At 39.0% G+C, this 70391-nt stretch overlaps 5 protein-coding genes and 1 long non-coding RNA gene across 16 annotated transcripts; 4 read left to right on the plus strand and 2 right to left on the minus strand.

Annotated features, from left to right (window-relative positions):
• Nucleotides 1-701: 701 nt before the first annotated feature.
• slc66a1 (solute carrier family 66 member 1) lies at nt 702-12086 on the plus strand. Of its 9 annotated transcripts, none has more exons than XM_044132679.1 (8): nt 702-838; nt 7190-7383; nt 7465-7594; nt 7913-8000; nt 8548-8702; nt 8804-8896; nt 9661-9846; nt 11267-12086. In XM_044132679.1, exons 2-8 carry the CDS (start codon nt 7193-7195, stop codon nt 11354-11356), a joined length of 933 nt encoding a protein of 310 aa, XP_043988614.1. In that variant the 5' UTR covers nt 702-838; nt 7190-7192; the 3' UTR covers nt 11357-12086. The 9 variants fall into 9 exon arrangements, with proteins under 9 accessions (XP_043988614.1, XP_043988622.1, XP_043988560.1 ...); XM_044132687.1 differs by having other exon boundaries at nt 715-838; nt 7187-7383; XM_044132625.1 differs by lacking the exon at nt 702-838 and adding an exon at nt 5754-6146 and having other exon boundaries at nt 7187-7383.
• LOC122840320 (myosin-10-like) lies at nt 2619-7090 on the plus strand. Its single transcript, XM_044132612.1, has 2 exons — nt 2619-4628; nt 7007-7090. Exon 1 carries the CDS (start codon nt 3099-3101, stop codon nt 4560-4562), a length of 1464 nt encoding a protein of 487 aa, XP_043988547.1. The 5' UTR covers nt 2619-3098; the 3' UTR covers nt 4563-4628; nt 7007-7090.
• Nucleotides 12087-15350: 3264 nt separating the features above from the next.
• Nucleotides 15351-25722, plus strand: nr1h5 (nuclear receptor subfamily 1, group H, member 5). 2 transcript variants are annotated; one of them, XM_044110800.1, is made up of 10 exons: nt 15351-16106; nt 20945-21343; nt 21425-21565; nt 22379-22503; nt 22588-22686; nt 22754-22853; nt 23894-24010; nt 24128-24217; nt 24299-24412; nt 25213-25722. In XM_044110800.1, the coding sequence occupies exons 1-10, from the start codon at nt 16010-16012 to the stop codon at nt 25416-25418; spliced, it is 1488 nt and encodes a 495-aa protein (XP_043966735.1). In that variant the 5' UTR covers nt 15351-16009; the 3' UTR covers nt 25419-25722. The 2 variants fall into 2 exon arrangements, with proteins under 2 accessions (XP_043966735.1, XP_043966744.1); XM_044110809.1 differs by having other exon boundaries at nt 22757-22853; nt 25213-25662.
• A 1717-nt stretch (nt 25723-27439) lies between these two features.
• Nucleotides 27440-42041, minus strand: brpf3b (bromodomain and PHD finger containing, 3b). Of its 2 annotated transcripts, XM_044110783.1 has the most exons (13): nt 41665-42041; nt 38132-39687; nt 37883-38039; nt 37643-37774; nt 37123-37251; nt 35572-35884; nt 35187-35480; nt 32609-33205; nt 30349-30430; nt 30176-30264; nt 30009-30103; nt 29770-29924; nt 27440-28544 (listed from the first exon to the last, which is right to left on the minus strand). In XM_044110783.1, the coding sequence occupies exons 2-13, from the start codon at nt 39661-39663 to the stop codon at nt 28361-28363; spliced, it is 3759 nt and encodes a 1252-aa protein (XP_043966718.1). In that variant the 5' UTR covers nt 39664-39687; nt 41665-42041; the 3' UTR covers nt 27440-28360. The 2 variants fall into 2 exon arrangements, 1 of the variants encoding a protein (XP_043966718.1); XR_006370124.1 differs by lacking the exons at nt 27440-28544; nt 29770-29924 and having other exon boundaries at nt 30086-30103; nt 30338-30430.
• Nucleotides 41147-50680, plus strand: LOC122827807. Its single transcript, XR_006370126.1, has 2 exons — nt 41147-41180; nt 49911-50680. It is a non-coding gene; the product is annotated as an uncharacterized LOC122827807 (long non-coding RNA).
• Nucleotides 43605-56839, minus strand: mapk13 (mitogen-activated protein kinase 13). Its single transcript, XM_044110819.1, has 12 exons — nt 56635-56839; nt 54112-54241; nt 53911-53969; nt 51128-51233; nt 50948-50977; nt 48865-48912; nt 47570-47684; nt 46775-46846; nt 46298-46377; nt 45708-45786; nt 44425-44598; nt 43605-43978 (listed from the first exon to the last, which is right to left on the minus strand). The coding sequence occupies exons 1-12, from the start codon at nt 56745-56747 to the stop codon at nt 43893-43895; spliced, it is 1092 nt and encodes a 363-aa protein (XP_043966754.1). The 5' UTR covers nt 56748-56839; the 3' UTR covers nt 43605-43892.
• Nucleotides 56840-70391: the final 13552 nt, after the last annotated feature.

Raw genomic sequence — 70391 nt, forward strand, 5'->3', positions numbered from 1 at the left:
CTTTACGTCATAACACAAAGTTACAAAGTTGTAGAGCACAGTCAGCATTTTGCACATCAGATTATTGATTAATGTTCCATGATTAGGTCTCAAAAGTAACTCTTAAGAGTTTTTAGTCTAGATTTAAAGGAACTCTGTGTTTCAGCTGGTTTGCAGTTTTCTGGAAATTTGTCAAACTTATGCAGACCGTCAAATTTTTTACCTCATCTGACTAGATCACCTCGCCTTCCACATTTTCTGTCTCTCTATTTGGGTTGTGGTAAACTTCAAATAGGATTTCTTTCAACAATGGCTTTTTTTCTTGTCATTGTTGGGATTTGGTTAAACTTGTGGAGGATACGACTAATCCGAATAAAATACATTTTGTAGTTGTAATATGTTAAAAAAAAAAAAAAAAAAAAAAAGGTAAAAGATTGTTTTCAGAAATATTTACAGTTGTGTTTTTGTTGCCACTTATTTTCTTCACTGCAAGAGATGATTTAAGTCCTTTAGCAGAACATTCTCCTGACTTTCTCACATTCGTCTTTTACGGAACGGTCGTGTTTGTGCCGTTTCAGTATTTGATAAGAAGATCGTTTTTGCATCTGTTAGATTTATGGGGGACGATGTTCGGCTTTTGTTCTTTGAGGGTTGACGGGTTAAGGTCGGAACCAAGCACGTGATTTCAGAAAACCTTTTAAAAAAAAAGGTGCTGACTTAAGTGAACTTGGTGCTGAGTCGTCAGTCTGACGGCGGGTCAGCTGATACCTGAGCAGCACTAAATAAACCTACAAAATAACAAGTAGAAGAAGACCGGTTTGTATTTTAGATTCAGCTTCGGACTTTAATAGCCTTCCAGGTAGGTAGTCTCTTTCCTCTGTTCACATGGGATTTTTATAAATAGTTATACCTTAAAATGTTTACATTTCTGATTCAACGCAACTTGGTTCTCTTTTCCAGTTTTGAGGGCTACACTGCTTAATAGATTATAATACACACAACTGTCGATGTAATTTACGTGACGGGTCATGATAGAGGGGACATTTTGTCGAAACATATGGAAAATACGAACGTGGCTCTAACCTTTGGCGAGGTTTGTCATTTAATAAGGAATGTTCGAGGGAAAATGGTTCATGTCGGCTTAGAACTAGTTGCAGAATTAATGTGGGTTAATGAGGATGGTTATATGTGCTGACAAATGTATACTATGTGGCGTTTTTTTCCTTTCCTTACTGTAGTTTGGAGCTTTGCTCAGAGTTGCCCAACCAAATCCGCGTTCTATGTATGGCAAGCCTTTTTAACATACATTCAGTTTTGCCGCCCTTACATTCCAGATATCTCAAATTCTTTCATGATTAGTTTTAGTTATTTAAGATATCTCTAATTACATTCTGACTAGTCGAAATAAATCTGAAAGATTTACCATTGAGTTGTAGGGAGACTTCAATTCAAGATATCTACAACGAATTACTGACTCTCTGAAATGTGCATTTCAGATACCTACAGCTAAAATTATGACTGGTCATAAAGCAAATTCAAGATATCTCGATTTTAGTTTTGACTCAAATCGATATCTTTAATTCTAATATCTTTAATTAGAATTAATAATTCTAATTAAAGATATCTTGAATGACAACATAATTCAAGATATATTGAATGTAGTTTTGAATAGCGAAATTTAAATGATAGATATCTTAAATTTAATTTTGCATAGGAGATATGTAGTTCTGACTAGTGAAAACTTAATTATAGATATATTGAAAGCAAATAATGCCTAGACAAAACTAAATTAGAAATATCTTGAATTACACAGGTTTTCTGTTTAAGATATCTTAAATTAACATTCTGATTAGTCAGAATGACATTACTGATATCTTTAATATGTATTCTGTTCAGTCTACTCTTAATATGGAAAATTACAGGCTTAGGAGAAGGTTTTTGAAGTGTATTTTAAAAATTTGTGTGTAGAAATTTAACGTTTGTAGAAATTGTAATTGTGTGGGTCTACTTTTATTTTGCATTCGTAATTTCTTCATATTTGTGACCACGTTTACAATTCCCCGGAGTTACGCACAAATTTTCTTTTATCGGTTTGAAAATCAGGTTTCACAGATAAAACTATCCAAAGTTGCACACAAAGATGCCTACATGAGCTACAAACCCAGTATTTCACATGCACAGGTATTTTGAGACTATTTTCACTCCATACATATCCAACGTTGAGCTCTTCCTACTCTGTGGCATTTACAGATAATTTTGTGCAGGAAACATAAATTCTGCAGGCAACTGTTTGGACAGCACAAAGGGGCTTCCCCTTAATTCTTAATTCAGATACCAAATTATAATTTTGACTTGATAAAACTGTAAAAACAAAAATACAACACTTACTAAAGCTTATTATGAAATCCCTTTATTCAAGTCAATCTAAAACACATTAAAAACATAAACCAGCACTCTAACGTCAAACTTGGTCTAGTAGATCTGGTGCAGCCCTGCCAAATAAAAGCAATATAGGAAACAAAAACATAAAATTCAATCTGATTAAAAGAGACAAATGTATAAGCCAACCTGCGGCGTCAAACAACCACATGCCCAGGTAACGCTGCCATGGGAACGTTAATAATAATGCGGCCCTGTATGGAAACATCAGGACAAACTTATTAAGAGGATCAATTTAAAACAGTTTTCCTCCAAACCTGCCACAGCCAGCAAACAGCGTGGGTCCAACACACACCTGGTCACACACACAGGAAATTGACCCTTGGCCCCCACCCTCCCAGCTTTTATGGAGGCTCAGGTTTAGAGGGAGCGCCACCTAATGGTGCCACCTGTTACACACAGTAAGCCTCCCAGGAATATGGTGGAAAGTGAGCTGGCTTTGCTGTTGCCTGGCAACACAGCACACATGACATTATTCCATTAATGTCATGTGATGATGTCAAAGTGTTTTGATGTCATGAGTGACGAGGCTTCTGTCCATGATGATGTCATAAGAGACAGACGCCTTGAATATCCAGCATCTGAATCAAACGGTCAGAAGTCAAGTAGCAGCTTGGACACGTTGGAGTTAGCATTACAGTTTTTGGTCGCTTTTCTAATACATCGCTAGGACAGTCAAAATGTCAGGAGTTACAACCTTCACTCTAAACGAAGAAGAAGCTCTTCGGTTGAGTAAAGATGAATTGGTCGTGGTGGTTCTGGATTGGTTGCAACGCATGAAAGATATCGGTGCGATGCTGAGACGGGAGGATGCTTTGGAAAAACAGCTGAATGAAGCTCAGGAGGAAATTGGGCATCTAAAGAAGAATATGGATTCACTCACCGTAAAGCTAACCAAGTCTCGCAGACACATCAAAAACCTGGAAAATCAGACAATACCGATGTTGAAACGAGAGATCGAGAACCAAAGATCCCACAGAAATAAGTTGAGGTTGGAAAATCAAAAATATCACAAGAGAGTCATGGAGCAGGAAACCTCTTTAGAAAACCTGGAGAGGAAATCAAGACTGGAGCTTCGGAAGATTTTGGTGGAGAAGGATGCAGTGGAGTATCGGAGCGAAGCCGACTTAAAGATAATCGATCAGCGAGAAGATGAGATCAGGAGACTGGAGTTTGAGCTGTCCAGAAAGTTAGATGACATCGGTATTTTGAAAAAGGAGGTTTCACACCATAAAGATCGGTGCACACGGCTGGAGGGGAAAACAGATGAGCTGGAAAGAAAGCTGGAAAGGGAAGAAAAGGAAAAGAAAGACATTTTGAAGAATCTTCCCAAACCTAAAAAAGAGGACATCATTTTTACAACTAAGAAAGAGTTTCAAGTGGGGCTGCAGATCTGTGAACCAATCCTAATAGAAGAAAAGATGAAACGGAAGAGATTGATCAACCATCTGAAGAAAATGGAAGGTGAGAAGACTAATCTCTTGAAGAAGCAGGCTGAGAGCAACGCTGAGCTCTCAGCCTTGCAACGGCAGGTAGCAGCCCTGAACATGACTGAAAAGAAATGTTTTGCCCACCCAGAATCTGACTGGAGGAAGCTGAAGGAAGAAATTAAAGCCCTAAATGGTCAGGTGGAGACACTGATGGAAAACAAACAGAGGGACAGAGAATACACTGACAAACTCGTTGAAAAAATGCACAAACTGAAAGACAATTATTACATGGCGAAAATGAAAGAGGAGGATTTACAGATTAAATACGATGATTTGAAGAAGGCTTACGAACATTTGAAGAAGGAATATGACGATTTGACTCAATCTAAAATCAAAGAAGATAAAACTGATGTTGCTGTCGAAAGTCCTGCAAGTCAAATCAAAGCAGAGAGGCAAACCGATAACAAAGTCATCTTTCTTCCACCGATTGACAAAAGGTCAATCCGTTATCAAACTCTGCCTCTAGGTGAGGGCAAGTTGGTACCAAATTTTAAAGAGGACAAGCTCATGACTGAAGAAAAGATGAATCAGCTCAAGCCAACGCCTCCTGGTACAAAAAAACCTGAAGTGTCGTCAACATCAGCAGGAAGGAAACGATCTCTGAAAACTGAGCAGAGAAAAGATGGTGGGAAACCAGGCAGAGCGCCGCAATGAGATGAACTCAAGAACTTGAACCAACCTCAACAAAACTAAAGCCATAGGTTTTCTCCGGGAGCTCCGGTTTGTCCTACCTTCGGGAAAAAAAGTGATTCGGTTAATTGGTCTTTTTTAATTTTACCTTTGTCTCTCGTTCACCAACTGTTGGAGACGTTCTTTAAATGGACACACTCTTTAAAATCAATCTTTAAACTAAATGTGTAGGTTTTCTCCGGGTGCTCCGGTTTGTCCTACCTTCAGGAAAAAAAGTAATTCGGCTAATTGGTGTCTTTGATTTGACCTCTGTGTCTCACTCACTGTTAAAAGGGAGTTGCTCCTCTCTACTTTACTGCTCAGGATGAGGGACGGTAACAATTATCAATTGGATGAATGGATTGATGATTGGATTGGAATCAAAGTTTTTCTCCTGGTGCCCCGATTTTTTTTTTGACACTTCAGCAAAAGAAGTTTCTAGGCTAAGGGAGTAACTTTGTGTTGCAAGTTGGTGGGGATGCAGAGGAGAGGTTAGAGTGCTGATGACCCCACAGTCACTGGAGGCCTTTTGTTTTCTAGTGCTAAGAATAAAGACAAAACTTACATGAGACAGTCTTATTCAATAAATTAAAATATGATGTGTCTTTAATATAACAAATAATTTAGACACAAAACCTTTATTGGGTCTGGTTGGGGCAGTTAACTCTTTAACCCTGAAATAAATATATAAATAACATTTATATTTATATATAAACGTATATATATATATACGTATAATTATACGTATAATTATATACGTATATATATATATATATATATATATATATATATATGTATATAATGACATCAAATGATGTCATTAGATCTGTCATTTATATATATATATATATATATATATGTATATATATATATATATATATATATATATATATATACGTATAATTATACGTATTAATACGTATATATATATATATATATATATATATATATATATATATATATATATATATATATATATATATATATATATATATATATATATATAAATATATATATATATATATATATATATATATATATATGTATATAATTATACGTACAATTATGTTCAAAATATCTTAAATGACAGATCTAATGACGTCATTTGAGATATCTTGAAAGTAATTTTGACTCGGAAAAATGTAATTGAAGATATCTTGAATAATTATTCTTACTAGTCTGAATGTAAATGCAAATATCTTAAATTACCATTCCAGATAGTCAACGTGCAGTTTTGTCTAGTCAAGATGCATTTTCAGGAAGGTAATTACGGATAGTCAGACGGAACCGAATTTATGTTAAAACGGCCTGCCATATATAGTCACATACACTCACAACTACGTTTGCGGATATGTTTTTAAAATCAGCCAATCAGTGGGGAGATAGAACACCGTCGCTGTTGTTTATTGTGTTCTTCTACGGTATGTTCCCAACCTCCGGATCGACGATTTGGTGCGTCGAAACGAGTCCACTAGCATGTCAGCGGCCTCACAGGCAAGACAAACACCAGATATTATTCATGTTCACATTGTTGGCGGAAAGTTGAACCAATACGGTCACATATGGGAGGTAGAGCAGATAGCTTTTGTTGCTAATCTCTGCAATAGCTACCAGACAGCGTGATATTGATATCGATCTTTATAGATTTGTAACCTTTACTGGTAACTTTTCCACGTTCTGTTTTCTACATTTATTTTCCTCGTCCCAATGCGTTACCAATGTTTTTCTGTTGATGTGATTTTGTTGCTCGTGTTTTTTTATCAGAATAAGTTGAGGCCCTGAGAATTTCACATTTGAGCCATAATGCCGACACAAACAATTTGTTTACTTTGGTTTCCTTTAAAGGACAGCGTCAGTCTTGCTTATATTGTTGCGACACATTGAGGTCTGGTGGTTTATTTCTGAATTTTACTTGAATATTTCTTTAGAAATGTTTTTTTATGAAGACTTAATTTACAACATTGACAGAAATGCATCAAGGAAACAAACTTTTTCTGGCCTATTCAAATTCTTGATTTTTTTTTTAGTTTTGTTTTGCTTTTTATCTCTTGCCTTTCTGGTTTTTCTTCTTGTTTTTTAAAACACTTTAACATTTTAAAAAAGAAAACATGCAATTTATGTTCTTTGATAGGGGCAGTAGCTTTGAATTTAGCCTAAAATGAAGAAATTACTTTATTGTTAATTGCATAAACAGCGATCAGAACCAATCCTGCACAATGTAATTACCACCTAAAATTAATAAGTGGTTGTGCCACACCTGGTGACACAATGTCAGTGCAATGTTCAAGACAAAAGGCTATGAGTCGTTGTCATCATGGTGGAGCAATGTTGTTCCTTTCTTTTTTGAAGAACTGTTTTGAGTAGTTTTTAAGCATGACTGGCCTGCTAAAGGTGATTGTCTTATTATTATTACTATGTTATTGTTTTAGAAGCATTTCATGAATAAAGGAGGCGGGAAAATTCAAAGGTTTTTCCATATTTGATCTGCGACTCACCCATCAGAACTAACTAAGGTTTAGGCTGTTCCTCTATCTGGTTATTTAATTGGTGCATTTCTACAATTGAAACTTATATTCTAGTTTTCACTAACAGACGTGCCTCTTGACCAGCAGATTATGTGGAAAGGCACCGTCTTCACCCAGAGCTCGTCCGGATGGACAGATTCAGGAAACTTCACCTCGTTGTGTCCGAATGGCTCCCGGTGGGTTTGGGAAGGCCTGGGGGAATGCGCCCAGGATGGGAGGGACATGGCCAGCGTCTGCCTGGGCCTCCTGTCCATCGTCTGCTTCATGGTGTCCTCTCTTCCGTAAGGGTTTGCTCTTTTAGTCAGTTTTGTAGTTTGTTTAATTGTCATGTGAGGTTCATTCTGCTCTCTGTCTGGTTACAGTCAGTACTATAGTTCCTGTAAAAAGGGGAATATGGACAGTGCCCTGTCAGTTTGGTTTCTGCTGCTGTGGTTGGGAGGCGATTCCTGCAATCTGATTGGCTCCTTTCTGGCTGACCAGCTTCCACTTCAGGTAATTAATATTATTTTATTTATCTTTTTTACATAAACAACTTAAATATCTTATTTCAAGTTAATACTGAATCAAATGTTCAGTATTTATGATTAAAACAAAAATCTTTTATGATTTTTGCCTTTAAAATAATAAAAACAAGTCTACCAGAATGCTAATAAAGGACCATATATTGCACTCTTATACCTGAAATCACATTGTTATAGAATATTCTTGTATTAATTAGTTGTTTTAGTCAGCTTGAAGCATCTGAGCTCATAGGAATCTTAGTTTTTTGTTCACCTGAGACGTGTGTCTCTGTTCATCCTCGTCACATAGACCTACACAGCGATTTATTATGTGTTGGCTGACCTGCTGATGCTCGCCATGTACATGTACTACAAAATGAGACACAAAGTGGTTCACAGTGAGTATTTTTATTTTTTGTCAATTAAAGTTTTATTTTTACCTTATTGTCTATTCTTAAATACGGTCTAGTTCGTTTGGACCGTATTTAACACCAAAGTACGAGTTTTGACATGGAAACCCTGAGGCTGCTCACAAAACCTGCAGCCATAGATAAAATATACTAAATAGCAATAATACACTGTTTATGCACAATAATAATTAGCAAAATATTGGTTCTAACATTGGTGTTGGACAGTTGTAGTCATTTATCAATATACTGATAATAACGGTCCGATAAATAAAACTGGGTCAATATTAAGAACTAGTATTTATAGGGATGGAAATAAACTACATCAATATTAATACTATTATATATTATGATAGTATTATATAATATTATATTATATAATATTAATACATTGATGTTGTCCCAGTGAGCCATTTTGTAGAGCTATAATAATTAAATTGTAAATACTTATGTGCCAACGTTACTCTAATATAATGTTTTTGGTACCTGCTTCAGTTTTCTGTTCTTGTGTCGACCTCTGCTTTCACATCTTCACCAGGGAGAACAGTTCTGAACGTCGTGGGCATTTCCTGCGTTCTGGGCCTCACTGCTGGTCTGGCCCACTGCCCTGGGGTCGACCCCGAACCTGAAATGATCCTCTCTGGGTTCAGGAGCCGCTCTTTGCTCTCCACCGCTGACGCTAGCTCTATTCAGGTCAGACCTGTGACAGTCTACTCATCTAAATGAAGTCAGCTCGTTTTGTCTGGCTGTTTTTTGGTTATTGGTAACGTTAAATCTACCCCTCTTTTCCCCAGGCTTTTACCACTAAAGAGATAGTTGGTTTCTCCATTGGGTCGGTGTCATCAGTCCTCTACCTCTGCTCTAGACTCCCACAAATGCACACAAATGTGAGTATGACCAGCAGGTTTGCAGAAATGTTTAAGGAGTGTTAATGGCGTTTACCATTTTCACCCCTTTGCCGCAAATATTACCTGACCGTTTGATAAAAAGACGTCCTAAAATTTTTGTTACCTCCCGCAGAAAATCTGTTGTTTTAAAATAGTAATATTTTTATCCCTGTTTTTAGATTTTAGTACGAAGAAAAACATAAAACGTGTTCAGAAGCTTAATATGTGACGTTGATGTTTGCACGTAGTTTCCAGCCTCAGAAATGGAAATATAGATGTAAATAAAAAGGACAGGTAATGTTAATGCCATTCTGCTGTGGAAAGTAAACGTAATTATTCTATGGAGAAGAAAACAGAAAATAGCTAAAACCTGCTTTTATTATTATATCTATTTTTAAAAAGTAAGTTGTTCTCTATCATTTTTGGTCGGTGCTATTAGGAACCGTTGTGGAAGGTCAAAGGAGCAGCTTGCAGAGCGCTGAGCGCTGCCATTGGCCATAGTTCAAGTACATTTGCTTAGAAAAGTTAATTTTTTTAGTAAACTAGAAGGATCAAAGCGGGAAGGCATAGAGACCAATTGGGGTCTGAACTGTTTTCTTTACATTGAAGTACTGATAAGCACGTCTTCCAAAGAACATGGTGCATCTTCTGTGTACAACACATTACTGAGGAACTCTGTGTAAGTGAGGTAGAAAATGAAAACGTTCCACATCCCTCGTCCAGATGATTCACTTCCCTTGCGGTCGTCTCGTTTCTCGTCGCAGTTTAAGAGGAAGTCGACGGAGGGAGTGTCTTACTTCTTGTTTGCTCTCGTCATCTTGGGGAACACCACCTACGGCCTGAGTGTCTTACTGAAGAACCCTGAGCCGGGCCAGGGCGAGAAAAGCTACCTGGTCCACCACCTCCCCTGGCTCATCGGCAGCCTCGGAACGCTCACCCTGGACCTCGTCGTATCCTTCCACAGAGAAAACAGAGAGACACTGCTGCACAATGCAGAGATGTAGAGATGATGGCTGTCAGTTTCTGTTCTACATCCTCTGGTTGTTTGAAACAATGTATTCAGTAGTGAATACACTGGATCCCCAGATCTATGGGAAAAGGGAGTAAGGGCTTACCTCAGCGCCCCCTGGTGGCTGCATTGCTGCAAACCTTCACTATTAGTGTTTATCAGATGAGGCTGCAGACTTTGCCCAAAATTAGCAACATTTTAATGAGTGGAAAAAGATTTTTCAGCATGCAACTACTAATGCGCCCACATGAAGCACATAGATTAGTTCTGAGTGGATCCACCAATTGAGTTAAACACTGATCTGTGCAACAAGTTGGTTTGATAAGCTTTTTAGATCTTTATATCCATTCTAATATCAGTAATATTAAACTGTACTTAAGCCTGTCACAATAGCAAATTTTGCTGGGCGATTAATTGTCTCAAAAACTATTGCGATAGACGATAGTATTGTTTGAAGACCTTTTTACACTGATTTAATGGAAATGACATAATAATTCATGTGATTTCCTGCCAAAGATAGATGCATATTATTTTAAAAAGAACATTTAACACTGGAACTTATAAACAAAATAAATAAAACAACCAAAAATAAAAATAAAATGGATTCTCAGTCTCCATTAACAAAAATGTACATGAATAAAAACACCAAAGTGTAAATAAATACTGCATTCAACCAAAAGAGTTCAGATTATAAAGTCTGTTTACCATATTGCCCTTCAGTAATCATTAGATTTAAATAGAGAAGATGGAACATCGACTACCTGATGCAATAGTTCACACCTACATTTTCCCCTTATGACAATCTTAGAACTTTGATTGTTCTAAGATTGTCTCTTGTGATTTCGTAACCGATCATCCTGTAGTGTGTGGTGTGTTATGGTAGCCAATCAGAAAGCCGGATTCTGCTCCGCACTTTCTGAGGGGAAATTACCGAGGGGAATCCCAAACAGCTGACACGGCGCAACCTGAAGTCCAGCGGACATTGGAGATGATATGTGGAAACAACATTAATGTTTATAAAACATTTTGTGCAAAGAATATAGAAATTACGAGGGGAGGAGTTGGAGCGAAATCGCTACGTTGATGACCCCGGTAACTTTTCAGCTGTTCTTCGTTAACGTGACATAAATCGGTTCTAATGATTTTCATTCAGTCAGGACGTTACGCTGACACTAGAGCCACATGCGTTGCAGGTAGATTGTAGTAAAGCATTGATTAATGCCTGGTTTTAAAATTAGTTAGCTGGACTTGTAGCCATTATGTTGTGTACATTGTTAGACATGACACAGCAGGATCGAACCTGATATCACAATTTCCAGACTAAATTATCTTTCATTTATTTCCTTAACCTTGCTGCTCAGATCTCAGTACAGTTCTTGATCTACCGTAAGGCTCCGGTTCAGAACATGAACCTGGGAACTGATGAGACGGCGCCCCTGATCCCGAGCTGAACCGACGGACGTAGAAGAAGCTCCAGGATCTCCAATCAAACTCTCTGGGTCAACACACGCAAACTGTAATCTGTCAAGTTTTAGTTTTTATTTATTGAATGTTTGTCCTGATTAATGTTTACAGATGGGACTTTTTTTTTATTGCCGCAATGGAAGTACAGATAAAAATTCTAAATTTATCTGCCTTTTAATGTTTGGGTTTCAGACGTCGGACATGGAGCTTTGAGTCGTAACGTCAAGCATCCTGTAAATGTCCATTTGTATTTGGCAGACTAGACCATTTCCACAGATGTTTTCTCTGAAACTACGGTGCTGTAAAGTTTCTGATCCACCACATTCAACCCTGTCTGTGGTGGTTCAATGTGTCAGAATAACTCCACTGTCTGGTATTGTCCTTTTAAGACTTTACTTTGTATTTACATCTGCTCCCCCTTAACCTGCAGCAAAAACAGGTCAGAAATGTTGATGGTAGCTCTTTTATGCAGACCGTTCATATTTTCCTTGTAGTCTCAGGTTTTTACTCGATGTTTTTGTGAAGATGCATGACCAGTTTTGATTGCACTTCTTGAGTTTTAAAACTGTCTCAAAACTATTTTTTTTTGCCTCTTTAATTTGCACATTTTATTGTCTGGTTTTGCACATTTTGATGTGAACGTTGGTTTTATATTGGAAATGATAAACATCTAGTCGGTCTGTGTACTGTAAAGAAATAAACAAAATGAAGACGATGTTTTCTCCATTGTGTATGACTCGTTACTGAAGTTACTGAAGTACTGAACTCGTTTTCCCTCCTCTGATGCATTTAAAGTTTTATTCCTCTTGAACTTTCCACATTTTGTCACTATCACACATTTTAATGCAACTTTATTTGGTTTTCATTAGACAGCGACAATGCGGAACATGTCTATGAAGCGAAAAGGAAATGATTTTTCAGAAAATCTTACACATAAGAATCTGAAAAGTGTGGCATGGGTTTGTGTTCGGCTCCTCTGCGTGACCTTGACCTGCTCCTGACAGCCTGGCAGTTTTTCTTCATTAGGATCACGCTGACCCTTCTGCCGCTCCGTTCTCCCTCCTAACACATGAACACACACACGCGCGCGTTCCCTCCTCCGTGAAATCGCACACCCTGAAAACGGCGACGGCCCACCCAGCGAGGAGGTGATGCTGAAACCTACAGTATCAGCTCCACAGTAATGTGTGTGTTTGTGGTGAAACAGTGGCAGAAAGCTTGTCAGAGGGGGAGTCAACAGCAGGACACATCCATCCATCACCAGCGATGAACAAGAGCCTGTTTATAAACAGTATATGCTGGGAATGTCTTTAATGAGATGCTTCCAGTTCCTGCAAGAACTTTTTTCACTCTTCCTGCCAGTAAGTTCAACCCAATAGGCCCCATACGGTGCAACTTAAAGCTCTTTATTCTGTTATTTACAACACCAGATTTGTTTATCCTATTCCCCCTGTTGCACAAAAGACTGTTCAAGTGACGTGTACATCTAAATGTCGGTTTGCACTAAATGTGCGTATAAGTCGAAGTGGGACAAATCTCAGTGCTGACAACAGGCCAATGCCCAAAAACAAAAAAAAAAAAAGGGTGAAGGCTGGGCAAGACGAAAAGATGGTCAAACACAAACTGCTCATCAGAGAAAAACTCTAAAATCAGCAGACAGAATAACTTTAGGATTCAGTGGACGGTGTTGTTTATTAAAGGCAACAGTGAGACAAAATAATACCAGTAGAAACACTTGTAGTTTAATCTCCTTTTTTTATTTTGCCTCTGCCTGTTTAGTTTGCTAATACAGTGTATCAGAAGTTGTACTGGGAACGCTATAAGGGTTTCAATGGTCCATTTAAATGGCTCGTTCTCCAGGACTTCAGTGATTTTTATAAACAGGAATTGGGTGCAAAAGTTAAAATTCAGGCCTTCATAGGAGTCCTCTGATGACTTGGAGTTGCTAATCAGCCGTTTAGATTGCCTATCCCTCCGGACCGGTGCTGGTCAAAAGCTGGGGAACGTCGTGGGATAAATTACTGGTACTCTTTATACATAAGGGGTACCAGTATCTGGACTTGTCACAGATTTGTGGAATGGAGGAAAATGTCTGAATACAAAAGCTTTAAGCGATGTGGACATTCTTCCTATGACATCCCGAAGCCGTCCCTCTCCTGCCCGGGTTCAGATGTAGGCCGCGGACTTTGCTCTCTAAATCCAGGGGCCACTTTAAAGTGAGAGCTGGCTCCTTTGAGTGTGTCAGCAAACAGAACAGGCCGTTATCGAGCCACAGCTACCGGCCAGCACACCGATAAAGACAGACAGACAGACGGACACTGTGACCAGGGCGGGATTTATGAAGTGCTGGATTTATCTCTTACAGCTTGAGTTATGAGGGACTAATGAGTTTGAAGGTTTGAACACGCAGAACGGTTTGTTTAAAAATTCTGTGGGGTTTGTCTTATCTTTCCATCCTCTGTTTTTCAGAGCACATTTTTTTAGAAGTCTTGATGAAGTTATGTTCCTCATGTCGCCTTCCTCCTCCTCCTCCTCCTCTTCTTCTCTTTGACACTCCTCTCCCATGGGACGGGTCCTCGTACTTAGGCCTGCAATCATCAATGTGTCCAACAGCCTGACACCTCCAGAAGATCCAGGGTGACATCTGCACTGTCAGATGTCGTCTCCATCATTTAAAGCCTCTCGCGGCCCCACTTGTCTGCTCTCTGTCCTCCGCATATCCGTCAGAGGTCGGCGACTATTAGGCGGACGCTTCATCACTGCTGGACTTGTCACAGATTGAATAAAATATGGTTCAACAATAACCCCCCCTCTACTCTGTATTTAGGCCAGATTCGATTAACAGTCCTTTTCATGCTACACTCCACTTTAAGGTGATGAAGAAAGAGTTTGAATATCAACTGAGTCCTACTAAACACTGTCATTTTGACAGTTTTGTTTTTGTGACTGGTCTACAGCTCAATGCTGGACATTTCTGCACCAAATTTTACATTTGGTGAAACCATACAAAGACTTTTTTAACTTCAGCTGTTGCTAATTCAGTAGCTTGCCACAAAAAGGACACTTAGTTCACTCTGTTCGTAATGGGAAGTAGGAATTCTCAATTTCCATGTCAGAAAAATGTTACAGATTTGCCGTTGAAGTTCCCCTGAACTCCCCGACCTTGAGTTTGGCTCCAACACAGTTGATAACATTCAGAACTATTGTTCTTTTCAGCCTACTGAATATCTAACATTACCCTCTTTGATAAACTGCCAGTCGCATCAAGCAGTGGTTCAATTACCCTTTTTTCCAAGACAGAAACACTCTTCATCTCTCCTGAGAACCATGCAACAGAAATCAAACTACTCCTTGGAGGCTTTGGCCTCTGTCGCACCTCAGCTCAGGATCATCAGGGTTGATCCTGAAGTTTTTATTCTGAAAAGTGAAAGTTGAAGGTCCCTGAGTTTCTGTAGCCAACATAACTGCCACCAGTCAGTAATCGTACCACTTCTTTTCAGTAATCTCATGCGCTACTTCAAATCCAGTAATAGGATTAAAGTTACCTTGGTGAAAAACAAATATACTAAGCATGTTAGATTTGAGCATCCTGGAGCATACTTTAAGTCAGACTAATCATACTTCAAGTTCGGTTAGGAATATAAGAGAATTCTCTTCAAATTAAAGACAGCGTACACCAAACAAAAACATTCCTGCTTCCCTTCTCACTGGGACCGACCTCAGCGGTACCAGTGAAGGGTTTCAGCTTCAGAAAGAAGGATTGCCTCTCCCTCTGACCTCTTGCCATCCTCCAGCCGGCTCCCACATTGAGTCAGTGAGAGGGGATGATAACGAGCCGGGAGGACATCATCAATCCACCGTAAACACGCTGCACGTCTTATTCCCCCCCCCCGCGCTCCAGGGCTTACATGCCCTGGGTCGGGGTCGCTCCTCTGTCTTCCTCCGGCAGGACGGGCCTCGACACCCTGTTGCTTTGACTGAACCGTCTTGCTCTGGAAGGCGGAGGTCCCGGAGACCCTTCAGTATTAACTGCAGTCTAATATTAACTACAACGCAAACAAATCAGCGGTAAACAAAAGGCAAGAGTAAACAAACTCCCAGGGCCTGGAAGGGGATGGACCAACTTTTATGATTCTGTTCCTCTGGTTTTTAAACACTAAAGAACAACATTTCGGCTCATAAAAAAAATTGGATATATTTACTCTCTTCTGCTCTGGGAAACAAACAACTTCGCATTCACACATTCTGACGAGCAGCGAGCGTTGAATACCTCGGAGGTCTCATGTGATTTATCAAGTCGCAGGCAGGTCCAGCTGTTTGGACGGTGGTTCCAGCCCCGTCCTTCCCGGGTGTCCCCACTTTCCCTTTTGTCTACCCCTGAGGGACGCTCAGGCCCTCCTCCAGCACTTCATCACCACTGACGAAGAGCCTCAGCTGCACTCTTCCTCTCTGTGCTTTTTTTTTTTTTTTAAGTATATATCAGTCGTAGAGACCTGAACACATCGTGGGGATTAAGGAATGTCTCCTCACCGTCCAGATCCGTCACGTTCTGTGTGAATTCTCAGACTGCTTTTGCGTTTTCTTGGTGCAAGAAAAGAGACTTTAAGGTCAAAGACTGGAGAGAGGATTTCTGAGTCCAGATGAGAGAGTGGACGGAGTCTGAGATGAGCTTTCCAGCAGGGGGGTATCTCTCCACCTCGGAGGGTTACTGCTCCGCTGAGCCGCTGCAGTACTACGGTGAGTCCTCCATTTCCCTCCATGCTCATTCTTGATAGCGTAAACTGGGAGTTTTTGCTGGTTTCTTTTCCATCTTTTGTATTTTTACGTGCATCTATGGAAAGTCTATCAAAGAATCTTACAGGGCCAAAGACTACTTTAAAAAGCACAATTTAGGTATTTATTTCAGTATTTGCACCTCTAGATTACACACAAAATACATTTTACATTATTTTACGATGGACAATTTATTCTGTAAACTGCATGAAGCTGTTGTGCCACGATACAGTGGCGAAGCAACAAATCAATTACAAAATTAATTAAAATTAACTTGATAATTGCCATTCTAATGATTCATATTTTTGAAGGCCAGTTTTGCAATGTTGTATGTTATTTACAGTTTCAGTTGAGCGTGTTTTTTTTTTTTTTTACGTTTTTGTTTTATTTGTTGTTTTTGGTTGTCTTTGTTTTAATTTGGAGTTTTGAAATATATTCCAACGTGAAGTGTTCTTTACAAAATTAAAGTTTACTGCTCTTTGAGAGAGCAAGCTTGTATTATTATGCCCCTGTCAATATCTTACTTGAAGTATTATCAATATTGATAATATTGATGTTTTAAAACAGCAATATTGTGATTTATCGCAATAATTACTGGAACAATTTATTGTCCAATGAAATGTGCTATTGTGAAAGGGTTAATTACAACCTAAATGACTCAACTGCTACACAAAAATGTTAAAACACTTTTTATTGTTGCCTATTAACTTGTCTGACCTAATTTATAAAGGTAGTAAGCTGCACTGCAAACAAAAGTCCCGAGCCGATTTTAGAGTTGTGTTGTTTCACGAACCCACAAAAGTAACGTCAGATTATAGTTCAAGCAGCTAAAAATTTATATTTTCTACTCTGGTGTCCAGAATGTAATAAAAACTCCTGAAAACAAAACTGGAAATTCAAATTTTAAAATCCTGGACTTTAAAAAAAAAAAATCAGTAGGAGGCCTGTTGTATACATTTTACTAAAATGGCTTGTTGAAAATGATTCATACCTTTATAAATAATGAATAGAAAATCATTTATAGGCATTACAGAAATACAACCTATTCATAACTGATGATCGGCTTTTTGCATGTTTCCACTGGTATCTTGAGGTTGGAAGGTCTCCTTGCCATAACCCTAATCTTTAGGTCCTTTGAAAGGCGCTCTATCAAACTCAGATCATGACTGGCCAAAACATCAACTTTACTTCCAGTCAGAACTGCCAAACACTTGAGCCACTTTTAGTCGTGTCGACTGTCTTCTACTCTTTAAGTCAAATAAATTTAGCAAGTTTTACATTTTGAACCTAAATGTGAAAGAAAAACTTACAGTCGTGAGTTGTGTTAACTTTTTATTAATTAACAAAAGTTAATTAATAAAATTAATTATTGGAGGAGAGGGGGTCAAATTTTTATCCCTTGTTCTCGTTCATAAGCTCCAGCTTTAAAGTAAGCTTCTAAACAGGCATTACCAAAATGTCAAAGGTTAACAGTTATTTCACAATGAGTGACTGGCTGCTTTATGCAACACAAGCTCCCATCCTCTCTCTGTGACAGCTGACGAACGAGAGCTGAGCTTTTATTTATCGCCTTCGAGAACCCAGAGACATGAGACAGTGAAAAAAAAAAAAAGAGCAGCGTTGAGGTGGTTCAGCCGGACGACATCATGGGATCTATTAATGCTGATGAGTATCATTAAGAGCCGGAGCGGGGCGAGCCGTGGGGGGCTGTTTAGCTCCCTGGCGTGCGTGGGATGGAAGGGGAGGCCGAGGATTGTTTAGACAGCGCTCAGATGGTTTACAAACAGCACGAAGCACAGCCTCTGTCACACCGAGCAAACACGGACCCCCCACACCTCCTCCTCGCCCCTAACCCGCCGCCAGCGTCGTCTAATGAAGACAGGAAACATCTGGACGCAAAGGGAAGGAAAGGATAACAATGACAGAGCATGACAAGGGTGAATGAGGGCTGATCTGATCGGTCTCTTAAAATATGAGACACACAGCAGACTTTTACAAAGATGGCTATTTGAATCATCAACGTCTCAATATGTCAACGGCTCAAAGACTTTAACACTGTCTATGATTCGGCTGCATTTATACACACCCCTGGTAAAGATACCTAAATTAAGTCTCCTTTTATTGAAGCAGCGTCGTCTGCAGCTGTTGATCTCAGTGTTTTTAGAACAGCACTTTATTAAAGAAAGTCTCTGTTTCACACTAAACTGGTGTGTTTGTTGCCAAAAGCTCAATCTCATCTGATCAACTCAAACGATTCAGAGCCTTGAAGTATGAAGGCGTAATAGGGCCATTATTTTTTACTCCTTTTTTTCTCCATCTACAACGGTCCTGACATGCTGTCGTATGGAATAGTTTAATATTAATAGTTTAATGTTTCTGTTTTCAATAGTAGGATAGTAAATACTTGCCTGGCATTCCTTTTAAGCTAAGCTAATTGTTCAGTCAAATTAACCCCGTCATCACAACCAAGAGCCACACAGAAGGTCCAACACATCAACAGACATTGATGTGTTGGACCACATCAATCTCTGTTGAGATTAACTTGGGAGCTAATTCTTCTGTTTCAAGCTACACGAATTTGTCAGACTTTCTGAAACTAACTCAGAAATTAGAAATTAAATTCTAACTAACTAACTAACTACCTAACTAACTTTAATGTTAGCTAAAGAAATTAAAGGGATGCTACAAAAGACCTGCAGAAAGCTTGAAGAAATTTTGACCAAAACTTAAAAATTAATGTAACTAAAGCTGGCCTCTTGGAAGGGCCTATAAATAAATTACTGCTTCAACTGTATTTTTAAAAAAAGATGGCCTCACATTTTCCTCAAACACCCTCTGATATGGTGGAACGATGCCGAAACGTGACTTAGCAGGTCTGCTGTTCCTGTTGCTGAAAGGCTAAGCCAGAGTTAGCTTAGCCACAGTTAGCTTAGCCAGAGTTAGCTTAGCCTTGAAAGGCAAACAACTTAGTAAAACAATTTAGCTTTACACTAATCTGTCCAAAACGTTATTCAGAAAGTAATTGTGCTCTTTGTGGCCTTTCTGCTTGTACAGACTTCTCTTACTATCTTGTTTTTGTAAACTATCTTCACTGTCTTTCAGTAAATATTTAATGTCCATATTAGAAAAACATCCAGGCTGTCACAGGGTGTCCTACTTGTTATACCTGACACATTCTGGGAGCTGAAATAGCCTCCGATCATATCATGGATCCTGTCGCTTGTTTACGTCTGTGTCTCCATCCTCAGCAGAGCCGATCCTGACAGTGTGGCCGCTGGGTGGGCTCTCTGTTTAATCAGCGTGTAAAGGCTAACTGCTCCCACAGCGACCCCATTTGTCCAGATGTACTTTCATGCGTTGCCAGTGGCCCCACATGTTCTCTCATCAGAGGACATCTCGGAGCCCCTGAACAATCCTACGTGGCACGCAGACATCTCAGCTGCATCCTGTTTAGGCAGTCTGAACGGGTTCACGAGGTCTCACTCTGGGCTTTTTATTGAGTCCCACTAGAGCGATCAATACGGTGAAGTCACTCGGGGTCGCGTAGATCCACAGCGCTATGACGCTCTTGGCTTTCGACCAGGGTCATCTTGAAACGTTCAGTCCGATCTCGGTCATGCTTGTGGCATCTGGTTCACTCGATTGTTATGCTGTTTGCCCCTCTGGAGAGTTTAGATGATATCGTTGTAGGACACAGGAAGCATGAAGCAAGTAAAGCGACAGAATTATCTAAAATCAACACCACTGTGTTATAAGATCGTGTTATAATGGGATTCCCTCAACAAAAACATACCTGGAGTGTTGCTTTGATTCTTTCATGCATGTTTGAGAAATCCTTTAATCTCCACGGCAACCATTCAGCTGTGCAAAGCGCCTGGGTGGATGAAGCCCTGCCTTAGAGGATGAAGCTCCTCCTCCGAGCTTCAGCCTCAAAGAGCAGCCCCAGCTCCTCCAGACTAGCCAGCAGAAATTAGCAGACACCTAGAGTGGAACTGCACATCATCTGATCTAATTATACCAGATACTTGCTGGTAAAAACCTTGCTGAACGGTTAATAGAGGAGCCATGTTGTGATGATTTCCTGAAGGATTTCAAAAAGAGCAGGAGCTTTTTTTTTTGTAAAGAGACAGAAGGCCAATTTTAAGGTGTTAAATTACAAAGTCAAACTTCTTCTAAGTCATATTTGATGTAAGCAGTATTTTTATAACACAGTTACTTGATCGTGCTATAAAAAAAAAGATATTTTGTGCCTAGAAAACACATAACACTGCCCCTTTCATCTCATTTTAAAACACGTTAATGACACATTTAAGCATATTTTTTGCATGTATTCAGTGTGTTAATTTGATTAACAAATAATTTCTAAGCAAAAATACTAATGCCACATTTTTTTACTTTTAATTGTTGTTTTTTCTGTTTTGTATATTTTTGATATTGTGTTTTCTTCACTGCTGTGTAGTAATTATTTTTCTCATGTGATTTTGTCAAATATTTCATTTATTTATTTATTTAGTTAGTTACTTGTAGCCGGACTCTGACATGTTAAACACATTTTCTGGGATTGGACACCTTGATAACTGGTCACACTCTTATTGTAATGAAGTAGATTGTTTTTCTTTGTGAACTGTGATGTGAGAGAGCATCACAGTTCATACTTTGCTGTCCAGACAGAAAAGTGTTTGTCTTTACGTTTTAATCAAACTTGTGGATTTAAAAAAAAATAAAAATCATTATTATTTTCTCTGTTGAGTAAATTGAAATTCTTGCCTCCAGAATTTCCTAATCATCCTCTGTCTTTCCAGACATCCTGGCCGACCCTGTGGGTTATCCTCTGCAGGACCCGGACCTCCAGCTGCTCCCTTACAACCAACAGCAGTATTTCCCTGCCAACCTGCCTTTCTCCTTCTACAGCTCCCCTCCTTCTTCCACCTCCTCACCTTCATCTCTGGCTTCATCCTCTCAGCTCTGCCATCCTCCCTACCAGTACGGCTCTCACAGCCTGGAGGGCCCCTGCGATCAGGGCCCGGAGCCCCTGTCTTCGGGGCTGAATCAGGGGCTGGCACCCACAGGGCTGCCTCTCGTGCGCAGGCCTCGGATGGGGTCGGGAGGAAAGGGCAAAGGCCAGGATGAGTTGTGCGTGGTGTGTGGGGATAAAGCATCGGGGTACCACTACAACGCTCTCACCTGCGAAGGGTGCAAAGGTAACTCCCTCTGAGCGCTGGCTTTAAATCTGTTCACGCTTTCAAAGCTAACGCTGGTCTGGGTTTTGACTTTCACTGCAGGTTTCTTCAGGCGCAGCGTGACTAAAAAGGCCGTGTATCACTGCAAGAGCGGCGGCGGCTGCGAGATGGACATGTACATGAGGAGGAAGTGCCAAGACTGTCGGCTGAGGAAGTGTCGTGCTGTGGGAATGCTGGCGGAGTGTAAGGAAACTAATTCAACAGCTCGACGTGACGGAGAGACATAAATCACTGATACTGATCCTATAGTCAAGTTTATTTGTATGGCACATTTCCACAACAAGACAGTTTAAAGGGTTAAACTGTCTTGTTGTTTAAACTGCCATAAAAATTCATCAAAGTTCCAGTTATTATGAATCCAAGGCAACTCTAAACAGCTGGGTTATTAGCCTTGATGTGGAGGAGGAACTTAGTGTTTCAGCAGTTTTGCAATTTTCTGGAAGTTTCTTCCAGGTTTCTGGTGCAAATAAGCTGAATGCTGTTTCTCCATGTTTTGGTTCTGGTTCTGAGGACAAAGAGCAGAACCAGTACCAGAACCAGAGGACTTGAGAGGTCTGGAAGGTTGATACAACAGCAGCAGATCTTTATTTTTGTGCTAACCATTCAGTAATCAATAAACCAACAACAGTATTTTAAAGTCTGTTCTCCAAGCTGCAGGGAGCCAGTGGAAGGACTTTCTATCTTCCTGGTTTTAGTCAGAACAGGAGCAGCAGCGTTCTGGATCACCTTGAAGCTTCCTTATTTTATTTTTTTTGGCAAAATACTGTTGCAGTAATCAGTGGAACTAGAGATAAACACATGTATGAGTTTCTCTGTATCGTGCTTGGACATTAATCCTGGAAATGTTCTTCAGGTGACAGAAGGTCGACTTTGTGACCGTCTTTATGTGGCTCTGAATGTTCAGTGCATCGATAGCTTTCTTGACAGTTACAGAAATGATCGAAACGTCTCCGTGTTTGTTCTACGTGTTTGTATTGTCGTCGTTTATCTTTCAAGGCCTTCTGACAGAAGTCCAGTGCCAATCCAAGCGACTGAGGAAAGGAGGTAAAAACAGGGGGCAAGAAGCGGAGGAGAGCGCAGACGGTCGGAGAGTCAGCTCCACCTGCCGGTTCCCTGCGCAGGTAACCGCGGCGATATCCTGAGGCCCGTCCCCAGGGGTCAGGCCTGGGTTTCTAAACTCTGTCATCGTTGTCCTCCCCATGCAGACTCAGCCGGCCACGTTGACGCGGGAACAGAAGCACATTGTGGACAGGATGGTGGAGGCTCACCGACAGTTCAGAGATCAGGACAGCAGCAGTTACATGGTGGGGAAATGTGCAGACGTCATGTCCGCCCAGCGAGGCGGTGTGCTCATGTCGCTGTCATGTCCAGCAGGTGTTTGAGTGGCAGTGTGGTCTGGAAGGAGACGGCCTGGTGGATGTCCCCTCCCCACAGCTGCAAAGACTCCTGCAGTTTGCCAGAACGGTGCCGGGTGAGTCGGACTGATGTGTTTACTCGGTTTAGATGGGCAAATTTATGAATGTGCGGTGTTCAAATAAAAAGGAGGGAAGGAAAAATAAAGATTAAAAATTTAAATTAAAAATAAAGATTTGAAGTTTCACAGAGACATTGTAAAGGATAAATCAACATATTTATTTATTTCAGCGCATTTTGAATTTGAAACTATTTAAGTAAATGTAAAAAAATAAAAAATAAAAACAGCAAAAACACAAAATCTTGCCAAGTATTTTTGGTCTAGTTTCCAGTGTAAATATTTTAGTACTGCTGAAATAAGACAAAACTTACTTAGAAGTAACTTTTCAGAAAGATATAGGAGCTTTTCATTAATAATGTGAAACAGTCCGCAAGTGGACCCAGCACTTTTTCATCAATATTAAGGAGTTACTGTCTTAAAACAAGCTCCTGTATCTTGCTGAAAAGTTACCGCTAAGTTAGTTTTGTCTTGTTTCAAGCATACTAAAATATTTGAATTAGAAACTACAAGACCAAAAATCCTTGGTAAGATTTTGTCTTTTTGCCGTGAACAAAACTTCTTCTTTTTTTATAGCACATTGAGAACATTAGAATAAACCAACTAATACACATACATTGAACAGATGCAAAATATATGAGGAGTGTAATGGGGAAAAATGTTAAAAGGACAATAAGACAAAAAAAAAAAATGAACGTAAGGTCAACATCACAGGAAGGGCAAGAGAAAAAAAGTTTTCTTAATTCACTTTGAGCTCTCATTGTTAAACACTTAGTTTACAACAAATACTGGATTTCTTCCAATTCTTAATAAATTATGCCATGCATAAATTAGTTGGAGAGATCATCCTCTCCATGTTGAAACACTATTCATTTACTTTTACTATTTTCACAGGGCTTTCTAAGAAATTTATGTTTTATTGTCGAGACATAATCAGAGATGAAAACCTGGCAACATGGCCGTCCAAAGTGCGGCCATTTGTGGCCCTTGAATCTGTGAGCTTGCTGGTAAAATAAACCCAGTTCTGACCTCCGACCCAGGATTTGACCTCCTGGATTTCTCAGACCAGATGAGCCTCCTGTCTGTGTCCTCGCTGGAGGTCATGTTCCTGCTCTCTGCCCAGCAGTTCTCCAACAACCCAGCGAGCCCCACTCCAGGTAAGGAGAAACACACACACAAGACTGGAAAAGAAGATGACGTGCTCAGAAATATGAAACACACAGACTCAGAATACCTACGCGTTAAAGCTGTAACTCTTGCGGCCGTGTGATCAGTGTCGCAGCTTTTCAGTGCTTCCGCTTACGGCTGGCACAGAAACCTGGACCCGAAGGAAAACCTGGACATCAGGATGCCCGTCAGCTCAGGTGAGCTCACTGCATACTCTTTAATCTCCACACCCTGGACATGACAGGTTCAATAATAGCACCTGCTTTCTGTTTGGACAGGATGCAGCGAGGATCTCCTGGGCTCGGTGCTGAACTTCCTGCACAGCATGGCAGTGCTGCGTGTGACAGAAGCTGAATACGCTCTGCTGACCGCCACAGCTCTGCTCTGCTCAGGTCAGACATGTCCAGTTAGTGAAACTCTGGCTGTAATTGCTCCGGTGAACACAGAGTCTCTGAATGAACCTCTCATTGTGTCAAATGATCTCATTTAGTTTATGCAAACCGACTGCATGTTTAGAGTTGTTTTCCTGCTGGAAGTTTATATTTTAATTCTTTAATGTCTTGTCTGCAGATTCTCGCTCTTGAGCTGCGGATCTCTGCAGCTCCTTTTGGCTGCGTCTCTGATTAGTGCTCTTTTTATTTCCTTATAATGGATTCAACAAAGCTTAAAAGATTGTTTTACAACAACTCATGAATACGACTAAATTAATCACACGTGGATTAGACAACTTCCTGTAGGGAATTTGTAGCTTCTTAGCAAACCATCCCGACACATCGAACAGGCTGCGACTCTCAACGTTTTCCAGGCTTCAAACACACAGGCACTCAGTTGCTTTTTTTTTTCTCCTATTTTTTGAAATTTTATTTGAGTTTTTTTAATATGTTGCTAACTGGTTTTGTTGTCTGTTTTCGAGGTCTTTTTGTGTTTCGTTGCCTTTTTTCATGCAGCCACAAATGCAGACGTTCTCATAAATCGACTGCATAAATGCATTTAAAATTTTTAGCTTTTAACTTGTAAAAAAAAAGAAATGTTTTCTTTTCACAGTTATGATTCACTTTGCATTGGACTGTCACATCCAAAGTCCAGGATCAACCATCCTGAGTTTTGTATTTGTGACAAGACAAACTGTGAAAAAGGTTTTGAAACATATGATTTCTTTAAAAATTTGTTTTCTTTTGTGCGTCGTGTGCAGATCGAGCGTCCCTGCAGGCGGTTAGTGGTGTGGAGAAAATGCAGGAGCTGATCCTAGACCTGCTGTCCAGGGTGTGTGGGGCCCAAACCGGAGCAACAGGTCGCAGAGGGCCGCAGCGTTTCGGCCGCCTGCTGGGCAGATTGACGGAGCTGCGGACCCTCCATCACAACTACCTCCTCCTGACAGGACAACAGCATCCACACTGATGCAGACACTGACCAGGTCTTCATGTGTGAAGACATGAAAAAGACCATCTCTCTGTCTTTTTGAGATCCGAGAGATGGACCAACAAATGACTTTTTTTTTGGGGGGGGGGGGGTTCATCCGACATGCCCTTTGGTCACATAGCTTCAGTGGTTTTAGATTGTTGTAAACAATCTTTTTTAATATGTGTTAAAAACTGTTACCATAAACACTTCCTGGACAGTTTGTTTTGTTGAGCAGTTTTAAAATAACGTGTTGCCTCTACATTTGTAGGTTTATCTATTAAATAAAAATTAAGAAAGAAAATGATGCAAATGACCAGTTTCTGCTGACATACTCTTTCCTATAGGTTGGTGTATTGAAAACTCATGAGAATATTAGCTGATTTATTTTAAAAAAAATATGTTGGCTCTTACTTTAGGAGCCACTTCAAGCATTCAACATACAGAGGTGAATGAATATTCTTCAGTGTAGTAACTGTGTAGCAATATATATATATATATATATATATATATATATATATATATATATATATATATATATATATATATATATATATATATGCTTAATATCAAATATCAAAGGCATTAAAGGAGCAACCCTCAAACTGAAGACTGAAAAAAATTAAAAACCAAATGGCAATAAATTCTGAGTTGAATCAACACAAAATTGTGAGTTGAATCAGCTAATTCAACAAAAAAAATTTTTTAAATTGTAAGTTTGATAAACTTAAAAATGTAAATTCACAGGTTTAATCAATGTAAAATTGTGAGTTATTTTTTAGATTATACTTAGCTTTTCATTTAGAGCTGCAAAACTGCATGGAATAAAGTTGAATCAATGTAAAATTGCGAGATGAATCAATGTTAAATCAGCTTAATAAAAACATAGAATAGTGAGTTCAATCAACTTAATGATATAAAACAGCAAGTTGAATCAGCGTAAAAGCTACCTGGCTATAAATGACAGTTAGGTCAACTTAGTTTTGATTAAGCATTTTGTACTTGACGGTTAAAGTTGATGTAACTTAACTAAGGCAAAGCAACAAGGAAATATGTCAAGAGTCAAGTTGAGTGAGCAAATCTTTTTTTTTTTTTTTACAGTGCAATATTGCTCAGTTGGAGGATGTAGATCAGGGATGGTTAGAAGATCTTCCTTTATTACAATCAAGCCTAGCATGAATTGCTTTGTGCTTTTCACACTGCATACAGCTCTCTCCCATAGTGTCAAGATAAAAAGTTTTACTTGCACAGAATCCATTCATCTGTTGGTGACAGACGTGAACCAGTGGCGAAAGCAAACACAGACACAAAAAAAGCTAGATAGCAAGAGCAACGGTTCATCAGCAACTACTGGTGGTCTTAACGACCTCGAGTCACAAAAAGCATTGAAGACGACTCAAAGTCAATCCTGACAGAAAACAACATATATATATATATATAGACATATATATATATATAGACATATATATATATAGTTCAGCCATCTTAAGACCTGAAACTGGCATGCTTAAGGCCAACTTACTTTCTTTAAAAAAATCAAAGACATTTTAAGGCCTTAAATTTAGATACATTGAGACTTTTAAAGGATGTGTGGACACCCTGAAGTAGAAGAAGAGGGTGTGACAATAACATTTAAATGCCTAAACTTACAGAAATCCACCAGCTGAATCTGAATTCTTTCAGAAGCTTGTGGGGATAAACCCAGCATATACAGGGCTTACTACTTCCAATCATTATGGGGTTTGTGGTTTTGTCAACTACCCAAATTCCTCAGCCAAAGCCACCTCATACTGATGAATTTCCCATTAAAACGATTGTCTGACTGCAGCTGAAAGTTGCAACAAATAAGTGGAACAGTGTGTAATCTCAGACCTTATGGGAATATCTGGGTTTCTTTTGAATATAACATAAAATGTATAGTTTTTCTTAATATATAGTTATACCACAACTGTTAGCCTATGTCACTGAGATATAAAACAGTGTGTCAGATGACTAAAGAAAAAAATCCACAGGACTCCAGATACATAAAAATGTTTTAATAGAATATTTTCCAAAATGTGGAAACTGGTTAAAGAATTTTGCTGAGCTGGTAAAATATAAACAGTAGCAATAAGCTTATCGGGGTGAACGTTTCATTGGATGAAATTGGGCTCTGGGAAATAAATAGAATCACAGAGTGGGTCAACATCAAAAGCTTGTGCTTGGTATCCAGTAAAAAAAAAATTTTTAAAAATCAGCAAAAATCAGTTAAAATGCTGTCTGCTTTTCAATTAAAAAACCTCACTCCATTTTTTTCTTAAATAAGAACTCTCAATTTAATCAATATAACTTTATTTCTATAGTTTGTCTTCCATAAATAAATTATTTCTCTGTATCAAAAGAGATTTCAAATATAAAGAGCATCGGCTCATTTTGTCGAATGTCAAGATTACACAACGATGCAAAACACACAAACTATAGTTCATTTACAGTATAGACACATATATCCATACACTGCAGGAATTATTTCATGTGGAGCCTCGCCCTTTAAAAGGCTGATTGAAGGACGCATTTAAAAAGATTTCATTAGAATGAGCTTGATAACGCAAAGTCGTATGTACAAAAATGTCTTCCAGTAAAATATACACGAGTCTTTTTTAAAAAGTTTAAAACATAGAAAATCTGTTGTATAAAAGAAGGCAGTGATGTGTTTATCTCTTTCCTAATGGCTTGATTGCTCAGCAGCAGGATTAGCAGAACCTCAGGCTCTTTTACATTTGATTCATGATATCCGGCTGGAGTTAAGCACACACCTCAGAACATCCCTGAATGGGGAGAATTAACACTTACTGCAGCAACGTGAGGCTTAATGTAACTTCATTTACACTTCGTCTCCCTAATGACACAAAGCAGGTTCTGTCAGAAACCGGTGGTTCAGTCTGGGACCCGGCAGCTGCTCAGCACTACAGGTAGTTGGAGGTGACGAAGCAGTGGCTGTGGCTGACTCGGCTCTGGTGGATCATGGCCCGGTCGTACGCCACCTGGACGGACTTGCGGATGCTGGACTTGCGACCCTCCATTATGCGCAGCTTGTCCGCCGTGTCGTCTACGCCCAGGTGCGTTAATTTGTCGCGGGGGAGCCACTGCCTGAAACACCGGAGACGGAGTTTGGTCCGTGAAGACGTTTTGAAAAGGAGCAATCATCAAAACAAAGGTGACTTCACCTTTATTTGGTCAAAACACATGTAGCTTTTATGTATATTTTATTAAAGAACGACATCTTTCCTACAGACTTTAGAAAAATATCAATTTATACAGAAATAGTCTGCTAGTATAATTCAACCCAATCAATGTAGACTGATTCAAGGTCAATTACATGTATGTCAATTTGATTCTAGTGCTTAAATTTGTTCCAGTTGAATTTTATGTGATAACCAACATGAACAAAACACTCATATGTGAGTCAAAGCAGGGAGCGAATACTTTTGTCAATATAGTGTGGCTTTCTTATTCTCTGACAAAATAATAATTCAGTAACGTGTTTGTCTGTGAATGATTTTTGATGATAAATACAGGAACATCAATAACAATAATGACAGTAATATTAATGATAAAATAATATGCAGTGTGAGTAGCCTGTATCTCCTTTGATGGGGGGCAGTAAGGGACCTGGATATGGGATAGGGGGTCAAAAGGTTGAGAAACACTGTCCTAGAGACTGAATGGAGAGCATCTGTTAACATCAATCGTTCAAGTCTCAGACTCCAAATAGGGTTTAGGTTTGGACTAGCCCATTCTAATTTGACATAATGTACTCCTCTGCAGCTGGACGTGTATGGGGGCGTTGTGAGCATCCCTTCTTAGTGTCCTGAAGTGTCTAGCAATTTTTTTCCATCTGGGCTTTGCTCCACATTTAGTTACATCCATCTTCCAAAAAGCTTCCTTGTCACTTCTAAAGAAAGTGAAAGCCCATCAGTGAAAGGTTTTCCAAACGACGTCTGGCGAGTAGACCTCAGGTCTTATCTGGTGGCTGTAGCTTTGCTGTTCTGCCATACCCTCAAGTTGGGACGACTGACTGACACACACACTCCATGAAGTGCTGTAAGCCTGGAAACCCTGCATTAAACTTCCCCACAGCTTTATTTCTGACCCGTGTTCTATGTTTGTGATGCCGTTTGAATACAAATGGTTTTCAGATCTAAAAATGTTTCGATTCCCTTTCTTTCCGCCTCATAATTTTTCCTTGGAGGCGAGTTAAGCTTTGGGTCTCAACAGAACAATTAAGACAAGTTGTCCCTTTTCAGCCAGACACTAAAATGTCTCTACTCTTTAGCCGAAATAGCTGGTTTAGTTTAATATCTGTGAAACTCACCACGTCCGCTTATTGTCAAAGAAAAGCACCAGGTAGAGTCTGTCGTTGGTCTCCTCTTGTCTCTGCTCTCCCAGCCTGAGGACATCCTTGGGTGGGACGGGGATAGGAATCCCGTTAAGCAGCAGGCCTTCCTCTGGCATCTCTGGGTCGATGATCTGAACCAAACAGAGCAATGGGGAACGTTGAGCCAAAAAGTCTTGACAGCTCAAAGGAGATGATGGTGAATATAAACAGCTCACCAGAGCGGGATAGGAGGGATATCCTCTGCACTTCGCCCACACCAGCTCTAACGGCTCCAGCTCTGTCTCGTCCTCTGACGACTGACTCCAGTTGCCTGTGAAGCAACAAACTCTGTGTTTAACGCAGGTCAAGAAAAGAACATGCGTTATTATAGCATGTCAAGTACCCGTGTAATCCGAATCTCCGTTGACTATGTCAAGAAGAGGAACGTTGGAGAGAGAAGGCTTTCCGAGGCTTCGTTTGGGTGGGGAGTTTCTGTAGGGTCAAACATGCTGGACCGTCATCGACTGATCAGACAACATCAAAACCAGACAAAGGAGATAATCACCTTCATCTTACATTTCTTTGTGAAGGACGGGACAGGATCGTGACTCTGGGTCGGAGTTGCTGTCTTTGTGCCTTTCAAACCTATTGGTCAGTCCTGAAAACGAACAACGCATCGGTCAGTCTCATCTTATTGCTACTATAAAAGCTTCACATTTGAGCTAAAACAATTTAAATCAAATTTACATTCTGTGATTCATTAGAAAATACAGATTCATTAGACAGATTCAAAATAGATTAAACCAATTTAAAATTGAGATGATAAATAGAATCAAATGTATTAGAATGAATAATAAACAAGTATTTTGATTATTCAGATTATTAATGGATAAAAAACAAACACATTCTGATCTTGAAACAGAGCGTATTAGGAAGAGTAGGGCGATAGGTCTTAGAGTTTTATGTAGTACTATTACTATCATGACAAAAATGAGATAAAAACTATTTATTTTTATAGGTAACTGCATGGCAGCATTCACAGCATCACAAACAAATGCTGGTCTTGCAAAACATTCTTTCTTGATATAATATTGCTAAACTGGAAATAGAGACAGCATTTCATTTGCTCATATTTTCAAATTTACCTGTTTCCTGCGAGAATAGCCGGAGAAAGTAGTAAAATTAAATTTGTCTGTTTTTCTGCATTAACTGACATTTGCAGCAATGATGAATCAAAATTCTTACAAGAAATTTTACACGATAAATAAAAAATGATAAACAATATGTGTCCACCTTTAGTACCAGTATGAGTATTTCTTATACTTTATGGAGATAAAAGGCACAAACCTCACATATATTGTAATTTAACTCTATATGGATTTCTGAAAATGTTATTTTACACCATATTTTCACACATTTGCAATCTGATTCTTGTTTAGGTCTACTGACTCTTATGATACACTGTAGGGTTGGACAATATGACTGAAAAATGTGCCACAATATGAGCGTTTCATATCAGTTGATATTTATTGATATAGAAAATTATTCCTCTGTTTTTTCCCCCTGACATTTCTCTTTTACCCACTTTTCACTCCACGCTGTTATTTTTTATTTTATGAGACACGGTGGCAAAACCTGAAACTGCTTCTGCGCAAGTTCCTCAACAGCTTGTTGCTAGGTAACCAAAGAGAGAGTGAGTTAGTTGATGTCACAAATCTTGCTTAGCTCCTTGAGAAAGGTTGAGCCACTAATGTCTTTGCTCTGCCTACATCTCCCAGAATGCTGTGCGGTTCTGGGTAGGAGTTCTGTGAATATTCTACATATTGAATATTCTATGAGATGTATTAGCAATAGAGGGATCATCAGTCGACAGCCACTCTTACTGCACATGTAGCCTTCAGAACGCAGGCAAAAACACATTATTCTGACTGTTTAAGCTATTTAAATTTAGGCTAATAAAATAATTTACAACTGGCAGCCAGCGCAGATCACCTCTCTTCACCCAACATCTCCCGCTGCTATCAAGAGGTTTTATTTTTAGATCAGCGTCTCTGTACCTCAATCTGAATCATGCTCACCCCACTGCATTTTAATTTCTGTAGGCTACGTTTATCCCCTGTCTTGATAGATGAAGCTACATCTTCATTTTCCCTCTAACTGGGACGAAACTAGGAAGAAATTATGTTATTTGTCCTTTGTCTGAACTGAACTGGAAGTAATCTCTGCCACCGAACAGCCATCTTGCTTAACAAGCGCAGCACAAAGCATAAAAAGCCATGGCTTCGAGACCAAAAAAGACATAGTACTCAAAAATTGTGATAGTTGTAATGTGTAGTGTTTATAAATTACAAGGAATGCAGAAAGAGCTGGAGCGTGGAGCTTGTTCACTGTTGTCATAGGTACCATCGTGTCAGTTACAGACACCTACCAAGATGGCTGTAGGCTACAAAGTTTCTGGACGTGTGACGTCAAATGAGAACAATACATAAATAATTTATCACGTGGTGATAATATAGGTCATTGAGGAAAGACCTACTTGAAAGAGTTTCATCAGTCAGCGTTTCAACCAACAGCTTTACTTTCTGGGCTGCAGTTACCACGGTAACCCTTTCAAAACATGTAAATTGAAAGCTGCTTGACCTTTTGCCATTTGTGTACAACACCAGACCAATTAATCCTTGCAATTACTTGTAATGCATCTAAAATTGGTATTTTCCACAACTCTTCAGAGCTAAATAAGACTCTCTGCTAGTCGTAATTGTTAAAGACTAGGAGACCGCCCATCTGTAAAAGAAGACATTCAAGTGTTTAATACTAGTATGTAAAGCTTTCTAACCGCTTTCCAGTGAGTGATTCACTGTCCTCTCCAGTTCTGTATCTGATGACGCCTCTCGACCAGGGGTCCACACCTCGTGAAGAGTGGGAGGTCCAGGGCTTTTCTGTGGGGTTCTGGACGCTGGTGTGCAGGATGGGGAGCTGGTTGTTGAACTAGGGCCGGTGGGGTTGCTGCTCGTATTCTCGTCCTGCAGCCCCTTCCCATTAAACAAGGGGTTCTCTTTTTCCCTGCAAAGCTTCGCTCCGTTCTTTGCTTTCTTGAACAAGACAGAGGTCCGCCGTCCGACTCCCCCGGTGGCGGGCAGTGGAGAGACGGAGAGCGCCGGCAGGGCGTTGGCTACAACCTGCCCCTCGTAGTGCAAAGTGGGAGGTGGTGTCACGCAACATTCTCCTCGTGCTTTAGTGCAATTAATGTTTTCTGAGGCGCTGCTCAAGTGGTTGCTGTCTATTTTAAGGCGTTTGCAGAACCAGGAGGGGGACTGGACCTCCCCTGTCATGGGCCGCAGTGTGGGAGGCTCCAGAGGCGGTTCTCCTTGTCGGGGGGGAGGAGACGGGCCTCTAGGTTCCAGTCTTGGGGGAGAAGTGGATTTGAGGTCCTCTAGAAGAAAAATAATAATAATATGTCAAGATAATTTAAACACAACTCTTCTCAAATGATTGGTTATGCTGGTTATGATGTGATAGTTTTCACACACACGAAAATGGCGTTTTTTTTCCAATGGTTACATTTCATTCGTACACATTAACCACAGCCCGAAAAGAGTTAAGATATTCAAAATGGAGGACGTCATTGAGACAAGTGACTAAAGAAAATTGCTCTCACAACTGTACACCAGCAACATGGCAACATTTTACATAGAGATGCACCGTGAAACCAAAGGGTGACCAGAATCAGACGACCTTCCGCTTGAAGGGCCAGGAATTGAGATCGATCTGATGGTGGAACAAAATCTAGAAGCTACCAGGTGTGGAAGTTGTTACTGAGGGAAGAAGACTCAGGATATTTTAATTACGTTTCTATTATAATTTTTTTTGATATTCTACTATGTGTTTTTAATGTTGAAAAAACACAATTTCGCAATTGTGATGTCATTAAATAAGAAATTCAATTAACATCACACGTGAATCTACATGTTCAAATGATTAAAAGTCAGGTGGGAATGAATGTAAACAGTTGCCTGGGCAATATTCATATTTCAGCCACGGCGGTAACGCTCATCATCCGTCAGTCATCAGAGGAGATGTTGGAGTCTTATTCAGGCCTTGGAGCATCAAGTTCCTTATACTTCAGGGTGGTTTTGTATACATGGGGCGTTTTGGCGAAATTGCCATTTTGGGCTGCGATTTCACATAAGAGCTATGGATTCAGCACTTCCAAATGGCAAGCTCAACTTCTGATGAACATTGCCATGATGTGAGATTTCTGGTTGGACTAGATGCACATAGACCAAGGAGACCAGTGTCTATTAGCAAGTGAGTTGTTGCTGTACACAAACTGGCAAGTTGCAAAAAAAGTGTTTCAATTGCAATTTTGCTAAATTCACAATTTTTGATGTGGCTGAAAAACCACCTTGTTCCAGTGCAGAAACTTTTTAGCAATACACTCGAGTTATTTTCAAATTTATTCCGTTATTCCAACCTGCAAAATTTTATGATCAATGGAAATGCAGCTCAAGTTTTTTTTTAATGAAGACAGAGAAAACAAAGCCTTAAAAGGAAAACTTTTGTAAATAAATTAACATCCGGATGTCCTAGACTGCCGGAGAAAGAGTAAGACAGAAAGGCTAACAGAATACAGCAAACTAAATTGCTTCGTTTTATCTTTTTGAGCTCCTAACATCTGTCATGAACATGCACAATTTGGAAATATTAGTAACCATTTATGAAATATAAACACTATCCCATTTTTGCAATGCAAGCTGTGCTAATCACTCATATTTCTTTAGCTTAAATGGTAAATTCAGTTTTTTTTTTTTTTTTAACTACAACTCCAACAGCAACTGTTTTTGCACACAGTGTGACGTTGCCTCTACTCTTATTTAAAAAGTTGCTTGGCGCAGGAAGGCTAGAACTAATATTTTACATGACAATTCTACATCTCCTTACTTGGTAGTTTTTAGAGAGAAATCCAGCAATGCTGGTCAATAAACCTCTTATCAGTGCATCCCTAATTTTACTGCCAAAAATGTGTTTTGATGTTGTCTTTGAGTGTCTGACCAGACCTGTCTGTAATCAGAAGTGAGATGATATGGCATGACTGAAAGTGGCCCAAGGTGTGGTGAATCCATGAGAGTGATGTATAAAGGAGGTGCAAACACAGCGTGCACTAGAAGAGAGGAGTTGTGAGGCAGCCATGGCCAACGAGACTCTCTGGACCCCTACTTACTAGACTGGAGACAGTGGGGTGGTTGGGGTTGGTGCGTTAGGGGAACCCTGGCTCAATTACCTGAGGACAATGTTCCATTAGCTCAAGTTTCACAACTGATCTCAATGAAACAAATTAGTCTTTCAAAAGATTCATGCACTGCAAATTTAGTTCTCATGTTAATCTAGTGCATTTCATTGCCCTCTCCTATTACCTTTGTCTGAGGAGGACAGGCTGTTATCTGCCTTGGCATTGTTAATGTTGTATTCCTCCTCGTCGTCATCGTCTTCGTCCTCTTCTTTAACATGCCCGTTGTGAATGCCGTGGCTCATGGGTTGACCTTGTCTGAGCCGGAGCTTGTTGATCTCGCGTCGAAGATGGCGGATGCGTTTGGCCCGGGCGCCACTGCACCGCATGGATGTGACAAAGTCTAGTTTCTCCAGCAGCTCCTTAAGCTGCTCTTCCATCGTCATGTGGAGTCGGTTATCTGGATCCAGAACACTGTCAACTGAGCACATCGACAAGTTCAAATAGGAATGCAGTTCTCAAGGAAGTATTTCCCACAAGAAGAAGTTCCCACTAATGCTGCAAGACCTTACCGTCCTCCCAGGTGCAGCTGTAGAAGTCTCTTTTCTGGGGCGACTCAGGGAGGTGCATCCCCGTGTCCAGATCAAGGCCGGCGTTTGTGGCTTGTCTTTGGGCATGGCGCAATACAGCACCCCCTAAGTCACGCAGACGCAGCGCTGCTTTGTAGAAGACCGTGTCTTTGGTGTTATACAGGAGGCAGTTTGACACCATCAGATTAAAGTCAGCCTCCAGGTCAGCCACAGAACGGTAAGCATGACTCTCAAGCTTGGAGCGCATAGTTGAGAAGTCCATTGGATAAGTGATAAACTCCAGGTAGTCTGGAACCTGAAAATGAAACAAATGTTTTCCCTTCAAGAATATTGAACATGCTTAGATTAAAAAGTACAATGTATCCACAAGTTAAGATGGCTTTACAGTGGAATAAGATAGAAAATTCAATTTAGAAGGAGTGTGGAGTAAGTAATTTTATCAATGTAAATATTCTTATTTTCAATATTATCATCAAGTGTCACAACTTTTCTTTCTTTCTTTGTTCTTCTAATTCTCTTCTGGACATCGATGACACCACAGACACCCCATCTTTACCATAGACATTTACGTGTATGGTGTTTACAGAGAGTCTGGTCCCATATGATTTGTTGGTCGACTTCTCCTGGTGGTCTGAAGCAATTTCATTTTGTGGAGCGAGTTTGCAGCATTTCATACTTGAGGTAATGGTCACACAGTGACGACTGGAGACAGTGCTGTTCCGTCTCCATTCATTTCTATGGAGTTTGCGTGATGAGGCGGCAGACGCTTGCACTCATCCTGATGAGTGAACAGCGTAATTCATGTGAAATTTCTAGCTCATACTTGCAGGCGCGCACACGCAGGCTAACAATGCTACTCAAGAAAATTAAGAGTTGTTCCAACTTTTGTTTTATTCGCCATCTGTCCCGTGCACTGGGTTCAGCCTGAGTAAAACTCAAGCTTTTAGCTCCCTGTGCGTTTAGCCGTTACCAAGGAAATGAGAGGATTAAAGCTTTTTGTCATCAAGTCTCAAAAGAGAGAGAGGGAGAGACATGACGAAAACAAAACAAGCAATATTATCACCCTCATTTTAATTTAATTAATTGATTTATTGTTTTTCGCGACAGGCCTAACAGCAACACGGCTATATGTTGCTGTGTGACATAATAACAGCAACAGTTATTCCGCTCCCAAACAAACACCAACCTCTGGAGAAATGTCTCGCACTCACTCTGATCAATTCATCTCAAGTTATGACAGAATGTGTTTTCTTATTATAGGAGAATTTCATTATGGAGTCTCTTAAAACACAAAGCAGTCTAGATAATAGCACAAACTCCAGTTTCTTACTGCAGCTGTTACTGTTCGTTTTCTGCAGTAGGTTTAACTTTGAGTTTCAGTCATGTATGTGTCTTTACAGCTTTCTAAGTTTTAAAACTAACTTCCATAAGTATTCTATATAATTTTATTTATCTGGGAACTAAAGAACCTTCAATGAAACATGCTACTAAGTTCACGTAGAGTTTACACTACCATACTACAAGAAGCCTTACCTCCTTCAAGTTAACTGGCTGGGCAAAAATGTGAGCAGTGTCCTTCTCCTGAAGATGGTCCAGGGTGGCACGCAGCAGCATCAACATCGGCGTGAGCTGCATCTCTAAAGTTGATTGGTGAACTTTGACCTGCAGTTGAAGAATGCAGACTTGCTAGGTTATAATAAGAAGAGATTTGCTGACAACTGACAAGGACATCAAATTACATTAGACTATGTTTTGTTTTTAAACCTTTATTTAACCCTCCCCCCCCCCCCCCCCAAAAAAAAAACAACTTTTTGTGCAATTTCAAAACATTTAATTAGCAAGGCTTACATTTAAAGCTTTGCCAACCAGTGACTTTACTGATTTCATGAACTCTGATTTAGTTTATTCTCCTGAGTTTCTGTCTACAACAATGTGGTGAAGAAGCAGCTAAACTTCACCAGATCAAAGCCTCAAGTCCCAAGTGAGCTTCTATCTCTTTACATTTACATATGATAGGATGACAATGTTAGCATAAAGACTAGTCCACTGTTACCTGTTCCCGTTTGAGCTTCTCTCTTTTGCGTATGAGCTCCACCAGCAATCTGGCTTTTTCAAGATCATGCCGGAGTTTCTGCCAGTATCTCAGAGCTTCTCTTGCTGCAGAAATCTTCTCGTCCACTTCAGGCTGAACAAAACATCTCATTTTACAGCTTATAAAGGTACATCTCATAAACAGCAAGTCATGTGTTTGTTTGGATTTTTTTGTTGCAATAATTAAACCAGATAAAAATACCTGTTCTGTACTCTTTTGTGATTGGATGTTAGAGTGCAACTGCCGAACCAGTGCCACACCGTTTCTTGACTGACGTTTTAGCAACCAGTAGCTATGCAGTCTCTGCATGAACTGGCTTTTCCTTTGCATGAGGATTCCTTTAGAGATAATATTCAACCTATAACAGATGAGAAATAAGCATCTAAATGGATTCTGACAACGCAATACAAAATATAAAAACAATACTGGACATGATCAAGAAAAGCAAACCTGCTTGTGGGTATCTGCAGCACAAGCTGTGGAGAACCTGTGGTTTGGGTTGTACCCTCTGTATTTTTCTTCCCTTTCTTCTTATCTGCTGGCTCATCTTCACACTTCCTGCCTTTTTTAGGCAAAGTCGGACCATCCGTGTAAGCACTGCGTCCTCTGCTGGCCCTTCTCCTGCTGCCCACGATTCGCCCCTCACTCTCCTCGTCGGACTCGGACTCCTGTCCCAGAGGCGAGTGCGTCTCACAAAACGCTGTCTTCTTTACTGAGAACGTTGTGCCATTGATGCCCGTTTCCCTAACAGGATCGATCTTCATGAACAGACCGGCCCGCTGAGCACATGTGACGTGAAACGCAGTGTAACAATTGGCCTTGTGGCACTGAATGCACGCGCCGCGGCCTTTCTGCTTGCAGAGGTAGCAGGTTAACTTCCAGCGAGCTGGAGGAATGTTACCAACCCCTTCCACCGGTTCTAGAAACACAGTGTTGGCAAAGCACACTTCAGGAATCCATATAGCACACACAACGTGCGCCCAACGACCCTCGCTTGTTTGTTTGAAAGCCCCTCCCCGGTTAGGACACAAGATGCAGTCGACAGGTTTCTGAGGAGACTGAAGGCAGCAGCGGCAGAGCCACTGCCCTTCAGGGACGTAGGGAACGCCGTAACACTCCTGGTGCACAGCCAAGTTACAAGAGTCACAGAACAGGATGACGTTGCTATTGAGGCATTCATCATCCAAGCACACACAGCAGAAGGCGTCGTCGTCAATAGCACTTTGTGGAGGCGCTCGGATGCGTGCTTCTCTGTACGCCTCCTCCTCCAACCGGTCCACCAGTAGCTCGAAATTGTCTGGCGAAATGGCTGAGAGACCCTCAGAAAGCCGGGTGGCGTTAACCATTTCAAGCCAGGCGGAGTCCTCCTCATCCATGTCATATTCTGCCTTAGTTTCCTGATCCTCAGGAGAGCACTCGATGTAACGGTAATAAGCAGCTGGCAGGGGAGGCGCTTCAACCGGAGTGAAGCTTTCCACAACACGAAACTTAGGCTCAGGGAGGGTTATGTTGGTACTGTTCGATGTGCTGGACCTTTCAGGTGTATGAGGTTGGGAATTGTGGCATTGGTTCTTGGAAGGCTGCGTCGACCTGCCAGAGGTGACTCTGGAGTCTTTCCTGCGGCCTCTGAGCGTGGAGACTTTCCGGGGAGTTTGTGCACTGCTGGTGGGTGATACCGACCGCTCACTGTTCTCTTTGTTGCTGTTGCACTCGCTGATGTCCTGAGCCACTGTCTCATCATCCGTGATGACTTCCAAGGGTTCCAGGACAGAAATGCGGTGAAGCCTTCCATCCAGTTCAACCTCCACCACCTTCTGAGCCTGAGAATAGGAGAGAGTTTCTCTACTTGGAGATGCTTTGAGGCTGTATGGGGATGGAGATCGCTGGCGGGTGCCCCCACGCCCGCCAACTGTCCCATTGGACTTCTTGCCATTTATTCCACCTCCTCCCCCGACCTGGCAAGTTCGACGTGGCTTCCTCATAGGCCACTGCTCACACTTTCACTCCTGTAAATCAAAAACAAAGAAATTTACTTCCAGCGAGCCCTGACTATTCTGATGACTATTCTCAATCATTAGTGAGAGAGCTCACTAATGATTGAGTTTTCTGTGGTACCAGAGCCAGGCATGATGTCTTTCACAACACTGGAACCTTCTCTTAGGACCACACATCTCCGATATTGCTCTTTTGTAGTTTGCTCTCTAGCTTCCTCTTATTCACCTCCTTGCTGTCTTGATGTTGAGCTGCATCTGTATACTTCTCTATAACTCTTGCTTTCTGAAGTTTCTTTTTTTTTCTCTTGTCTAACAGTTCCTTCAGGCCACTGGTGATCCAAGGTTTACTATTAGAAAGTATCTCACTGGGGATGTTGTTGTCCACACAAAGGTTTCTATAGTCGATCACACATTTTGTTATGGCACTGATGTCCTCTCAATGTGGCTGGCAAAGAACAATACAATCTCTGCCTCAAAACAGAAGCTGTGTAGCTTTTTTGGCTTCCTTTGACCACTTTCTCACAGTCCTTTTCTTTTCAGATGGTCTCTGAACAAGGGGTTTATATTCAGTGCACAGAAAAACAAGGCTGTGATCTGACTATTCCAGAGGAAATTTTGGTTTGGAGATATATGAATTATTGACATTTTTGTAAAGCAAACGCAATGTTTTGTTTCTTTGGGAGAGCAGCTGACAAACTGCTTAAACGTTAGTAGTTCAGCAAAGTGAGGCACAATTAAAATCACCAGGTATTGCCATAAATGCCTTGGGGTGTTGTGTCTCTGTCTTAGCTTCAACAGGTCTGATGACATCACATGGACTGTTGACAACAGCTGAAGGTGGAGTCAATAATGCTCAGGACTGCAGAAACAACATTTACAGTAACAAGTCCTGGATGACATCTATTGGTGACAAGCACTGCTAATCTACCTCCTTTACTGCATTCCTATGCTCTGGCTGAGTCCTTGTTCATCCAACTTGTTAGCTAGCCATTGTGATTGACGGAAGACATGGTTTTAACTTCTTCCTTCTCTGTCTCCTTTTTGACCCTGCTCTGCATCTACAATGCCTCATTTTCAAATCCTCTGAGACTTCTAGCTTCATGTGTGGTATTATTTCAGCTTTGCGGTGTTAATCAGCTGCTCCCTGTTGTAAACCACTGTTGCTAAGGCTATGCATAATAACAAATAAGTATAAAAAGTATAATCAATCCAACTCCACAGCATCCAAACCCAAAGGCAAAAATAAAAAAAGAGAAAGAATTTTTTCTGACAGAAACACCGGAATTAGAGTTTTAAAAATGAGAAATTTTAACTGAAATGAACTGTCTGTCTAGTAACTATAATTCAACATTGTAAATCATAAATGTAACACAGAAGTTCTCTCACTGATAAAATCTATTTCCGTGAAAACTATTAAAAGAGATAAACCATTCGGTTGACAGCTAGTTAAATGAAAAGACTATGGGCAAACCTTCTCTCCAAACACCAGATACTAACAAGGTTAGGTGAGTAGTGATTTTTCTCGACTTTATCTCATAAACACTTCTAAATTAACCTATTCCACAAAACAACAATCATAGCCAATCGGCTTTCAAGAAAGCTTGACTGGTCTGTACAAAAGCCAATCAGCTTCAAGAACATCTTATACCGAACACATCGGAACCCTCCGTTCCAGCAGTAAAATGTCAGCCATATTTACAATTTTAAAATGCTGTCAAAAGCTTCTAACATAACGACATTAGTTCAGTGAACCAGATATAGGGTTTAACATGTGAAGTCGGTACAAAAATGGCACGGTCATTTGCCGACTGGCAGTGTCATACAGGACTATCACAAGCCAAAATATGCATGACAGAGCTAGCCTGGTAACTTTTTAAAGACGGTAGCCGGTTTTATTTTGAGGTTTTCTCAATAAAACATAAATAAAAGTTCTAAAAGCAGTAAACAAATAAAAAATTGCAAAAAGAGAGCAAGTTTGGGAAGTCTTACCTAAAATGCCAGCACAGTGAACAGGGTAGATCAATAACCGGCGGTTGGAAGCCGTTTTTTCAGTAATGGTCGCTCAGTTCGGCGGTGGGCTTTGCTACACTTCCTAAGCTAACAGCTAATAGCCTGTCACAGTTTGCTACCACAGCCGGTATATTTCACTTTCTTATAACACTCCATGTTTTCCCTAAAATGCCCTTAAAAATAAAAACAGTTAACCCTAAAGCCATAATGAAAATAGTAGGGGTATATCAATTCCAATAAATAAAGGGGCACCTTGTTGTTGATCAAATATTATGAAGAGGAATGCTAGCTTCTTTCGGCTAGTTGGCTAGCTGTTTAGAGTCCAGCTTTACTGTAAAAGCTGAGATGAAAAGCTAGTCTCAAAGTACTTGACTTCCGGGTACAAATTTCACAATAATATAACTATTAAGCATGGCTATATGTACTCTACTTCCAACTACACATAATAAAGACGAGAGCGAATCTTTTAGATATTTTGAAAATAGCATGATACTACTACTACTACTACTATACTACTACTACTACTACTACTACTACTACTACTACTACTACTAATAATAATAATAATAATAATAATACTAATAATAATACAGAAAACAAGTCAAAATTTAGTTTGTAACTACTTGTTTTTTCATGAAGAGGAGTCCAGTAATAACAAACACGTTATATTTTGTCAAACCTCCATATGGGCACCCACTACCGCAACAGGTTTTTTTTCATTACATCTATCTTTTCTTCTTGTTTTAGCAAGTTATTCTAATTAGAAACAAGCAACCTTTGTTTTCTTTTTTTTTATGTAATAATTGAAAGCACATTAACAAAAGTAAATTCTTAATATGGCAGGAACACAGATTTAGAAAATCCTATACTTACACTATTTGTACAAACTCATATAAACTCATTCACTCTTGCTGTAAATGTTCATTTTGTTATTTTTACTTACTTCATAAAAGGTAACATTTCCTGTTACCTTCAACTCATTAACTGAATTTGTAATAGTCCTTTAATCATGCAAACATGATTGCATTTATTTTGAAAGCAACGTGTCTTGCTTCCGGTTGGTGGCATCTTAAAGGATTTGACACCAGCTGGTTCGTAAAAGTTTAGCCTCCTCAGTATCCTCCCCCTTTACGTCACTGGGCCACGATTTTCGCGGGCAAGCCTCTTAATAGAAGCCTCTTCTCGTTTATCTGCCGTGATGTGAGACTCCTGATGATCTCCCCGTCGTCGATATCTCAGTGTGACGTAATAATCTTAGTAAAACACACAAAGGACATTGGTGCTTCCTGAAAATGTATAAATGAGAATATACCTAATCTATGGACTATGAAAAAAAATGAGACATTAACAAAGAGTGGATTTATACATCCAGATATGTATGTCAAAACATTACTTAAATGTTACATCAAATTATATAAATTCTCAAAAGATCGTAAAAACCCCCAAACAAAAACAACAAAGCAAGGATGTTCCATATGTTTGATAATTTAATTGTTTTAATTCGAATAATTTATTTTCCCTTTGTTATCAATAAAAAACACTTTAAACATTAAATTAAAAAAAAAAGCAAGTGATTACAATAAGCTAAAAATAACTAAAAGAAACACTGAAAAAAGGCAAAGGCATTTTACAAATTACATTATTTAATTGCTTTTTATTGTAAAACCAAGGCCTTGAACAGTGTTAAAATCTTATTAGTCACAGTGTCTTCCAGACAAATTCCAGTGTGCACTGGTGACTTAGTGTACATTTACATGGTATCCCTTTACCTTCTAGAAATCCAGTAGCCTCAATGCCCTGCATTTTTCTTCTTGGCTTATTAAAAGCATGTTCAAAAAAGATTTGTACTTAAATATTTACACCATAGTGTTGTAATAAAGGATGCCACAATGCAACAGGAAGGGGAAAAAAAGCATATACAGATATTGTCTTATTGTTTAATTGGGAAACGGTATAACATTAAATCTTACAGGAAATCCTGCAGTAATTCGTCACAATGAACTTGCAACACGGTTCACCAACATGTAACAATTTACATTTAAGAAATAAGTCTACTTTCCAAAAGAAATTGGGGAAATCTTTATTTAAATAGATCACCGTCAACACTGAATCTATAAACCTCCAAAGTAAAAGAAATAGTGTGATTTTGGGTCAGGAATATACAAGGGCACCATTGGCTGTGTGTGGTATTTGTAGGGGAGTTACGTTCATGGAGAGATAGTAAGAGTGTTTTTTCTCTTGGAGTCCCGCCGTGGAAATGGCACAAAGCTATTCACCTCCTTGTAGCATAACCCTGTGAGAGAAAGGGGAGAGCAGTTTGATTTTCTTCTACACAACCACATTTTTGTTTGCAGAAAAAAAAATATGTTAAATCCATCCATATTGGCACATAATTGCCATAAAATATATATAAAAAAAAAAGCTTTTATTGTAGCAGCATGCAGAAAACAAATAAACAGAAAGAAGAAATTCATGTCTGAATTGAGGTCTATTTGTTTAATTCCCAATTTTCTTAAAAACAGACCATGTCGTTGGTTCACCTTGAGCTCAGGTTGTGAAACATTTACTGCTGGCAGTTGTTCTGTTTGCTACTTTTAAAAAAATGGCTCTCCATCTTGGACTTTGCCTTGTTTTTAGTAAAGTAAATTAGGATGTTTGCTGCATATTCATTTTTTTAAGCATAGCTCATAACATTTATTTCCTAAAGACCAGTGTTTCCTTTTTTCCCCCACCACTTACGTTTCCACTCATCTAGGGACATGGTTGCATTGTCATGCCTGTCGTCGTATGGCGTAGGCTCAGGAAAGTCCTCCGGGTCCCGTAAATTGTCAAAGTACGGGTGCTCCAGAGCGAGCTCAGCAGTGGGCCTTTCATCTCCATCCAGAACCAGCATCTTTTCAAGCAGGTCAATACCTGCCATGGACAAAAAAAAAAACACAGGAAAATATCAAAGTTAAAGAAAAATCGCAAAGAATGCATCAGAGACGTTGGGTTTGACACATGCCAGGCTCCACACAAAGATGAAACTGTGTAATGTTGAGGTCACACTATGCCACTAATCTAAAATTATTATTGTGCAAAAATACAGAAAAGCAATTATGTCAGTTCTGTTACAGAATACAAACATCTCTATTACTATTCAATCAATCAATAATCTTTATTGCCATTATGGAAAATATGTAATAAAATTACTTGGACTATAATGAAATTGGTTGATAAATAATACTAGGTGGCATTTAATGCCCTCATGGCTACCAGGTATAAACGGTTCTTCAGTCTGTTTGTCGTTGCTTTTATGCTCCTGTTTCTGCAGCCAGATGGCAGCAGTTGGAACAAATCGTGATCAGGGTGTGAGGAGTCTTTTAAAACCTTCCTGGTTTCCTGAGGCAGTGGGATCTGTGCATATCTTCAAGAGAAAGCAGAGAGCAGCTGATGGTCCTCTGGGCAGATTGTCTGATTCTCTGTAGAGTCTTCCTCTGTGCTGCTGTGCAGCCGGAGAACCACAGAGACGATAGCAGACGATGCTTTCAATAGAGCATCGAGAGAAGGACTCCAGCAGTTTTTCAGAAAGATTGTTTCTCCTGAGGACTCTCAGGAAATAGAGTCTCTGTTTGATTTCCTTTGCCAGTTCTGCTGTGTTTACGTCCCAGATCAGATTATGAACTCCCAGGAAACTGAAGTTTGACATCCTCTCCACCTGACCTCCACCATGAGCTCCTTGGTCTTGACTGTTTAGGATCAGGTTGTTATCTGTGCACCACGCTGTCAGTCGCTCCACCTCGTTCCTGTAGACAGACTCATTCCCCCTGAGGTGAGACCCACTACAGTTGTGTAGTACAGAAGATGAGGAAGTGCTCATATTTCAGAGCCAAAATGAAACAAAAATCATCATTTCTTTCCAAAACAACCAAATGAAAAACTGAAGTCTGGCGTTTTAAATAAGCACTTTGAAACGTTTTCATATGAAGTTAAAAATAGATAATTAAATAAACTGTATCAGACAATGATACATTTGAACTCACCCTGTTCACTGGCTCTGGGAAACAATGTTGAAAAGTCTTTTCTAGGATGGCGAGGGAGGCCCTTAATGTAACTTCTGGCCTGTGTCAAAGAAGAAATCAACAACAGAAGTCAAGTAACAGACGTGTTAATATTTTACTTTAAATAACATTAATTTTGGGTTTAAGTGATTCATTTTAACATTCCTTTTTCATGGTGAAATTAATAAATAGTACAATAATGTTGAAAAACAGCCTTTAGCTTAAGGGACTATAAACATAAATGTTTCCTTGAAAAGGTCATAATCAAGTAAATTCAAAATAAACACATTTATTGTGGATATTGTTTAATCCAGAAAAGGTTAAAGCTATACATATAATGTTGACATATACTATTTTTTTAAGAATGACATCTTAGCATGATACGCTCAAGATCTGTTAAGCTCTGGTTGCTGATCATGATGACAGCAGATGGTCGTTTTTCTTTGCCAACATGAAAACGATTAGTTTGGCAGCCTTAATTAGGAAAATAATATGAAATAAAGAACTCTGAGTGAAATTATGACTGACTTTTATTAGCTATATCAACATACTGACACTGCATCAAGTCTTACCTCTGGACTTTCAAGCTTCTGTATAAACTCTTGTCCGGGCACGCCACACACTTTCATGATCTGTGATAGCTGGTCCATGTCTGGTTATTAAAGGGTTACGGTCAAAAATCCTTTGGCTAATCACTGATGGCTGCAAAACAAGCACTGGGAATGTGGTTTAAAAAAAAAAAAAAAACATGACAGATTTATTAAAAACAGGAAAGAGCCAATTTTAATTTCTAATAGGCTCTATAAATCTGTAAAGTACATAGTAAGTAGTAGATAAATCTAAAGTAAAAACACGATATCAGGAAACATGTTGCTCAAATATGTAGCTTGTGGTAATAGTAACATGTGATCCACTTAGTGCCAGATTTATTGTTCTCATCAAACTGACACGTTCCGTCTCGTAAGAGATGCTATCAACCTCTTTAATTACCACACAGTCATAAAATAATAAAAAAACCAGATTGATAGATGACAAACATTAAAGGATACAGTCTTTTCCTTTAAAGAGGGTTTTTCCGTTGATCATTTCAGCCATGATGCAACCCACAGACCAAATATCCACTGAAAGGAGGAGGGAAAGAGAAAGAAACATCAGCAACAACCAAAGCAGAATATACCATATCTACAGCAAGGCGGAATAAAAATGAGGAAGGTGGCATTTACATGGCACCACTCAGTCCTTATTCACAACAGATAAATGGGGAACAGCTGTGGCAGGCCGTATTAACATAATTAGAGTTAAATCAAATAGGTATTTTGTCTAGTCAAAACATAATTAGAGATATTTTAAATTACTTAAACGTCTAATCATAAAACAATTTGGGATATCTGGAATGTAAGGGCGGTAAAACTGAATTTATGTTAAAACGGTCTGCCATAGAACATCTGGTGAGTAACACAATCCCAAAAAAGCTGCTCTCTGTGTGCCGCAGTGTGTTTTGAGCAACTTGCTTCTAAAATTAAAATCATATCCTAGAGAGACAGACCCATCACAACGACAGACCGTCAGGGCGGTTCAATCAGGCTAACAGTAAAAAAAAAAAAGAATAAAAAAGAAATATCAAGGAAGATGTTACAGAATGAAACCCAATCATAAAAATGCATTTTAAGAACTAATATTCCAGATTAGGAACTTGCTGACCCTAAAAAGCAAAGACAAAGCAAAAACACGAGCTTCATGTGAAACAGGAAGTTTGCGCGTGACGAGCAAAAGTTCAGAGTTACAGAACGGTAAGGCGAGAACAGGAGTGCATTAGTAATATGTAACAGCTACAGATGTCTTGCCAGTCTGGGTGTAGTGCATCCAGTTCAGAATGACCTCAGGCGCCCGGTACCAACGGGTCACCACGTAGCCCGTCATCTCCGCATCAGCACTGCGAGCCAGCCCAAAGTCCAGGATCTGTACCGCACACCAGAGAAACTGGTAACAATCTGCATCAGGAGCACACCATGTCTGAACGCAACGAGGACAACCTGCTTCTAAATATCTTACATGGAAACGTACATGCTTAGTGTTATGAAACAAGAGTTTTATATATGAATGTAATGCATTTTTAAACATAAACTAAAACTGGGCATCTACAGTGTGTTCAGAGGAAGCCACAACCCTTGAAATGTAACATTTAGTCACTTTCCTATTAATTTTGACATATTTTATTGGGATTTAATGTGACACACAACACAAAGTATTTGTGTAACGGAAGGTAAATAATAAAGGTGGGCGGATCGATCTAAAACACTGATAACACTGATATCAGTATTGGATCAACTCTCGAATGGTAAGATCAATATTTTAGTTTCAGATTCCCTATCAAAATGTAATTTTCAAGGTCGCCGTCTGTCCAATCTAGCAAAAAAAAAAAAAAAACAGGAAAAAAAATACTTGTACCACATACGCATGATTTTCTTTCAGAGTGTCAGAGTTAAGGCGGGCGATACAGACATAGAATTTGATCGCAATATTTTGAGGAACTATTGTGATAACAATAAAGATTATGATTTTTTTAAAAAATTATTATTTGTTTTTTTAGGCAATAAATAGTCTCGCTGTACTGTAACTGCATGGCACAGCATTCATAGCGTCACAAACACAAATATTGTTCTCGAAACACTTTCTCATCTGAAATAAGCTTCTTCAGGACGCCACTTGCTTACAAAAGTGTGATTTATATCACTAAACTTTACAAAGTGACTCCATTTAACCATATTTTCAAATTTACTGGTATTTATTGATGCACTTGTGGAAGAAGGAGCGGAGACACTAGCAAAAATAATGCTCAGTTTTATGTAAGTCAACATCAATAATTGAAATCTATCATGATAACGATAAATCCAAAGTCTTGCGGCGAAAATACATTTTTCAGAATAAATTATAAGAAATACCTGTAATATCATATTAGAGTCTGAATACAAACACAACCCAGTTTACAGATTCTTATTTGCAAAAATGTTCTATACAATACATCCCTCTCCTTCCACTTGTGCTACTTTGTGTTGGTCTGTAACATTAAATCCTAAATCTAAAGGACTTCAGGGTTTGAATGAATACTTTGGAAAGATTCATATTATAAATCTCGTACCTTCAGTTCACAGTCTTGATTAACAGCCAGGTTTCCAGGCTTAAGATCCTGCAAAATGAAATCAGATGAGTGATGGCTAAGTGGGTCACACAGTAATTAACAAGAAATCACAGTGACTGGACTCCCTCGCTCAGCAAAAGGAGCTTTACCGTCTCAGTTCCCGTGGGGACAACAAGGCTCAGCTGTTTGTTTCAACGCGTCATGAAACGATTGTTTTTCTCCTTTAGCACAAGCCTCATCGAGCGATCCAACCGCAAGCCAAAACCCGAAACGCTACGAAGCATTTTGATACTGCGACATAATGTGGTGAGCCGTCACCAGGTGTTGGTGACACCTGAACAGGTTTGGGTCTTAGCAGAGGAACAGCATGGTGGCACCGGTTTCTGCACTCAACAAATCCCCACACCACCAACCAGACACAGCATGGACACAGCTTACTAAAGAATAAAAAAAACTACGTTAATATGGAAGAGATGAGGGATCACAGCTGTTCTCACGTTGCACAAACTGCTCATTTCGGCCCACTGCAAGAACCTTTTGCATGCGTACCGTGTCCAGTATGTTCCTGTCTTTCAATTTCTGCAGGCAAATTCTATTCATATTCAGTTTCTAGAGTTGCTCTGCTCAAGGCGTGCTGAAGTAGCTCTGCTACGTTAGTTCTGATTTGTTGTTTTTGTGGACTTTTGTTAATCATTTCTTTTGGTTGAGACGTTGAATGTTTGGACAATCATTCCCTCTGGTTTCGAAAGCCGTGCAGCTGGAACAATTTTTGCTCATACTTTTTTTTTTTTTTACTTTTGGATATCTTTTATGATTCATGAACATGGCAACAAGCTGCTCACATTTTATTATTTAATTTTTTTACGACCTGGAGTTGATGGGCATCCCCAACACTCTAATAACAATAGATCTACGTTACCAAATCCCAGAGAAGTTAAAACGAAGATACAAATAAGGCAGATCAGGACCAACGAGCAGAGAATAAGGACGGCTCTTCCACCCATCATATACGGCAAGAATCACATTCTCAACTCTTATGTCTTCAGTCAGAGGCTTCTTTAGATTGGTGCAAGACTGACTGCTACTGGAAATCCCCCCTGCTCAGAAACTGCAGATCTACAGGGACTTTTATGAACAACCATGAGTCATATTTGTATCGAAAGGTAAGAAAAAGGAGAATATGCAGTGAACAGTGGCTGTATAGATAAATATGTCTTGTTGAAATCAGAGGAAAATGGGAATACTGGTTCAACATAACAAAAAGGCAGCAGTAGTACTTTACACTTTACCAGGACTGCCAGTAATTTTAGGGAATACTGGTTTTGGGTTTGTTTAAAATGCCTAAAGATAATCCTGTCAGCAACAAAAAAACCACAAACACGTTCAATTTATGTAAAACATGTTGCGGAAATCGAGATATGAGGAAAGATGAGAACACACTTCTCTAAAACACAGACAATATTGAAACTGGGAAATCTGAAGGCAATCTCTGTAACTGTGAAGTCACTCTACAAACCAGCAGGATGCCTTTCGGTTGGGAAACATTTTAAAAACAACATGTGGCATAAATATGCCACATGAAATGAGGCTTGAGTGGCTTCAGAAGCAGAATTAATGACTTTACTTCTGCCTCTTGAAACCCAGATAGTTTTCTACAGAGAAATTAATTAACAAACTCTTATTCCGATAATCAGCCTCCATTAGGGACAGACTTGTGGTTTCTCCCTGATGCCTTTTTAAACATCCCTCTGTGATCCTCAGAGCCATGAGCGCTTTGGTTGCCCTTCAGTACGTTTGGATGGAGAAGATAATGAACTGACTGAAGCAGGAAGGAACAACGTAAGACTAACCTGCAGACCCTGGGTGTGGCCTGACAACTCTAGACATGCAGTCGAACATCAGAGGGATTCGACTCATCTGACCAGTTGGGGCAGATTTTTTTGCTGAGTCGTTATTTATTATTTATTAAAATAAAAAACAGTAAAGTGTAGGCAGAAGCAAATCTTTGGAATCTTTTTTTTTAAACATGTGCAGAGTTCAAATTTTTTTTTAATACTCAATGGACGTTGTGTCAGCTGCTTACCCTGTGGATGATTCCTGCCTTGTGAATGTACTGCAGAAGGAGAAGCAGAACCAAAGTTACATTTTTTTTATTTGTGCATCTAAACTTCAAGCTGCTTTTATGTGTTTTTTTTTTTTGTTTTTTGTTTTTTTAAATAAATAAATAAAATTTACATCCTTAACATTTTGGGAAAAGCCTCACCCTCAGTCCACAGAGCATCTGGTAAACCAGGAACTGGACTTTGTCTTCAGAGAGCTGACCCCTCACCTTTGACAGGTCAGTGTACATGTAAGGCATCACCAGGTAGCTGGGGAAAAGATGTGGAGATGTAAAAGGGGAAGGATGAGACAGGTGTGAATGCCCTGCTAAATCCCCCACCCTGCTAAAGCTGTAGCGCTATGCTTTAGCTTAGAGGAGGCTTGTGTACATTGAAGTGGGTCTGAAAGAGATTCAGCCTCCACTGGAAGATACTCCTGAAAAACCCCTAAAAGAAGTGCAGCATGCTTTTCTATTCAGTCCCATTTATAAGGTTTGAACTTCGTCATTAATATCTACCTTTGTTTAATTAAACTGTGAATACAGCTGTTCAGTAAAGCTGTCTGTTTATGAGTCAGTGCTTTGTAAAGACAACTTTTGCTGCAGTTACAGTTGCTTTGCACATCTGAAGTGTTTGCCAATTCCTATGTGCAAAAAGGTTCAAGATCCCCAAAATTGGACAGAGAACATCTGTTGCAACAAGCTTTGCTAAATTTTCTAAGTTGCATTTAGGTCTAAACTTTGACTGGGCTTAAACCTCTCCATTGTAGCTGTGGCTGTGTGTTTAGGATTGTTGTTGTTGAACTGCAAGGTGAACCGCCGCCTCACCATTAAGCCCTTTGTGGCTGTTAGTGGGTTTTCTTCCCAGGCTAGCCTTGATTTAGCTCCATCTACTCTACAATTAAGTCTCAGCAGCTTTCCAGTCTTATTGTTAGTGCCTTGAATTAACTGTTTTTGTCTTATCTGACCATCCTGACACTTTTCCATAAAGGTCATATTCTTGAATTGCATAACAAATAGTTAGCTATTAGTCATAATACCGTAGTAGCCTTTGACAGATCCTTCCACCTGAGCTGTGGATCTCTACAGTTCTTCCAAAGCTACCATGGACCGCCTTGGTTTTCAAATGCCTCGTTTCCACTGAGTGGTACGGCGCATGTCAGTGTGGTACACCAATTAGATTGTAAAAGCGGGACATTCCTGGACCCCCTTCAATCGTAGGTCCATAGAACAACGGTACAGTTAAGGTGGAGCTACAGCCATCAAACACCGTTCAGTGATGGGAGATAGAAAGATGTCACTTTTTGAGACAAGCCAGGCATCATGTGTTTGTTCTCACACTAGTGTGCCATGTTGGGCGTTTGGGTTTAACCCCATCTGCCCACTGAGAGTCCAACTGGCAGTGGAAACATTCTCCCTAATACCATAAAACACGCACCGACCCACGCAGTACCGCTGAGTGGAGACAAAGCAAAACAAACATCTGAGGACTTCATAGCAGCTAGATTTACATTGGGAATAAATAGCACACAAGTAGAGTTTAGATCAAGCTTAAAAAAACCCCATAGGCATTGTGTCCGAGCCCAACTCAACCCAACTGATTAACTTTAATTACAGCCTCAACGTGTTACTTTAACTAAGATTTTGCTGTTTTCATAAGCAGTGGAACTTCTACCTTTGTTATCTTTTGTTTAGTGTCTTCCAGCTCCGTCTTGTTGCTTGTTGCAACCATGAGGTGAGTCGAGGTCAAACCGTCGGGGACGTGTGATTGATGAGAGCGCTGTAGGATGGAACTGTGTGTGCATGCAGTGTGCTGTGCTTGTTGTAATCTGATTCTGCACCCTTCTTACTTTCTTTATTTTCTTAACAGATTAAATTATGTACTCTTCTATTTACACTCTAACAAGTAGATTACCACGAGTTTATATTGTGTATTCTCGTCTGGTTCTCTCAATGCTGAATGTATTGTAGGTTTAAGAAACTCGCCACAGAAGTCCAAGCCCCACCCAACCATCAGGCAAATAACTGAGGCCTGTTCAGTTCAGACGAGGCCACAAATCTAAACTTTACAAAAAGGTTTATTACTCAGTTGATCTCTGAATATTTTTGGTTGCTCTAGGCAATTTTCATTTGCATCAGAGTACGGGGCGCTGAATCAAAATGCAGAAGTTAAAATGAACCTTTTTTATTTGTCTCGTTCCTTTATTGTGTGCCGCTAAGGGAATTATTTTAGCGACAGTTAAACTTACGATGAAGGAATCATTTTAAGAACACACTTTCATCCAGATGAACAGGCCTTCCCTGGAAAGCAAAACCCAAACTACATTTTACAAGCTAGTCGAGCTTGTAACATATTTCAACTACAACAGAAATATGTTGCAGCATGTCAATGAAAGTAATTTGGTGTAGTCCTGCCTAGGCAAGCAATAAATAAATTAATTGCATAATAAATTTAAGCAAGCTCAGTAATTTCCGTTAGCATGATTTATCGTTTCTTTATTTTCTCTCTTTTTTTTTACCAAAAACTGGATGACAAAAGTCTTCAGTCTAGTGCGTTGGGCTCAGCTAGCCCTTTTGTTGAAGGACTATTTTTGTTTACAGAGATTTCAAAAATAATTTTATTTGTTGTTTCTGTTGTTTTGTGTATGTATTTTGGATATTTAAGACATCCTCCAGTTCCAGTGTTAAATGTTCATTTTAAACTTTAAACTTTAGTTGATTGATCTTTGAGAATGCGTTCTTGCATTATCATGACATTACCATTATATTACTTGAAAATGCTCTCCAAACAACAATACTGCAGTTCATGGCAGTAATTTCTAGGACAAAGAGAAAAGCTGCTGCCCACTTCTCATAACCGACAACAGCTGCCTGTTCCCAGAGCCTCAGGTGTGTCCCAAGCTCCTCATATGTTGCAAGTCGATGTCAGTGCGGTAAAAAGTACTCACAAGTCCTGGAAATCATCCAAGCTGCAGGCAGGTGTAAACACATCCTGGAGTCCTATCACCTGCATGGAATGAGAGCTGGATGAAGCAAGTGATTTATTTACTGGAAGACTTTCATTTTGAGAAACTACACACAACAAAAACACACACACACACTCACACACACAAACACTTTTGTAGTCTGTTGTAATATCATCTCCTCACGTTCTCATGCTTCATGTGTTTGAGCAGCCGGAGCTCCCTGTACGCCCTCTTGGCAAAGATCTCCGACTGAAAGGGCCTGTGGAGCTTCTTTATGGCCACTTTCTCTTTACTCTTCTCGTTCATTGCCGAGCTGTGGGAGGAAGGAGATGAAACACATCAGCAACAACGCATCATTAGGTCGGTGCTAACCCTGTGCGGGTTTCGCTACGAAGGCGCCCGTGTAGCCAGAGCAGGGGGGAAATGAAAGGATGAGCAGCCTTGAGGTTTTGCCCTTCAACAGGATTAGCATCTAGGTACAAAGAACGACTGGTGATCTGCTGTTTTTTTCTTTTTCTTGAGGCTCAGCATGGAAATGTTTGGCAACTTTTGATGTGCACGCTTGCAGTGATCTGCAGAGCACCAATATGTGGGAGGAGAGGCTTGTTAGACTATTTGGAGCTTCATGCACTTAACAAACACCACACAAATCGCTCGTGCTTAGTGCTGTTTTCAGCCCTGACGCACCGGTACAGGATTTTACAGTCGCTTACAGTACGTGAGCAGCAGCTCATGCATGTCACCGTACGTCTGCAGGAAGTACAGTACCTTAAACCGCTCATTTAATGAAGTGTACCATCTCTACGACCTCTTTGCTTTACTGTTTCCATAATGAGTTTATACAAGATGTTTGGGGAAATTAGAGGTAAAGGTGGCAGAGTTCACGACATGTTGTTTGTATTAAAATTCAGCCCTTTTTAACTTCCACTTTGTTCTGTTCAGCCTGATTCATTGTTTTTTTCATCCGTGTACACAGGATCACAATGTAAATATAAACTATTTTACACACAGCTGATTAGAACTGCACTATATGTATTTTTTTTTTTTTTGAGGAAGCCAATTGGAAAAAGACACAACTTAAAAACACATTTTGTTTTTTTCTGAAAGAAAGTCAACATATTTTTTGAAGTGGATCTAATTTAGATAAACTCCTGATTAATCATAACTGGAATGTGGTTTCATTTTAGTCTTATATCGTATCATGATTATTTTAACAATGACAGCTGAGTAAATCTAATGTTGGATGTTTTATGTTTTCATCTCTGATTTGCCTTGTTTCTGAAATGTGCTGTGCAAATAAACTTACCTTGGCTTTTTATATTAATAAATTAAGTGGCAAGTAAATATTTCTGATGCATGGGGTTCTGTAGGGAACAACAAGACACATTTCTCATGCATTCACTTATATTACCTAAATATCATGACGCCAACTGGAAACCTGTTAGTTCCATAACAATTTTTAACATTTAAATTTTTCCAAAAACGATAAAACAATCAACTGCTTCAAAGAAAATGGATAGCTGGTTCCAGGATCCTAAAAGCATTTATAGCTGAGACCAAATACTATTAGCTTGTTATACTTGTGTTACTTTATAATTTATTTATCTTTTATTTTATTTATTTATTTTTAACATGATAGAGGTATAAAATAACAGACATGAACAAACAACGCAAAACACACGTATTTTTTGTACCACAATAATCTTAACATGCTTGAAAATGAGTAAGAAGAAATAAGAAACTTATAAACTCCATTAACTCATACCATGTTTTCAGATGGACCCTCATAAAAAAAACAGAACAAAATAAAAACATAGGTTAATTAATAAGGGCATTAATAATAATGGTTCAAGAAATTGCCAAGAAAATTTACTATTTTGCACAATAAAAGGTTTAAAACTGTTACTAAACTTAGCATTCAGTTTGCGCAGGTCAAACAAAAATAGCAGATAACATCAATATAACTGTAATAACCTGTATGTTGCGCCATTTTAACGGCAGTAGGAATAATTGTTGTTCTTTTGCATAAAAAAGCTATTATGTTTTGGATTTTTGTTTTAATTTATATTACACACGGTAATAAATATTATGAACAGCAATATCTTTACTCATGGTTGTCATACTGACTCCTGCCTGGATATAATATAATCCATTATACTGTCAAAGCTTTCAAACCTTTTAGGATATAAATGCAAAGTAATAGAGTGCATTAGCATTAAAATCAATACTGTGCACAGGTAATGCTGCATGAATCCAGTGCAGTCACCATATTTACCCCAACATACTTTTCTCATCTGCATGACTCAATGGTTTTATAATGTAGCAACATAAGACAACATAAGATACCTGCACATTAATGCAGGCCATCTTTAATCCATATCTTATCCGTACGTCCTTCACCACAGTGCATTAAAACACATTTTGACCTGAAAAGCAGGTGTCTGTGTGTCAGAAAGTGATTTTTTCTTTCTTTTTGATAGGAAGTGGTGGAAGCTTCTATCTTACGAAAGTGTTTTGGCTGTGTCGTCAGGGCAGACAGACATTAGTGTTGTACAGGATATCACCCCAGGCCCACCACACGCTGCTTGCAGCTGCTGTAGGCATCGTCAGAAACTGAACATCGTGTATACACCGAGTCCACAGCTCCACACACACACGCACACACACACACACACACACACACACACGCCCCCACAATCCACTCACCACACTGTGCCGTACGCCCCAGTTCCTATCTGCTTCAGCAGCGTGTATTTCTCCGGGACTTCCCACACCGTGCTGTTGATTTCCTCACGGGAGAAATGTCCCCGAGCCTCCATGATGAGAAAGAGCGGGCGAAGCTAAGGAAAACTTCTGCTCCCTACCTCCTCCTCCTGTTTCGCCTGTCACTCGCTCAGGGGAGGAAAACGAAAACACCAACAAGTTAGAGGTGTCATCACCTTGTTCCGGTTGTGGCGTTTCAAAATAAGAAATTGTAGCTGTAAAAACGGATTGGTTTTGTTTTCCAGAATGTCATCCAGAAGCCAGAATTAGCTGATACTAGCCGTCTCTCGTAACATCCACTTTAGGAATCTAACTGAAGTTTTTTGGCCTTTCTAGATAAAATCTGGACTCTGTTAGCCAAAATCATCTTGAAGTTGAAGTTTCCAAGTTGGAAGAATCAAATAGAACAGATACATAAAGACCGAATCCCAGCTTGGACAATCTAAATTGGCCCCAAGTTCAGAGTCAGTAGTCCTGTTGGCTGCTGCACATGAGCTCAATCCACTGTTTGTCAGAAAGTCCAGAAAACTCAGGTGGACGCCTCAACAATCGGCTGGGATCTGCAACTATCTAACAAACAAACCACAGTTTGTGAGACTGATTGATTGTGTCTAATCAGATGAGGTGGTCAGCAGTAGATTAGCACCAAAGCGGACTGTACTCTCACCATTTCCTTTTCTCCTCTTTACACCTGAGTCTTCAAGCATAAGTCACTCCTGACGGCTCCTGATGGCTCCTCAGATGACTCTGCAGTCGTGAGGCGGATAGCCACGCCATACTGGACAGCCATTTTGGATTTTCAGTTTGAGGATGGTCAGAATCCTCATACTTTACAAATCGACATTTCAGCTCAGATGATAATTAACTTATTTTTTCAGACTTTGCACTGAGATTCACAACCTCAGACCACAAGAAATCAAAAACTTAGTCTGCGGTCTGTGCAGGTAGCCGGCTCCAGAGCCAACTATTCTGAAGTTTCTTTTTTATCATTTATTTGTTTAAAATAACTTAAAATATAATTAGTTTAAAACTAGCAATAGATAGATAGATAGACAGACAGACAGATAGATTATTTATTACAGACTCAAAGTTCAAATTACATAACAAAAAGAAAACAAGTACATTAAAAGAATAAAAAATAAAAATAAAACATTCAGGAGGCAATCATACCAAAGTCTCCAAAGTACAGATGAGTTTTTTACTGTACTACATTTAGCATTAGTCAACAGTAGGATAATTCTATTATTAGACTCATTTAAACAACAAATGGATTTATACACACAGTAAGCTTTCTTAAAACAGCCAAAAAATGCTGATGTGAGCAAATACAAACAGTTCACCGGGACCGGTCCATCTGGGCTTTTTTTTTAACAAAAGTCTTAATGCATCATTATAAGCCGTCTTCAATCTATGAAGATCTATTTGTGCACATCATTGTCTTTTTCCAAATGTTTACTTTTAAATGTTCAGCTGAATCAAAGGAACAGTTCGTTACCAGAGAAAAAGCAACAAGAAAAGCAGAGGAAGCTATTCCCCTACTTATGTATCTAAGATAAATACCTTCAAACAGCTTCGCTCTTTTTTCTAAATTAGTGAATCCTAATTTTGTGAAACAGCCCTCTGGAAATAGGAGTAAAACCCAATCTCCTGTAAAAAAAAAAACTGACACTTTAAACATTTTCAAATACTTTTATTTTATTTATTTACATACATTTTTATTTTCACCAGACTATTATCAATATAAGATAAAAAGAAATTAATTAGACAAAATAAAATGTCCCTCTCCAAAATGAAACAAAACTTTAATTTGAAAGGAAGGTCACTCAACTTCCTGTTGGATTTTAACATCAACTTTATGAATGGAATCGTGTGTTATGAGATCCTTTCTTAAATTGAACTCTTACTGTTTATAGGCAGCATAGCTGAATATCTAACAGGCATTTATTCTAGTAAACGAAGAATATATCAGAAAAGGTCAAACTAAACTAAACGCCTCAAATCACACGATCTCCTGTGAGATAAAATCTGCCACTTTGCCTGCTGAGACATGTCAACATGACTCGCTTTTCTCCCACCCACACGTAGTAGGTGTTACTTGTCATGAATAATTACTGTACATTGGCAAAAAAAAAACGTATGAATCACAGCAGCCTAGTGAGGGACGGTGAGACAAACAAGAATGGGCGAAGCATGAAGATCTTTGACTTTTTAGTCTCACACTGAACGTTCACTGTCAAATCAAGGAGCTTCAAATTGTATACTTTGTTATTCTGTTACGATGAAAAGTCTGAAATGAATTACGGTTATTAACTCTCATGCATGAATTATTACATTTACATCACAATTATGACAACTTGAATAATGTGGGCCTGACCTTCGTGAAATGTGGCTGAAAACCTCAGGGGCCACCTGATCAGAAGCCTTCCCCATTTCTACTGGCTCCTTTCAATGCAGAGGTGCAACAAATAAATGGTTAAAATACACTGTAAAAATAATTAGGGTGTTTAAACTTAAAAACTTGAGTTAAGCAGCTGCCTTAAAAGCACAAGTTAACACAACTTGAAATAATGTTGTTTTCCAACTTAGGATGTCGAGCTAGAAAAGTAGCCCAATTGCTGATAATTCGTTGTTTAAATATGATACCATAAGTTGAAATGACTAACTATAGAACATTATTCATTCTCCAAAAATTGAGTACTCTAGTCAAGTAAAATTACAATCATATTCCATTTGAACTTAAATAATTAAGTTATACCACTTGTCTAACTAATGACTACTAGTTGTATGAACTTCATTCTCTGAGTTTAAACAACTTGCAAAGTTACATCAACCATTCAAAAAACTTGTTTTATTTTGTTAAAGTAGCAAACAATTATATCTACTTTCAACTCTCATTTTAAAGTTAAACTGACTAACTGTATTCATACCAATTACCTTTTTGAGTTAATTTTACTCAAGAGTTTAAGGCAGCTACTGAACTTCAAATTACAATTTAAGTAAACTAACATTTCCAAATATTGTTCACTTTCTCCACTAATAATGCCAAGTTTACCAGTTTCCTAAAAATAATTACACAAAATACATTTCCATTTCAAATATTATACATTTATTGTTCTTTCTCAATCAAATATGAGACAAGCCTTAAATCAAGTGTAAAAGAAAACATTTGTCCAAGACAAGCAGAAGTGTTGACATTTATTGAGAATCAAAACTGACAAAGACAGAAATGTTTTTTTTCGATAAATAAAAACAGAACTATATATATCAATCTCAATAAATAAATGCACTTAACAGGCACCAAGTAAGAACTTTACCTAATGTTTTATTAATTTCATTGACCATCTATAATGTCCATATTTATTTTTCCACCTTAGTTCCAACAAATTATAGATTTTAGCACAATTTACAGTTTATCATTAAAAAAAAAGTGCTTTTACGCTTGTAGATTCATTTATGACTCTTAAATATTTATTTTTATCCTTTTTTCCCCAAAAACTCTTTTTTTTCCCCAGGAGTTGCTTTTACATGTCTCATGTTTTTACTTTACCTAATGCATTTCTGCTTTATTATGCAAATAAGGTGGGCAGAGACATTTTTCTAATGTCAGCTGGCTGTGGAGACCATCTTAAGGCAGGCTGTCTTTCTTGGGCAAGTTCAACTATTGGTCAACAGATCTGCACATGGATTCTGCTCCTTCCTGTCTGTTGACCAATAGTGGAGGAGCTGACCCAAGAAAGACAGCACACCTTATTTGCAAAATAAGGCCTAACACAAGACAGAGATATATAAAAATAACAATTAAAAAGACTTGGGGGAAGGGGACACACACACACACTTAAGACATGAATGCATCTACAAGTAAAGGACAAACACCCATATGTATTAAATTATGTGCTAAAAAATATAGTTTGTAGGAACTAAGCTGGAAAAATATCAGGGTAAAGTTCTCTTATTTATTTAATTGGTGCATTTTAAGTACTTTATTGGTGAGTTTCAGTCCTCCATAGAAATTAGACCATTGTTTTAAAAACATTCTAACAACGTTGAACAGTAGCAGTGCAAAGTCAATACAACTAGCTACCATCTCTCAAAAACAGTCCAAAAAGTGCAAAACAATCAGTGTTTGAACAAACTCACAAAAACCCTGAGAGAGAGTTTTTTTCACAAATTCAGCACAATGCTAAATGTTTTAGTGCATAACCATTAGTATTAACATTTAGAAAATGTGAATAATGCACGTTTCCATCAACTGGCTATGAGCAACATCAATCAGGATACACAAAGTAATTACATCAAATTTTGATGTTATGCATGGCTGTAGTAAACAGCAAGTAATGTCTCTTAACAAGGACTAAAAATAAGTTTTTGCAAACACAAACACTACAAAAAGATTTTTAGGAAATGATAGCAAGAAAGAGGAATAGGTAAATATATAAACAGTTTTTGTAATATTAGTCTTGCATCACACATCCTGATGACAGTTGATGGATCTTCCCAGATATGTAGCGTGGCAAATCAAGCAGAGCAGCAGCCCTTCTCCTTTCATTTGTGTCCATGCAGTAAGATGAATATATTTTAACAAAAATAACAAATTATGCCTTATTTTCTAGCCATCTTCAGTTCTGCTCACATCTTTTGCAAGGCAGTCCAAAGTGTCTTTGAGTGGCTGCTTCTTTCCAGATTTGGTTGCTACTTTGTAGACCTCCAGCAGTCTCAGAACCAGGCCTTCAAGTCCAGAAGGTTCCAGAAGGTCTGCGGTGACGATTCTTGTAAATTCTGCTCTAATCTGAGGTGATACAATATAAAACTTGTCAGGACACATTTAACTCAGTATTAAATCACTAAATCTCTTGGTGGAACTACTTCAGATGTGCGATTACCTGTCTTTCATGGAACAGAGCAGGCCATCGGGAGATGAGCTCTGTGATGTGTGGTTGATCTCCTGCAATGTCTTTCCTACGCTGAGAAAATGTAGCAACCATCAAATCCTCCAGCAGCTGATGATGATTTGGGTCTTTCTTCTGCATTTCAGCCTCCATTATCTTGCGCTTCACCTCCATGTTTGTCTTCATGATGGACGAGACAAAATATTGGGTCAATGATAACACAAGGTTTTAAAACAATTTAAAGGAATCACTGACTAAATGGGTGTTGCACTTTGTCAGTAAAAGAAACAAAATATTTACTTGATCTTCTCAATTAACTTAACAACTTGTTACTCAATATAACAATAAACTTAATAAAAGAAATCTATGAAAAACAAAACAAAAAAGTATTTTAACATTTAAAATAATCAGTAACAGCATTGTGGGGCAAGGCAAATCTTTGAAATTCAAAGATCTAATTGACTGTAGTAAACTAAAATCTTACAGCACTGTCATACTATGTTTTATGAGTGTTTTTATGCCTAAATCACTACTAAAAGTTATGTATTTGATCAATTTGTTAACATTACAGTATATACCCACCCAAGAGAAATATTTTTTTTTTACATTCCATCATTAACATGGACATCTTTAAAGTTTTCATAAGTTGTCTAAAAGTGTGGCAGTGCCTCTTATTAAACCAGTTTGTATCATATTGGCTATGAATAACAGATAAACCGACTAAACATTTTTTAAACCAAGAGCGTAAATGTATCCGAGTAAGTATATACCCATATATGTAAGTACATATATATAATTTCTTTAACAGTGAAATTGCATTTGTCACCGGCAACCAGAAACGGGACACAGCACGAACACATCAAACAAAGGACACGGCTAATTACTGAAACACGGCTAATTACTGATGCACAGCCTTTCCGGAAGCCGCTAACTCAGCTGCAGTCAGCACGTCGATGAAAAACTTTGACCAAGCGCCACATATGCGTTTCTGAGGAAGTGTACAATACAAAAATCATGGTAGCTCCTTGTATTTTCTCTTAAGAAAAGTTCTATAAGCGCAATCGAGTAGCATACTGCGTTTAGCTAGGCTCTTCTGCATTAATTAACTCCTGCCCTCGACAATTAGCAAGCTTTTGTTTTATATCCTGTGTTTAAACATGCAACAAAGACACGAACCTTTTGCTCTTAACATATTTTAAAAATTGATGGCATTATCAAAAAACGACAAATGCAGCTTACCTTATTTCTATGACTCCAGCTCGCCTCGCATTTCGAAAAAATGTCCCGCCGAATTTGAACGCCTTTGGGACAGAGTTCTAGGAAAAAATGGTATTCATCCGCGACTTTGCTTTCGACGTCCTTAATCTGGTCAGGTGGTGTTTCTCTTCTTCATTTACTGTGCAATTCTAACTGGGATGGAGAACTTTATAAAGTCTGACTAAATCTTACATCATATTTAGTCCCTTATCAGATAAAGAGCGAATTTCCGGCACTATTTGTATCTCGCATTAATATTGCCAGTTGTGATCAGTTTTTTATAAGATCCGGTTACCTTTTTAAAACTCAGATTGTCAAGTTATGTTCACACATTTAAATTTATGTTTCACTGAACTGACTCACATCCTCGAGTTGAAATTCCAATAACTCAGGAAATTAAGTTGAAATTACATAACTCATTCTGTTAATTGGAAGTAACTTATAGAAAAACGTTATGATAACTAATCGAGAGTGTGACTTTTAACAGTGTAGACGACAGCTACGGTACCGCGTTCAGTGGGTATCTTGACTCCATGGGCGTAGGTTTGGGTATGGACGATCGTGACATGTCATGACCAATATTCAAGGGATATAAAATAGTCCCGACCAATTTTTGCCATATTAATTAAAAAAAACAACAACATATGTATATGTCTGATGTTGAAGTTACAAAAACTGTTTATTTTTCTTAATTGTTCTCGCAATAGCAGGAAATGCCTCATAAGAGTCAGTTTAATTTGTTGCTCCAAGTTCTCATTGGTGTGTGTGTGTGTGTGTGTGTAACTGTGTAACTTGGTGTAACGCCCTTTGTGTTGCCCTGCGATGGACCTAGAGCAGTGATGTCATGTTCCAAAGCTCTATAGATCTTCTTCTTCTTGTTGCATTTATTGGCAACAAACTTTTAGTAGCATTACCGCCACTTCCTGGTATGGAGTGTGGTTTGTGATGGTCTATCTATTTATGTATATATATATAAACTCCTACCAGTAATAATAATTAATAAAATAATTAAATCCTACCTATACATATAAATATGCATACATTTCCATATTCATACACACATGCATAAAAAACGTATATATAACTTTTTTCTTCATCCCACCTTTTCTGCCATTTTTCCATCAGTTTTTCTTTAACAATGCTCTTTCCCTCAGAGTGACTTGTTTTAACTGTAAGACTAATAGGATTTTGAATCTTTGCCATTTTATCTGCCCTCTCATTTCCTTCTACCCCAATATGTGCTCATTGTGCTGGAACCCACACAAATATAACTATCAAACGCATATTTTGCATTCTGAATAATGTATGAAACATTTCTAATAAAATGTCCATTCTACTATTTGATTCACTATATTTTAAACTTAATAATGCAGAGCTTGAATCTGATATATACATTTGAATAGTTTAAATATAACTGTACTGAATAACTATCTACGATGTAAGACTTATCTTGTTTCTTTTCCATTATTGACATGGAGTCAAAACTGGAAGAGGAGAGTGTGGAGGAGGCCATTGCTCTGCACTGCATTATCCATCAGCAGTGCATTTGCAGTGTATTTGCAGTAAATGCCTGACGTTTGACAATGTGATGTCTGTTGTTGTGAAATGCATCAACCAAATCAGATCCAGGAGCTTAAAGCACAGAAGGTTCCGTGCTTTTTTTTAGAGGAAATGGAGTCAGAATATGGGGATGTGCTCTACTTCACTGAGGTACGTTGGCTCAGCAGAGGAAACATATTGAAGAGATTTTTTGAGTTGAGAGCAGAAGTGAAACCCTTTATGGAGAAAGATGGGGTTGTTGTTGCAGAGCTAAGTGATCCCAAATGGCTCATGGACTTAGCTTTTCTTGTTGATATTACAAATGAAGTTAATGTACTGAATAAGAAGTTACAAGGCCAGTGGCAACTTGTCGGTGCTGCCTATGACAACGTGAGAGCATTCTCTGCGAAACTGATGTTATGGAAAGCCCAGTTTTCTCAGACAAACCTTTTGCCATTTCTCAGCATGCAAAGCGCTCATGGCTGCAGGCACACCATTCAGTGGTGAGAAGTATGTGGATGTCATTTTGAAGCTACAGGAGGAATTTGATCACAGATTTGCAGACTTTAAGACGCACGGAGCCACATTTCAAATTTTTGCGGACCCCTTCTCCTTTGATGTGCAAGATGCCCCTCCTGTGCTTTAAATGGAGCTCATTGACCTGCAGTGCAACTCTGAACTCAAAACCAAGTTCAGGGAGGTGAGTGGAAAAGCAAACAAGCTTGGGCAATGTTTGAGAGAATTGCCACCCAGCTTCCCTGAATGTTCAAGCGGACCATGTGTCTTTATGGGAGCACATACTCGTGTGAAAAGCTCTTCTCTACCTTGAACTCCAATAAGTCCAAGTACAGGTCCAGACTTACTGATGAGCATCTTCAGGCCCTACCTAGGGTCTCAACGGCCTCCCCCCTTAACCTCCTGACTACCAGGGAAAAGAAATATTGTCCAATCAACTGGTTCTCTTCCATCAACGTTTACTCTCCTTTCTCCTAGAAAAGGTGGCAAGTCTCCATCAAAGTTATTGTCTTGGACTTTCCAGACATAGAGTGCAGTTATGGCCCTTGTGAACATTTCTCTGAGCAGGTACCATGTGGACATTTTCCTCAGCTCCCTCATATTGCTGACCTCCCTCTGCATCCTGTCCTTCATCATCTTGACTTTCAGCATCCTGACTGTCTGCATCTCCTTCACCATCCGGATCTCCAATATTTTTGGTGTTTTCTGGCAGCCACTCCTCATCACTGCTGTCACTATACTCATCATCAGAGGAGTCAGAGGGAATTTCCTTGACTATTCTTTGGTGTTCCTTATTTTTTTGCTGCACTTGTGGTCTAAAAGTATGAGGAAATTATAATTTTACTAACACAAACTACAAATGATCTGCATAAAAATATTTTTAAATCTAACAGATATACTCAAAATGAATTTAATTGCAAGCAAAAGAGTTATAATGAAAGATAAATCAACTACATGACTCATGTTAAAATTATAGTCAGCAATGCATGACGTCCACTGTGTTGGACAAATGGTTAATCGCAATTTCCTACTTAGGTGAAATAAAATTTTCCAAGCTAAGTTAATAATATTGCTACCTAGATACTCCTGCATATCAGTGTAGCTCAGTTAATTTTATTTACTTTTTATTTTATGAACCTTCTCAAAAGATTTTTATTTCTATTTTGTTGAATTGACTACAAAAATTGCTTTTGGACTGTGGCAGTCTATTTCTGTTTTATACTCCTTTTATGTTTGGTTCCTAATGTAAATATTGTTCTAGGAGGACGATTATTAGTGTTACACAAAGCAGGGTTCTGTGAAGTAGCTGCAGTTACGCTGCCCAGCTTCGAGCATGGCTTCAAGCTGGCTTTGTAAGGTAAGGTAAGGTAATTACAAATAACCGTATTACAAATAGGCTATTTGTAATAACCTGAATAGGTTATTACCTGAATAGAAAGAACAGCAGAGTACCTGAGAAGATTAGAAAAAGTTCAATACAAAATAAGTATAAGAAAATGTACAGCAACTTTCGACATTAGACATATTAAACTAATAACGGTGCTGCCTAACTGAGCTGCTGGTAAGATGTGTGCTAATGCTATCTCTCACTTTTAATAATGTTTATAGTGTTAAAAATAGTTCTCAGCCTTTGTTTTGCATAAAAAGTAATGTTAACCGTGTAAGTGTTTTAAACAAAACTTTGGGGTTGGTTACAATTAAATTGCTACGTTTATAAAGCTTGTCTAATGTTTTCCCTCCAAAATGTGTTTGTTGGGCCGCAGGACTGACTGTGACTGTGTGTACCAAACCTGGTGGTTGAGGGTGTCCCACACTGTTAGGTTAAACTTTATTAATCCTGTAGGGAAATTGAGGTTATCTGTTGCTCACACATTAATTCACATCCACACAGCGTTAAAATCGTACAGCTAGAGACATCTATAAAAGGTACAAGAATATAATAAATACATTACCACTAAAAGAGGTCAAATAAAAGTGCTTAAATATGTTAAAATACTAGTTACCCCGTCTCCCTCCATTTCCCTCCCACAAATAGCAGCATTATAAAGCCTTATGGCCCGTGGGACAAAGGAATTTTTAAACCTCTCAGTTGAACAACCCAGTGAGAGGAACCTGTCACTGAAGGAGCTCCTCTGATTGGAGAAAACAGTGAACAGGGGATGGCTGGTGTTCTCCAGGACTAGACTGAGTTTAGACAGTGTCCTCTGTTCCACCACCGTCACAGACTCCAGGCTCACACCGACCACGGAGCCAGCTCTGCAGATGAGGCCGTTAATAAACAAATATTTGTTTCCTTTCGTTCATCATTTGTATATGGACCCCTCTGATAAAGCCTTGCTCATCCTTTGGCCACCCCTGGAAAAAAAGTCTAGCTCCGCCACTGTTCTGGATACATGGCCAAAGCTTCTGCCAGGATTCACGGTCTTCTTTACAAAGGTCTTCGGTAAAACCGAGACCCTTTTCTCTTCAGGAAGTCATTTCCCTTTGCTGCTTTCCATATGGAATCACGAATCAGAAGCCTCCTGGCACACTGTAACGCCTCCTCCCGCACATCCTTTCTCGGTCTCAACAATTTCATGAAGTCTGAGGTTCCAACTACAATCATAGCTCCATCTCAGTAACACGAATTAAGCAAGACGTTTCTTTTTCATCGCGCTCCACTCGTTTGTCCACTGAGGTAATTTTCATTTTAATATCTTTAATTTCTTCTAGCATACTTCCCAGCTTTGTTTCTAAAGCATCACTTCTCTTGTTGATCAGGTTGGCAAGCATAGCAAAAGCATCATCAGGATTTGAGTTGCTATTTGTTCGTAGCATATTTGGAAAATGCTTCTTGACAACAGGAGGCTTACTTTGAGTCACCGGGAGTGGCGGGAAATCCTCTTCACAATTCTCCGGTTGGAGAGCCGGACCGACATAATCATGGTCTTTTTCGTCAACACCAGTGCAGTTTTTTTCCAACTTGTGGTCACTAGTTTTTGTTTTGGCTGTTTTAGGCATCTTCCCGAGAGTAAAGTAAACTAACAAAGTAGAAAAGTATTCAACTGAACGCTCGTACACTCAGGAAAATTGCAAAATAAGAGTGCTAGCACTGAGAGCACGGCACAGGATGACTTAAGCTGCCGCCATCTCTCTGGCGCGAAGCTGTTCTGCTGCGCTCTCCTCTCCCTGCGTCAGATGACGTAGCAGGCTCCATCCAATGAGCCAATCAGGGCCCACTGTCGGTAAATATTATTTTGAGTTCGAATTTCGAAATTTTTGTCTATAAATAGTTATTTTTGTTCTGATGTTAACAGTTAGAGCAGCAAACGGCCTGATGAAGGTCCATCGGACCGAAACGTCGCACTTGTTTGCTGCTTCTATTTGTAATAAGGTGCCACACAGCAGAAAAAAAGAAATGCAGTTTCTCTCGTTTTTTACTTAGTTTATTTATTTATTTTTATCTCTTTACAGAGTTTTACTTTATTTGTAATATTTTTCAAATTAACATTAACAAAAACAGTACAACATTAACGCGCAATTACAAATTACAAAAACAATACAACATTAATAAAAACACATTAACACACAATTACAAATTACAAAAACACTACAACATTAATAAAAACACATTAACACACAATTACAAATTACAAAAACACTACAACATTAACAAAAACACTACATTAACAAAAGCACAAATAAAAATTACAAAAACACTACAACATTAACAAAAACACAACATTAACAAAAGCACAATTAAAAATTACAAAAACACTACAACATTAACAAAAACACATCATTAACGATGCACAATTACAAATTACAGAAATACTACAACATTAACAAAAACACATCATTAACGATGCACAATTATATATTACAGAAATACTACAACATTAACAAAAACAGTACAACATTAACGAAGCACAATTACAAATTCAAAAACACAACATTAACGAAAACACAACGGAAAGGGTATGTCCCAGCTGGAGACCTGAGAGATCACTGATTGGACGACAGGGTTTTTGAACTGGACGTTATCGTTGAACGCGTCGGCCCGTTGTTGCGATTCGTTACAGCGTCCACCATATTTAAAGTGGCTTGTCTACCAGCAAGCTATTACAAGTAATTGGACCAAACTTCGTAAAGTGTCGTTCTGCAAAGTATTTCAAGTTAATGAATGCCAATGACACAATCTCTCACACATTATTATATAAGAATGATAAAAAGACAACGTATCGAACTTTTTGATGTGATTATTTCATTGTTTTGGGGCACAATAATTACATTTGAAACAGCTGATTCTGATAAATCGTTTTTATTGATGAACACACACATACCTTTACAGAGATGTATTCACGAACATATTAACACAATTCCATAATTCAATGTGCATTTGCTATTTCAAGATATGAATTAAAAAACGTAGCGTAAAGGCAGTGGGTCCACTTTGTACAGTAAAACCGTTGAAACTAGTCCACGCAGCACTGTCACTTTCAAGATGGCGATGACGTAATAGCACTCTGTGTATACGTATTCATGCCTATTGTCCAATCAGCCATTTCTCTGATCTCCTACTGGGACATACCCTTTCCATTTTCGTTAATGTAGTGTTTTTGTTAATGTTGTGTTTTCATTAATGTTGTGGTTTTGTAATTGTGCTTTGTTAATGTTGTTTTGTAATTGTGCTTTGTTAATGTTGTTTTTGTAATTGTGCTTTGTTAATGTTGTTTTTGTAATTGTGCTTCGTTAATGTTGTTTTTGTAATTGTGCTTTGTTAATGTTGTGGTTTTGTAATTGTGCTTTGTTAATGTTGTTTTTGTAATTGTGCTTCGTTAATGTTGTTGTGTTTTTGTAATTTTGCTTCATTAATGTTGTTGTGTTTTTGTAATTTGTAATTTTGCTTTGTTAGTGTTGTAGTGCTTTTGTTAATGTTGTGTTTTCGTTAATGTTGTAGTGCTTTGCACCTCAGGGCCACCGTACATTTCTGACCTGTCAAGTGACGTTTATGGTCAACCGTGTGAGAAAGCAAAATGTTTCAGTGTATACTCAGTCGCTCTTGGTGAGACCACAGACATCACCAACACTGCCCAGCTAGCAATCTATGTCCATGGTGTTGATGGGAATTTTGAAGTCACAGAGGAGTTGCTCACAGTAAGTCCAATGCATGGTGTTAGCGACCGTCAAACAAAGTCGCTGTGCAGCTGAAGAGGGGAATCCTTGTTGATGTGCCAGCTGATCAAAAACGCAAATCCAGGATGCAGTTTAAGATAGTTTTATTTTGTGTATATATTGTCAATATCGAAGGCAGAACAGTGTCCAAGAAAGCATTAAAACCGGATCTGCAGGTTTAAACAGTGATCAAAGACAAAAAAAAACATACAACCTTACGGCGGTCAGCAAAAAGTAAACCTCCTCCATCACCCACTCACTAAAGTCACCAGGTGAGCAACAGGTGATCTACAATCACTAATAACACCATGTGATCCCGCGCTACGCCAATCCACAACACATGGCCAG

This window comes from Gambusia affinis, linkage group LG01, assembly GCF_019740435.1.
Source record: "Gambusia affinis linkage group LG01, SWU_Gaff_1.0, whole genome shotgun sequence".
In the NCBI taxonomy this organism is placed as follows: domain Eukaryota; kingdom Metazoa; phylum Chordata; class Actinopteri; order Cyprinodontiformes; family Poeciliidae; genus Gambusia; species Gambusia affinis.

Excerpts from the sequence above, each read along its gene's own strand:
- LOC122840320 (XM_044132612.1), top strand. The coding sequence starts at position 3,099 with ATGTCAGGAGTTACAACCTTCACTCTAAACGAAGAAGAAGCTCTTCGG.
- slc66a1 (XM_044132625.1), top strand. The coding sequence starts at position 6,054 with ATGTCAGCGGCCTCACAGGCAAGACAAACACCAGATATTATTCATGTT. Across the intron at positions 6,147-7,186 it reads AATACGGTCACATATGGGAG|CAGATTATGTGGAAAGGCAC; the intron begins GTAGAGCAGATA and ends CCTCTTGACCAG. Across the intron at positions 8,703-8,803 it reads CTGACGCTAGCTCTATTCAG|GCTTTTACCACTAAAGAGAT; the intron begins GTCAGACCTGTG and ends TCTTTTCCCCAG.
- nr1h5 (XM_044110800.1), top strand. The coding sequence starts at position 16,010 with ATGAGAGAGTGGACGGAGTCTGAGATGAGCTTTCCAGCAGGGGGGTAT. Across the intron at positions 16,107-20,944 it reads TGAGCCGCTGCAGTACTACG|ACATCCTGGCCGACCCTGTG; the intron begins GTGAGTCCTCCA and ends CTGTCTTTCCAG. Across the intron at positions 24,011-24,127 it reads CCCAGCGAGCCCCACTCCAG|TGTCGCAGCTTTTCAGTGCT; the intron begins GTAAGGAGAAAC and ends CCGTGTGATCAG.
- brpf3b (XM_044110783.1), bottom strand. The coding sequence starts at position 39,663 with ATGAGGAAGCCACGTCGAACTTGCCAGGTCGGGGGAGGAGGTGGAATA. Across the intron at positions 30,104-30,175 it reads CGGAGATTCGGATTACACGG|GCAACTGGAGTCAGTCGTCA; the intron begins GTACTTGACATG and ends GTTGCTTCACAG. Across the intron at positions 29,925-30,008 it reads ATCCCTCCTATCCCGCTCTG|ATCATCGACCCAGAGATGCC; the intron begins GTGAGCTGTTTA and ends TGTTTGGTTCAG.
- mapk13 (XM_044110819.1), bottom strand. The coding sequence starts at position 56,747 with ATGGAGGCTCGGGGACATTTCTCCCGTGAGGAAATCAACAGCACGGTG. Across the intron at positions 47,685-48,864 it reads ATCAAGACTGTGAACTGAAG|ATCCTGGACTTTGGGCTGGC; the intron begins GTACGAGATTTA and ends TGTGCGGTACAG. Across the intron at positions 46,378-46,774 it reads CCTCTTTAAAGGAAAAGACT|ACATGGACCAGCTATCACAG; the intron begins GTATCCTTTAAT and ends TTTAATAACCAG.